A 72,089-nucleotide genomic window follows, 5' to 3' on the forward strand; every position below is an offset into this window, starting at 1 on the left:
TCTGAATGGCTTAAGAAATACAAAATGAAGACTTTGGAGTGGCCTCGTCAAAGTCCTGACCTTAATCCGATTGAAATGCTGTGTCCGGACCTTAAAAAGGCAGTTCATGCTCGGAAACCCTCCAATGTGGCTGAATTACAACAATTCTGCAAAGATGGATGGCCAAAGTTCCACAAAAGCAATGTAAAAGACTCAATGCCAGTTATAGCAAGCGCTTGATTGCAGTCCTTGCTGCTAAGGCTGGCCCAACCAATTATATGGTTTAGGGGGCAATCACTTCTTCGCACAGGGTCTTGTAAGTTTGGATTTCTTTTTCCTTTATTATTAATAATAATAATAAAAAAAAAAAAGAACTTCATTTATAAACTGTATTTTGAGTTACTTGTGTTACTATTGGTGATCTAAAACATTTAAGTGTAACAAACATGCAAAAGAATAAGAAATCAGGGAAGGGTCAAACACTTTTTCACACCACCGTAAGATTTGCAAAATCTATGACCCTCTTGCACCATTAGGGGCTGCAGGTATTTTTTAGCTGCATTTACACCGGATTCTAATTAATGATGAGTGAATATACTCAGCACTATTCGTTAGTCACACAAATATCAAGGTATTCACAATATTTGTTAGTCGTCGAGTATTTTGGTATTCGCCTCGGGAGATTTAAGACCCATTCCCACGTGTTTGGTGCCTGATTTTCAGCCAAGGGATTGCCCTCCAATCACAGTAATGTGGTAGCCATCTTTACTACTGGCATTACTGTGATTGGGAGGCGCAGTGAAAAAGAAATTACTTCCTGAGATTCCCTGCGGTGGTCACTCTACTTTCGGATCTACTCATTACATCTCACACATTTGCACTGCTTCCCCTACCTACCCTCTCTGATTGGCTGCAGACTGACTACAGATCAATATACGGGGGACCCTGCAAAAAATGTTAATCTATTTATTTTTACACTCCATTAACGGACCCAGACAGCTACTGTGAGGTCCGACAATCAGGGACGCCAGCATCTTGGCATCTCTGATTGGCTGGCCTCACAGTAGCTGTCTGGGTCCCCTAATGGAGTGTAAAAATAAATAAGTAAATTTAAAAAATATTGCATGGTTCCCCGTATATTGACACTCAGCACAGATAAAGCATATGGCTACAGGCTGCAGCCCCTAGCCGTGCACTTATCTTGGCTGTGTATCAATGTAGCTTTTTTAAAATTATTTAAATAAATTTTTTTTTTTTTTTAAAAAAAAGCATACGGTCCCCCCCAATTTTGATACTTAACCTTGATAAAGAGGACAGCTGGGGGCTGTTATTCTCAGACTTGGGAGGCCCATGGATATTGGACCCCCAGCGTAAAAATAGCAGCTTGCAACTGCCCGGAATTGTTGCATCCATTAGATGCACCAATCCTGGCACTTTACCCAGCTCATCCCAATTGCCCTGGTGCGGTGGCAATCGCGGTAATATAAGGGGTTACTGACTGTGGTGATTTGTCAAATATCACATCTGCCACTAAACCCTGAATCAGTAATGGTCTATGAGAAAAATCCTTTATTTTATAATTGAAAAAAAAAACCAAAAAACAGCACACCCTCTTTCACCAATTTATTAACCCCCAAAACACCCTGCAAGTTCGACGAAATCCACACGAGGTCCCATGATGATCTGGGCTTTGCTGCATCCTGAGTCTGCAGTGACTGATAACATGACCGATCACTGCATACTTTGGGAAACACTGACAGCAGTGGAAATACCCAGCGGTGAGAAACTGTGATGTCAGTCAAGTTATTGGAGGTCACACTGGGGCTCCTCGCTGCTGTCAGTAAAAATGGAACCCGCTACAGGATTGCCATATATAATGTATGCGGCAATTCTGGGCGTCTGCTGGCTGATATTGTTAGGCTGGGGGGCTCCCCATAACGTGGGGCTCCCCATCCTGAGAATACCAGCCTTCAGCCGTATGGCTTTATCTGGCTGGTATTAAAATTGGGGGGAACCGCACGCCGTTTTTTTTTAATTATTTATTTATTTCTCTGCTCCATAGTGACACGCCCACCGGCGGCTGTGATTGGTTGCATTTACACAGCTGTCACTCAGCGTGTGGGCGTGTCTCACTGCAACCAATCATAGGCACCGGTGGGCGGGTAAAGCAGGGAATAGGAGATTGTTTAATGAGCGGCCGGCTTTTTCAAAAGAGGAAAAGCCGCCGGAGTTTAGAGAACAGCCGTGTAGCGCCGCGCCGGAGATCGGGGAACGGTGAGTATGAGAGAGGGGGGGAACTGACCGACAGACAGCGAGAGGGACAGATAAGACAGAGAGACCGACCGACAGACATAGAGAGAGACCGACCGACCGACTGAGGGAGAGAACGAAACAGAAAAAGAAAAAAGACCGACATCACATGAAAAAAGCACAAAACGTACAGGGAGCAAACAGAGATGCGTCCGTGTCACTCGGACGTGCGCACAGACCCATTGACTTTCATTGGGTCCGTGTTGCGTGCTGAAAACGGACATGCTTCCGTGCAAAATGGAGACACAAACGTAGCACGCACACGGACACACGGACCTTAATGAAAAACACACGTGTCCTCAAACATTAAATAACATTGGTGCACGTTTGTCCGTGTCTCCAATATATACGGGAATGGACCAAACTCGCACGTGTTTGACGGATGTGTGTTGCAGGCCTTACAGAGAGGGTGGGCGGGGAAAGCAGTGCATATGCATGAGATCTAATGAGCGGACCCGCAAGTATTGTGACAGCTGTGAGGAATCTCAGTAAGTGTTATTTTCATGCTTTTAATCCACATAATACTCTGACAGCATTATTCCCAGAAACCAAAAGGTGAGTCAGAGATGCATCCAGACGTCTTCCTCCCGCTGTTCCCATTCAGATTCAGCACTTTCCCATCCATTGCAGCATTTTTACTTTCCTCCCAGACTGACTTCCAAGGTCATCCTAAAAATTATTCGAGTTTCCCATTGACTTGCATTGGGTTTGTTATTTGTGACAAATACACGAATAATAGAAAATTATTCAGCTTGAATAATCCGAACCCAAATATTTCACTATTCACTCATCTCCAATTCTAATGACTTGTTGCAGATTTTTGGCTGCAAAACCCCAAATCACCAATTAATTTGCAACATTTGCAGAGTTTTAATATCAGGCCAAAAGTTTCTTGTGATTAGTTTGATTAGTGATTAGTAGTAAATGTAGTAAAAATTACTCAATGATATTTTGGTTATTAACGGCACTAAATTTTACAAAACTAAAATGATTAATGAGACGTTTTATATAAAGGTTTACTAATAAGGTTAATTATTATTGCAGTTCACATTATCAACAGCAGGTGGCAGCAGCTGTCAATAAATATACAGTATTTGTACAGCTCTATATCTCATACATATATTTATACGGATCTATATCTCCTATACACATATTTATACAACTCTATATCTCCTATACATTTATACATATACAGTATATACTGTACATATCTCCTATACATATATTTATACGGCTCTATATCTCCTATACACATATTTATACAACTCTATATCTCCTATACATTTATACATATACAGTATATACTGTACATATCTCCTATACATATATTTATACGGCTCTATATCTCCTATACACATATTTATACAACTCTATATCTCCTATACATTTATACATATACAGTATATACTGTACATATCTCCTATACATATATTTATACGGCTCTATATCTCCTATACACATATTTATACAACTCTATATCTCCTATACATTTATACATATACAGTATATACTGTACATATCTCCTATACATATATTTATACGGCTCTATATCTCCTATACACATATTTATACAACTCTATATCTCCTATACATTTATACATATACAGTATATACTGTACATATCTCCTATACATATATTTATACGGCTCTATATCTCCTATACATTTATACATATACAGTATATACTGTACATATCTCCTATACATATATTTATACGGCTCTATATCTCCTATACACATTTATACAACTCTATATCTCCTATACATTTATACATATACAGTATATACTGTACATATCTCCTATACATATATTTATACGGCTCTATATCTCCTATACACATATTTATACAACTCTATATCTCCTATACATTTATACATATACAGTATATACTGTACATATCTCCTATACATATATTTATACGGCTCTATATCTCCTATACATTTATACATATACAGTATATACTGTACATATCTCCTATACACATATTTATACAACTCTATATCTCCTATACATTTATACATATACAGTATATACTGTACATATCTCCTATACATATATTTATACGGCTCTATATCTCCTATACACATATTTATACAACTCTATATCTCCTATACATTTATACATATACAGTATATACTGTACATATCTCCTATACATGTATTTATACAGCTCTATATCTCCTATACACCTATTTATACAACTCTATCTCCTATAGATTTATATATATATATATATATATATATATATATACACACTGTACATATATATCTCCTATACCTGTATTTATACAAGACTCATTTTGCAAGAATTACATAGAAAGGTCGTATTCTTCTATATTATATCACTTTCTGCAGAGCAGGAATTCTATTTTTACTGTGAAAACAATTTCTATTCCTCGCCCTGGACATTCACAGTCACAGTACAGTATATAGGATCTATATACGATGTACAAATGAAATCTCGATGTCCTCTCATCGTCCTTTTAATGTTTATTTCTATACTTTAAATGTTCCTTTCTGTTCGTGAGATCTCTGCTTGCTGTCATTGATTATTTATTTTCCTCACTTATATAGCGCCATTGATTCCACAGAGTTATACAAACATGATCATCACTGTCCCCATCGGGGCTCACAATGTATCTTCCCTATCAGTGTTTGGAGTGTGGGAGGAAACCGGAGGAAACCCACACAAACACAGGGAGAACATACAAACTCCTCTTAATGAACAAGAACATTCAGGGGTGTCAAACCTGTATAAATTTAAAGGGATCCTCCACCCCATTAATATTTCTTAGGACTCTGTGTTTGTAGCAGTTGTAATCACAGATCAGTCTCTGGATCCTCAGATATAAATATTATCCCCTCTCAGTGGAATAGGGGGACACAGTAATGATCACTTATAGGTCTGACTGCTGGGACCCCATGGATCCTGATAACCTGAGCTGACATTGATGGTGCAGGGCTCGTCTGGTCTGTGACACATGGAGCGGCGTGCGCGGGATCCACCAGCGCTGCATTCACATGATGATCCTCAGAGCACAGGATGGTTGGGGTCTCGGACCACCAGCACTTGAGAAGTTTTCCTCTAAAGATTACGTTAAGGGTATTTTCCTACATTGCAGAACCTACATCTCTTAGCAGGAAAAACGCTGAGGAAAAAATGTGCGTTTTTTTTTTTAATCCATTGTGATAGGAAATATTGCTGGAAAAAAACACAGGAACAATTGACCATTCAATGGTTTGGTTCAGTTTTTTTCTGCACCAAAATCTGCAAGGAAAAAAAAAATCTGCAATGTGTGTGTGACGCCCTGGCCGGGCCAGGTAGTCACAAATAGGGCCCCGCATTACGCCTTTCCCTCACAGGTAACACACAGCGACCATGTACGCCCTAGTCACCTCCCTCAGGGCTGATGGGCACACCAGGGGGCGGAACCAGGCGGTTGGAAGACGCTCACCGAGGAGTCCTGATAGCCTGAGGCAGGAGAAAGAGTCAGAGATTAGTCTGGAGTTCAAGGAGAGTGGAGGCCAGGCCTGTGTATGGGCCTGAGGAAACTGACAGGTGCCAGGGTTGGAGCCCTGGTGCCTTGGCTAGGAGGCAGACGGTGGTCTCGTCTGCAGGAGCCGGGAAGATGGCTCGGTGGAACCGAAGTGTACCGGGCCAGGGTTGTATCCCGCCGGTACCAACCCGGGGAACCTACCCGGAAACCGGAGCACAAAGGGGGGTACTCAGACCCTGAAGCTAGGTCCAGAAACTACTGGGGACTAGTTAATTAACTGATTGAGGCCAGGACTCTAGGTCCTGTCCCACCCAAAGTCCCGAAAGAAGATAACAACCTACCGAGAAGGGATAAAAGGCCACTGCCACGGCTCAGAGATCCCACGGGCCAGCGTCTGCGGGCAAGGGCTCCCTAGGCGATCACAAGCCGCGAGCGGACTCCTGAAGTTGCAGGCTTAGGTAGTCCAACGTTCACAAGGTGCAGGAGAAAGACAGAGACCACCAGCCGGGTGGGGGACCAGAGCGCAGCCGGCTGCGGGCACCGACTACCATCATTTTGGTTTACCAGAGACTCGTGTGTTTCCTTCAATAGTGAGTACAACAGCACCCTGCGGTCGCCCATCTCCCTGCACCAAGGCCCACCGGGTCCCGGGGCCACCATCCCTGCCATGGAGGGGTTGACAACTTTCTGCACAACATCTCCCCTGGGTACCCCGTCACAGCAGCGGTGGTGTCCAACCTCGCCGCATACCGTGGGTGGCGTCACGAACTCTAATACGGCCCAGCCGTACATATACGTCCAACCCCCACCTTTTCATTCGGAGTGTCCGCAGGACCTCTGGGTCCGGGGACCCTCGAGCCACCACTTCCGGAAAGCCCGGACCCGAACGGCAGCGGCGGCTGCTGGCCACGGGAGCGGCACATGTGCACAGGACTTCAGGATTCTCACAGACTTTGCTGGGATGAAGATTGATTAATATCTGCAAGAAAATAATGCATCAAAAAATGCAAAAAGAAAAAAAAAACAAAAAACAAGACCTGAGCATGTGCACACAGTCAAACTCCAGAAGGATACATTTACCTACATTAATACATTGTAGCGATGATCAGGATACAGATTTGTGCTGCAGATGTGGAATAGACTGGATACAATGGTAAAGTCTCCGCTGTCAGAAGTCTTGGGTTTGCACAAGTTCTAAATCTCCAGAAAACAGAAATCTTAATATTGTTAAATAAAAACTAACACAGTATTTATAATAAACTGTCCCTATTGTCTGTGCTGATGGTCATTGGTCCTTTTTGCACAGATGAGGAGTGAACAGGTCACACATTGCTGCACAGTGGTTTCCAGGGCGGGCGCTGGGGATGCCTCTTGGTTGGCATTGGGGGCACATTGTGACGTCCAGCACTTTACTGCACGGCTCACATGCTGCAAAAAAGAGGAAGCATTCATGTTATTAAAATCAATGACAGGCTCCTTTTTTTTTTCTTTTTCTTCATAAGAGGCTCTGCAGCAGCTGAGGTGTGCAGGATGGAATATGCAGCCATTACTAGTCAGCTCTGACCTATAGGTATAGGACACAGACAGAAAAGGTCCAAGCTGGGTAGTAACAGCTGCATATTGCATCACTGTGCAAGAACAATATATGGGCCCTTTGTAGTAAAAAAGCTCATAAAAATGCACAATTCCACCGTCTTAAAATGAGACCCCTGACCTCCTGGACCCCTAACCTCCTGGACCCCACCCCTGACCTCCTGGACCCCTCACCTCCTGGACCACTGACCTCCTCGGCCCCTGACCTCCTGGACCCCTGACCTCCTGTACGCCTCCCCTCCTAGGCCCCTGACCTCCTGGGCCCCTGACATCCTGGACCCCTCACCTCCTGGACCCCACACCTCCTCGACCCCTGACCTCCTGGACCACTCACCTCCTGGACCCCTGACCTCCTGGGCCCCTCACCTCCTGGGCCCCTCACCTCCTGGGCCCCTCACCTCCTGGACCCCTGACCTCCTGGACCACTCACCTCCTGGACCCCTGACCTCCTGGGCCCCTGATGTCCTGGGCCACTCAACTCCTGGGCCCCTCACCTCCTGGGCCCCTCACCTCCTGGACCCCTGACCTCCTGGGCCCCTGACGTCCTGGGCCCCTTACGTCCTGGGCCCCTCACCCCCTGGGCCCCTCACCTCCTGGACCCCTGACCTCCTGGGCCCCTGACCTCCTGGGCCCCTCACCTCCTGGATCCCTGACCTCCTGGGCCCCTGACTTCCTGGGCCCCTGACGTCCTGGACACCTGACGTCCTGGACCCCTGACCTCCTGGGCCCCTGACATCCTGGACCCCTCACCTCCTGGACCGCTCACTTCCTGGACCCCTGACGTCTTGGGCCCTTACCTCCTGGACCCCTCACCTCCTGGACCCCTGACCTCCTGGGCCCCTGACCTCCTGGGTCCCTGAAGTCCTGGGCCCCTGAAGTCCAGGACGACTCCTCACCTCCTGGGCCTCTCACCTCCTGGACGCCTCACCTCCTTGACCCCTGACCTCCTGGGCCCCTCATCTCCTGGGCCCCTGACCTCCTGGGCCCCTCACCTCCTGGGTCCCTCACCTCCTGGGCCTCTCTGCACCATGCTCCGGCTGCTCCTGGGTCTTATAACCAGCAGGTGTCACTGGTATTCTGCACACGGCATGGTTGGAGATCTCATCACAGTGCTCAGATCTGAACCGTTCAGACACAGACCCCCCTCCATATATGCATCACAGTCTGCCCAATCCTGGAAATATTAATATTCACAAAGTTTTATTTTCTTATATTATAAGAAAATAGTTATTACCGCGATGAGCAGGTAAACACATCTTCACGTCTTCCCCAACAAGCCGGCACAAGCAATAACCGCGTTTTACTTATTTCACGAGGCTCCTTCTGATTAAGTTTCTGGAGAAGACGAGGAAGGTACAAGACGGCGACTCCATCATCCGCTCCTTCATCAGGACGGAGAGAAGTGTGATTTTACTGTAAATTAAAATGTTCTTTATTCGGGGGCGGCGGGAGCTTCTCCGCACATTATCTGAGCAGCACAGCAGCGCCGGCTTCACTTTTTGTGATTTGAAACAAAATTGCATTTGGACGAGATCCTGAAACTTGAAAAGGATTTTGGAGAACGAGGAGCCATTCAGCCTCTGAGAGCGGCGGACGTGTAAAGCCGAGTGGTTTAAGGGGGGGATGGGGTCTCGTTCAAAAGATATTTAATATCCTGGGACTAAAAGAAGAAGTACAACAGATGGGGATGAATGATGGTGTGAGAATGAGGGCTTACTGAGCAATATCTGGTGACTCTTAAAGGCTATGTATACTTTTGAAATTAAAAAGAAAAAAAAATGATGTTACATGTGTATCTCTCGCGGTTGAGAGGTGTGTGATGGTCCTGTGATCTCAGCAAGTTTGTATTGTGCCATTTTCCCCTGTCTGTCTACCTTTCCCCGCCTGTTTATTAGTACAGTGGAGGGACTAGTGTCTCCTGCCAGTCATTTCACTAGCCAGGGTGTTTGTAGGGCTAGTGAGGGATTAGATATCCAGATTGCTGACAGGTTCAAACACCCCGAATAGGGACGCTAGGGAGCTCAGGTAACAGAAGGTGCCACCTCACCCTCTCCCTAGCTGCAGGGCCCACCGTTGTAAAAGTGCTCCCTTGTCCCCTTTGTTTGTTGTGTAGTGCGCCAGACGTTCATGGGTCTGAGCACAGCTGTCACACAGTATATTCAGACACTGCCAACTCTGAGCGTGACAACATGATAGTGGTAACAGGTAGGTAATAAAACTAAAGATTCAGTCTGAACCACTCATAGCTTCATTCATTTTCAGACCCATTGATATTCAATTTACCACTTGATTGAAGTTTCAGGTTTATATGTGTACATATAGGATGGATGTGAGGTCTGTGTGTCTCTCCCAGTAATATAGGCTGGATGTGAGGTCTTTGTGTCTCCCAGTAATATAGGCTGGATGTGAGCTCTGTGTGTCTCTCCCAGTAATATAGGCTGGATGTGATGTGTGTGTGTCTCTCCCAGTAATATAGGCTGGATGTGAGCTATGTGTATCTCTCCCAGTAATATAGGCTGGATGTGAGCTCTGTGTGTCTCTCCCAGTAATATAGGCTGGATGTGAGATCTGTGTGTCTCCTCCAGTAATATAGGCTGGATGTGAGGTCTGTGTCTCTCCCAGTAATATAGGCTGGATGTGACCTCTGTGTGTCTCTCCCAGTAATATAGGCTGGATGTGAGGTCTGTGTGTGTCTCTTCCAGTAATATAGGCTGGATGTGAGCTCTGTGTGTCTCTTCCAGTAATATAGGCTGGATGTGAGCTCTGTGTGTCTCTTCCAGTAATATAGGCTGGATGAGAGGTTTGTGTGTCTCTCCCAGTAATATAGGCTGGATGTGAGGTCTGTGTCTCTCTCCCAGTAATATAGGCTGGATGTGAGCTCTGTGTGTCTCTCCCAGTAATATAGGCTGGGTGTGAGCTCTGTGTGTCTCTCCCTGTAATATAGGCTGGATGTGAGGTCTGTGTGTCTCTCCAGTAGTATAGGCTGGATGTGAGGTCTGTGTGTCTCTCCAGTAATATAGGCTGGATGTGAGCTCTGTGTGTCTCCCAGTAATATAGGCTGGGTGTGAGCTCTGTGTGTCTCTCCCTGTAATATAGGCTGGATGTGAGGTCTGTATGTCTCTCCCAGTAATATAGGCTGGATGTGAGCTCTGTGTGTCTCTCCAGTAATATAGGCTGGATGTGAGGTCTGTGTGTCTCTCCAGTAATATAGGCTGGATGTGAGGTCTGTGTGTCTCTCCCAGTAATATAGGCTGGATGTGAGCTCTGAATGTGTCTCTCCCAGTAATACAGGCTGGATGTGAGCTCTGTGTGTCTCCCAGTAATATAGGCTGGATGTGAGGTCTGTGTGTGTCTCTCCCAGTAATATAGGCAGGATGTGAGCTCTGTGTGTGTCTCTCCCAGTAATATAGGCTGGATGTGAGGTCTGTGTGTCTCTCCAGTAATATAGGCTGGATGTGAGGTCTGTGTGTGTCTCTCCCAGTAATATAGGCTGGATGTGAGCTCTGTGTGTGTCTCTCCCAGTAATATAGGCTGGATGTGAGGTCTGTGTGTCTCTCCAGTAATATAGGCTGGATGTGAGGTCTGTGTGTGTCTCTCCCAGTAATATAGGCTGGATGTGAGCTCTGTGTGTGTCTCTCCCAGTAATATAGGCTGGATGTGAGCTCTGAATGTGTCTCTCCCAGTAATATAGGCTGGATGTGAGGTCTGTGTGTCTCTCCAGTAATATAGGCTGGATGTGAGGTCTGTGTGTCTCTCCAGTAATATAGGCTGGATGTGAGCTCTGTGTCTCTCCATGTAATATAGGCTGGATGTGAGGTCTGTGTGTCTCTCCAGTAATATAGGCTGGATGTGAGGTCTGTGTGTCTCTCCAGTAATATAATAAGTAGGGTTAAGCTGGGCTCAACTGCTTCGAAACCTGGTGCTCGGGAGAAAAAAATAGTCCATATATTGATAAAGAACCCCAGCACACAGTATGGAAAGAGGATAAACAGTCAATGGTTTTTGTAGTATGCTCGTGTTTTATTCAAAAAGGAAAAAGTTTTCACAACAATTGAGAGTTGCAATACAGTCCTTTCACAACACCAAGGAGTTGCAATACAGTCCGACGTTTCGGCTCATAAGCGAGCCTTCACCAGGGACATGAAGGTACTAAAATAAATTTTGACAGGAAAGATCACAGGAAACATAATTACAATAACATCATGTTCTGAGTGAAAACATACCAACAATATTCCTGCTGAGTGGCGTGGGTATAAAAAGTGAGACAGTATGTGCGTATATTAAAGTGCTATCTTGATGTACATCCGATTGGGGAGAGGGATTGGAAGGATTTAGAAGTGAAAAGGGGGCTAAGGGATTCAGGGGGCGTGGAGAAGAGGAAAAGAGAAAGAGGGAAAAATGAAGAACATGAAAAGAAGAGAAAAAGTGAAAAAAAGTTGAAAAAAAGAGAGAAAAGGGGAAAAAAAGAAAGAGAAAAAGGAGAAAAGAAAGAAGAGAAAGAAGGGAGAGAAGAGGAGAGACATACCCGTACTGATGTTGTACAGAGTGGGTCCTGTGCACAACACTAGGAGATAAGAGACTGGGGACTAAAGAGGAAAGGGGAATTATGATCAATTATGAATCATAGTCTATGGTAATAAATGATTAGGAAGAATATAGCTTACATTCAATAGATTGAGAGTCCTCGTGGCTCCAAGTGAGAGGAGTTTAATAGCTGGATGTAGGTAAGGGCTATATAGGAAGGTAATAGAAGTGTTAAGGAGGCACTATAAGTGAGAAACTATGAGGTATTAGCCTGATCACGTACCAACGAGAATCGATGTACTATATAAGTGGGCAGAGGCTCATATATAGTAGAGATGCAAGGAATGCTGGGGGCACTATGTGGTGCTACTATAAAAGAAATAAACATGTAGTGAGTTCAGTAGTAAATAGATACGGATAATAGGATAAGTAAAACGTACCACACTATGTAGAAGGGTTACTTCAGGAGTAAAGCATTGGTCTAAATTCCGTGACCAGGCAGTGGAGGTGGCTGCCCCATAGGTTATCAGAAGAAGGGGGCTGCAATGTAACATGTCAATATCATGGCGTGGCAGTATAACAGTGTGAAACAGAATGATCATGGTAAAATATAGTAGAAAGACATGTGGTCACATACCTATAAATGGCAATGAAACGGTTAAATAACCAAGGAAAAGCCTGAATGCCTTGAAGAAAGTATAAAAATATATGTGAAAATAAGAGAGCGTTGTAGACTCTATGGCAACTTGACAAAGCAAATAGGGAACCTTACCTAAAGTAGCCTGTGATTCAATTTGTGGGAGCCCAGGGACAGGATGAAAGGACCCGGTTTATATGGGCAGTGTATTGAATAGCGTCTGTTGTCATATCCGGGTCTGGGGATGCTGGGAGGTGGTGACGTGTAGGCGCATGCGCATTGCGCCGTACTCGCTCTGCCCTCCGGGCTTAGGAACGCAGGCGAGCGATGCGCAATGTACGCATTTGTAAAAATGACGTTCTACCATTGACCAAAAATGTTTACTGCCAGGTCTCCCAGCGTGTAGCTGTATTGTGTGAAATAAAGATACAATTTATAGATTTCAAATAGTTATTTCTATGAAAGTGTGTTTAAAGCCCCAATCCAGCGATTTTCTTTTCTTTCAGTGCTGTTGTGGTGCTTTAAATGTAAGTCCCCTGCACCCTGTCTTATGCTCCCTTCCGTCGTCTTCATCTGTTTACAGCGTCTCTCCGGTGATTTGTAATCTACTGGCAGCTCCAGTGTATCATGGAATACACCAGTGGTCACAAATCAATACAAGTCTATGAGAGCCTTGTTCTGGCTCTCATAGACTTGTATTGAGAATTTGTGATGTAACTTCTGACTTCCATAGAGTCAGACGTTATGGGCACAAGATGGAGTCATGGGACCGGATCAGCACCGAAAAAAACGTGACTCTGCTGTAAAGTGAATATAATACCAGGGGCGGGGGGCTTAGATTTAAAGCACCACTTAAGCGGTGAAATTTCTTTAAAAAAAGGATCAGACAAATGGACACAGGCGAGCTCCTTACACACACACACAGAGAATTTGTTTATATATTTTGTATCTTTAATTGTAAAATAAGACAAAAGAATAAAGAAAATGTGAGACTAAAAAGGAATTGTTAGAATTATTTTTAGGTATATTTTTGAGTATTTTCCATGTTTAATGTTCTTCTAACAATCTGTGTTGAGATTTAGTAAATAGAGAAGCAATAAAACAAATTACTGCAGCACAAAAGAGAGAGGAGCCAACACTAGAAATGATATCAGCTAACGGGTCCTCAATGATTTAATCAATGTTAATGAACTTCTCTCTCACTAATTAATTCACATTCTGTACAAAGGTTTATTACACAACGTCCATCCTGTTCAATCAAACGGACAAAACAATCTATATGTAATTACAAAATCACAACCGACGTGCGCAGGTGACAGCGGCGGAATAATGATCACACCGACTATACATGTAACCGCTCCATTATAGGCAGATCAGGAGGAGGACAGAGGCAAATACAGATACTCCTGCGGGGTGATATCTTATACATATATGGCGAGTTTCACATGCTACATTCATGTGCTATTATAGTCCACAATGATATAACTACTATAATACTGCCCCTATGTACATGAATATAACTGCTATAATACTGCTCCTATGTACAAGAATATAACTACTATAATACTGCCCCTATATACAAGAATATAACTACTATAATACTGCCCCAATATACAAGAATATAACTGCTATAATATCGCCCCTATGTACAAGAATATAATTACTATAAATCTGCCCCTATGTACAAGACTATAACTACTGTAATACTGCCCCTATGTACAAGAATATAACTGCTATAATATCGCCCCTATGTACAAGAATATAATTACTATAAATCTGCCCCTATGTACAAGAATATAACTGCTATAATATTGCCCCTATGTTAAGGAATATAACTACTATAATACTGCCCCTATGTACAAGAATATAACTGCTATAATACTGCCCCCTATGTATAAGAATATAGCTACTATACTACTGCCCCTATGTACAAGAATATAACTACTATAATACTGCCCCTATGTACAAGAATATAACTGCTATAATATTGCCCCTATGTACAAGAATATAACTACTATAATAGTGTCCCCTATGTACAAGAATATAACTACTATAATACTGCCCACTATGTACAAGAATATAACTGCTATAATATTGCCCCTATGTAAAGGGATATAACTACTATAATACTGCCCCTATGTACAAGAATATAACTACTATAGTACTGCCCCCTATGTACAAGAATATAACTACTATAATACTGCCCCCTATGTACAAGAATATAACTACTATAATACTGCCCCTATGTACAAGAATATAACTACTATAATACTGCTCCTATGTACAAGAATATAACTACTATAATACTGCCCCCTATGTACAAGAATATAACTACTATAATACTGTCCCTATGTACAAGAATATAACTACTATAATACTGCCCCTATGTACAAGAATATAACTACTATAATACTGCTCCTATGTACAAGAAAATAACTACTATAATACTGCTTCTATGTACAAGAATATAACTACTATAATACTCCTCCCTATGTACAAGAATATAACTACTATAATACTGCTCCTATGTACAAGAATATAACTGCTATAATATCGCCCCTATGTACAAGAATATAATTACTATAACACTGCCCCTATGTACAAGAATATAACTGCTATAATATTGCCCCTATGTACAAGAATATAACTACTATAATATTGTCCCCTATGTACAAGAATATAACTACTATAATACTGCTCCTATGTACAAGAATATAACTACTATAATACTGCTCCTATATACAAGAATATAACTACTATAATACTGCCCCTATGTACAAGAATATAACTGCTATAATATTGCCCCTATGTACAAGAATATAACTGCTATAATACTGCTTCTATATACAAGAATATAACTACTATAATACTGCCCCCTATGTACAAGAATATAACTGCTATAATATTGCCCCTATGTATAGGAATATAACTACTATAATACTGCCTCTATGTACAAGAATATAACTGCTATAATATTGCCCGTATGTACAAGAATATAACTACTATAATACTGCTCCCTATGTACAAGAATTTAACAACTGTAATACTGCCCCCTATGTACAAGAATTTAACTACTATAATACTGTCCCCTATGTACAACAATATAACTACTATAATACTGCCCCCTATGTACAAGAATATAACTACTATAATACTCTCCCCTATGTACAAGAATATAACTACTATAATACTGCTCCCTATGTACAAGAATATAACTACTATAATACTGTCCCCTATGTACAAGAATATAACTACTATAATACTGCCCCCTATGTACAAGAATATAACTATTATATTATTATAATATTATTATTATTATTATTATTAATAATATAACTGTTCCCAATAATGTCACTATACTAATACTGTCACTGTGTACATACATTATATTAATTTTCTTAATCGTTCTCGGGCCTATTGAGTAACATTGGTCCGGGTGGAATGCGATTTCTTATCACATTCCACTCGCTTCATCGCTGTGTGTCCTTATCCTAAAAATGTAACTATTTGTTTTCTAAAGCCTCTATATTGATAAAACAAAAAAGCCTCCAAAATATGCACAATTTTAACGACATCTTACACTTTTCTTGGACAGTTAAACGCAGCAGATTTTCTGCACAAAAAGAAAACACAGTGGGAAACAGTGCGGTATTTACACAATGTGGGAAGAAGGATTTTCATGATAAACATTCTCTGGGGGCTGGTGCAGGGGATTTTGGATTCTGCACAGTGAGACATTGAAGCGCTGCGGCGGTCACTTCTGCATTTCTTCTCGATACACAGTGGGGATTGTAGTCTCGGTACAGGCCGGAGCCGCTTCCTGGGCCGGGGAAAGAGGAGGGGTGAGGCTGAGTCCACACAAACTCCACATTCCAGGCACAGAGGCCGGGGGTGAGTACAGAACACAAAGCTGCAAACCAGTCTCCTGCTGCAGCCCCAGCCCTGTCCCTGTGTGCGCCTCCTTGGCCCCAGCCCTGTCCCTGTGTGCGCCTCCTTGGCCCCAGCCCTGTCCCTGTGTGCGCCTCCTTGGCCCCAGCCCTGTTCCTGTGTGCGCCTCCTTGGCCCCAGCCCTGTTCCTGTGTGCGCCTCCTTGGCCCCAGCCCTGTTCCTGTGTGCGCCTCCTTGGCCCCAGCCCTGTCCCTGTGTGCGCCTCCTTGGCCCCAGCCCTGTTCCTGTGTGCGCCTCCTTGGCCCCAGCCCTGTTCCTGTGTGTGCCTCCTTGGCCCCAGCCCTGTCCCTGTGTGCGCCTCCTTGGCCCCAGCCCTGTCCCTGTGTGCACCTCCTTGGCCCCAGCCCTGTCCCTGTCTGCACCTCCTTGGCCCCAGCCCTTTTCCTGTGTGCGCCTCCTTGGCCCCAGCCCTGTCCCTGTGTGCGCGTCCTTGGCCCCAGCCCTGTCCCTGTGTGCGCGTCCTTGGCCCCAACCCTGTCCCTGTGTGCGCCTCCCTGGCCCCAGCCCTGTCCCTGTGTGCGCGTCCTTGGCCCCAGCCCTGTCCCTGTGTGCGCGTCCTTGGCCCCAGCCCTGTCCCTGTGTGCGCCTCCGTGGCCCCAGCCCTGTCCCTGTGTGCGCCTCCTTGGCCCCAGCCCTGTCCCCGTGTGCGCCTCCTTGGCCCCAGCCCTGTCCCCGTGTGCGCCTCCTTGGCCCTAGCCCTGTCCCCGTGTGCGCGTCCTTGGCCCCAGCCCTGTCCCTGTGTGCGCCTCCTTGGCCCCAGCCCTGTCCCTGTGTGCGCCTCCCTGGCCCCAGCCCTGTCCCTGTGTGCGCCTCCCTGGCCCCAGCCCTGTCCCTGTGTACGCCTCCTTGGCCTCAGCCCTGTCCCTGTGTGCGCCTCCTTGGCCCCAGCCCTGTCCCTGTGTGCGCCTCCTTAGCCCCAGCCCTGTCCCTGTGTGCGCCTCCCTGGCCCCAGCCCTGTCCCTGTGTGCGCCTCCTTGGCCTCAGCCCTGTCCCTGTGTGCGCCTCCTTAGCCCCAGCCCTGTCCGTGTGTAAGCCTCCTTGGCCCCAGCCCTTTTCCTGTGTGCGCCTCCTTGGCCCCAGCCCTGTCCCTGTGTGCGCGTCCTTGGCCCCAGCCCTGTCCCTGTGTGCGTGTCCTTGGCCCCAACCCTGTCCCCGTGTGCGCCTCCCTGGCCCCAGCCCTGTCCCTGTGTGCGCGTCCTTGGCCCCAGCCCTGTCCCTGTGTGCGCGTCCTTGGCCCCAGCCCTGTCCCTGTGTGCGCCTCCCTGGCCCCAGCCCTGTCCCTGTGTGCGCCTCCTTGGCCCCAGCCCTGTCCCCGTGTGCGCCTCCTTGGCCCCAGCCCTGTCCCCGTGTGCGCCTCCTTGGCCCCAGCCCTGTCCCCGTGTGCGCCTCCTTGGCCCCAGCCCTGTCCCTGTGTGCGCCTCCTTGGCCCCAGCCCTGTCCCTGTGTGCGCGTCCTTGGCCCCAGCCCTGTCCCTGTGTGCGCGTCCTTGGCCCCAACCCTGTCCCTGTGTGCGCCTCCCTGGCCCCAGCCCTGTCCCTGTGTGCGCGTCCTTGGCCCCAGCCCTGTCCCTGTGTGCGCGTCCTTGGCCCCAGCCCTGTCCCTGTGTGCGCCTCCGTGGCCCCAGCCCTGTCCCTGTGTGCGCCTCCTTGGCCCCAGCCCTGTCCCCGTGTGCGCCTCCTTGGCCCCAGCCCTGTCCCCGTGTGCGCCTCCTTGGCCCTAGCCCTGTCCCCGTGTGCGCGTCCTTGGCCCCAGCCCTGTCCCTGTGTGCGCCTCCTTGGCCCCAGCCCTGTCCCTGTGTGCGCCTCCCTGGCCCCAGCCCTGTCCCTGTGTGCGCCTCCCTGGCCCCAGCCCTGTCCCTGTGTACGCCTCCTTGGCCTCAGCCCTGTCCCTGTGTGCGCCTCCTTGGCCCCAGCCCTGTCCCTGTGTGCGCCTCCTTAGCCCCAGCCCTGTCCCTGTGTGCGCCTCCCTGGCCCCAGCCCTGTCCCTGTGTGCGCCTCCTTGGCCTCAGCCCTGTCCCTGTGTGCGCCTCCTTAGCCCCAGCCCTGTCCGTGTGTAAGCCTCCTTGGCCCCAGCCCTTTTCCTGTGTGCGCCTCCTTGGCCCCAGCCCTGTCCCTGTGTGCGCGTCCTTGGCCCCAGCCCTGTCCCTGTGTGCGCGTCCTTGGCCCCAACCCTGTCCCCGTGTGCGCCTCCCTGGCCCCAGCCCTGTCCCTGTGTGCGCGTCCTTGGCCCCAGCCCTGTCCCTGTGTGCGCGTCCTTGGCCCCAGCCCTGTCCCTGTGTGCGCCTCCCTGGCCCCAGCCCTGTCCCTGTGTGCGCCTCCTTGGCCCCAGCCCTGTCCCCGTGTGCGCCTCCTTGGCCCCAGCCCTGTCCCCGTGTGCGCCTCCTTGGCCCCAGCCCTGTCCCCGTGTGCGCCTCCTTGGCCCCAGCCCTGTCCCTGTGTGCGCCTCCTTGGCCCCAGCCCTGTCCCTGTGTGCGCCTCCCTGGCCCCAGCCCTGTCCCTGTGTGCGCCTCCCTGGCCCCAGCCCTGTCCCTGTGTACGCCTCCTTGGCCTCAGCCCTGTCCCTGTGTGCGCCTCCTTGGCCCCAGCCCTGTCCCTGTGTGCGCCTCCTTGGCCCCAGCCCTGTCCCTGTGTGCGCCTCCCTGGCCCCAGCCCTGTCGCTGTGTGCGCCTCCTTGGCCTCAGCCCTGTCCCTGTGTGCGCCTCCTTAGCCCCAGCCCTGTCCGTGTGTAAGCCTCCTTGGCCCCAGCCCTGTCCCTGTGTGCGCCTCCTTGGCCCCAGCCCTGTCCCTGTGTGCGCCTCCTTGGCCCCAGCCCTGTCCCTGTGTGCGCCGCCTTGGCCCCAGCCCTGTCCCTGTGTGCGCCTCCTTGGCCCCAGCCCTGTCCCTGTGTGCGCCTCCTTGGCCCCAGCCCTGTCCCTGTGTGCGCCTCCTTGGCCCCAGCCCTGTCCCTGTGTGCGCCTCCTTGGCCCCAGCCCTGTCCCTGTGCGCCCGTCTTTGGCCTCAGCCCTGTCCCTGCGTGCTTGTCCACAGGACAAACCGGAGACATCACAGGGGGCTCTACTCTCTGCCCCCTTATTCTCCTTCCTGTTTTCGCCTGCAGTGCGTTCCCAATGATACATGGAGTCTATCTATATTGCTACAAACTATCACAATTTATACACTGAGTTATCTACCATCTGAAGAACCATAGAAAGTCTTAGAGAATGTAAACATGAGCCCGGCGATTTATGGATCCCACTGACAGCCGAATATCTATGGATTGTACAGCTTTATATATGACCACTGGTGGACGCAGACAGAAAATGCCTCCGTGCAAGAACAATATATGGGCTCTTTGCAGTCCAGTTGCTGATGATAATGTCCAATTCCTCCTGCTTTGGAGGTGGTAGTGGCCCCCTTACCTTTTGGACCATGTGCGGTCGTACAGATTGTCCTAATTTTGTTCGCCCCTGTATTGGACCCATGGTGACTTCTACACGTACGGGTCCATGATGCACTATTTGGGGTGTCAGGTCCATGTGCAACCATATAGGTTGCACCACTATGTCCGTTTCCATATTGAACTCCATATAGTAGTATGCGCCCTCATATAGTAGTATGCGCCCTCATATAGTAGTACGCGCCCTCATATAGTAGTACGCACCCTCATATAGTAGTATGTGCCCTCATATAGTAGTATGCGCCCTCATATAGTAGTATGTGCCCTCATATAGTAGTACGCGCCCTCATATAGTAGTATGTGCCCTCATATAGTAGTACGCACCCTCATATAGTAGTATGTGCCCTCATATAGTAGTATGCGCCCTCATATAGTAGTACGCGCCCTCATATAGTAGTACGCGCCCTCATATAGTAGTACGAAGTATTTATGTAATTATCATAAATAACACAAGGAGAGGAAGGACAGGAGGAGGAAGGACAGGCAGGCAGACAGGGGCGGGAATAACTAGCAAAACCCGACACACCTATTAGATATTCTGCAGCACCCATCATCAAATAACAGTGCATTTCACAAAATTTACTTGCCTGTAATTCAGGAACCATACATCCGATCTCACAACTAAAGGTATGTATAGAATCAGCATGATAGCGCCAGTATAGCACTGGCTTTAGTTTATATATGAAAATCCTGGTGGTTGGTCTTCTTTAAGAAGGAAATGCTTCTGCCCAGTTGAGGACACAAAAAAAGAGAAGCGGCCCTTGTAAAGGATCACAGCCATTAGTCTAGGTACAGGGTTCACAATGTAACACATTGACCTGTGTGGCCATGTCCCAGGAAGATGGAGGTTCACCGTATCTGTTCTGCCTTTGCTATGTTCACAAGTAAAGTGTCATTGCCCACAACTACCATGTATTAAGCAGAAGAAGCTTCAAGTGTCTTACCTGTTACCCTTTGTACCTAAGTTTATTCTTAATTAAAGACAACTTTGTTTTTATCAACTTTTCTGGCTTCCTCATCCTGCGGACAAAGGGGTCTGATGCCGTACAGAGTGCAGCAGGGCTTAACCTGAAGGTGTCTGCAGCAGCAAAAGTACCACCACACAAACACACCCAGTATTATGCACCCCATATAGTATTATGCACCCCCATATAGTATTATGCGACCCCATATAGTACTATATGTGCTGCTATATAGTATTATGCAGCCACATATAGTATTATGCAGCCACATATATTATGTGCCGCCCATACAGTAGGATGCAGCCCCATATAGTATTATGTGCTCCCCATAGAGTATTATGCAGCCCCATATAGTAGCATGCCAAGACGTGGAATGCACGTACCTCTCTCATGACCCCCCTACCCCTAGCCCCCTGAGCCACATTACAGATGGGGTCATTTGTTCCATGTCTTGCCTCCATTATCTACTTTTTGAGGCAGACACAAAAGCATTATCAAAGAGTTCTTTGTGCCTGCCTCAAAAAGCCCAAAACAGAGGTCAAGTTTGTTTCTGCCTAACTATAAACAATGGCTCCACTGGGAGTTCGGTCCGAATACCGTTTTTCTGGGCTTCAGACGTAAGCCATTAATGTGTGACCAGAATGCAATGTGAACATAGCCTAAAGGCCCCGTCACACACAGAGATAAATCTTTGGCAGATCTGTGGTTGCAGTGAAATCATGGAGATATTGTTCCATTTGTACACAGCCACAAACCTGCCACTGATTGTCCACAATTTCACTGCAACCACAGATCTGCCGCAGATTTATCTGTGTGTGTAAAGTGGCCTTAAGGCGAGCTTTACAAGTTGCGACATCACTAGCAATTGCTAGCGATGCCGAGCGTGATAGCACCCGCCCCTGTCGCACATGCGATATGTGGTGATTGCTGCCGTAGAGAATATTATCGCTACGGCAGCGTCACACGCACATACCTGCTCGGCAATGTCGCTGTCACTGCCGAACTATCCCTCCTTTAATCCTTTAAGGGGGGGTGCGTTCGGCGTCACAGCGACATCACCGCAACGTCACTAATCGGCCGGCCAACAGAAGCGGAGGGGCGGAGATGAGCTGAACGTAACATCCCGCCAACCTCCTTCCTTCCGCATTGCCAGTGGACGCAGGTAAGGTGCTTTTCCTCGTTCTTGCGGTGTCACACGGAGCGATGTGTGCTGCCGCAGGAACGAGGAACTACATCGTTACTGCTGCAGCAACGATAATTGAAAATAGTGGGGCATGTCACCGATGAGCGATTTTGAACGTTTTTGCGACGATTCAAAATCGCTCATAGGTGTCACACGCAACGGCATCACTAAAGCGGCCGGATGTGCGTCACAAATTCCGTGACCCAAACGAGATTGCTTGAGCGATATCGCAGCATGTAAAGCGGCCTTTAGTCTGACCAGCAGCGTTATCATATTGTTTGTTTGTTGTATTTGCTTGTAGATATATAGTTGTGTCGTGGGCTGTTTGGGATTTTCTTGTGCCCCGAGGCTTCCAGATGCTTCTGTCGCGGGCGGAGGAGGGGACGCCGCGCTCTCCCTACTGCTCGGGTCCGGCTGCCGCTGCGGCTGCTGCGGCCTGCTGCTGCCGCTGCTCGGTGCCTCGAGCGATGGGCCGGATCCCGGGGACTCGAGCGGCGCTCCTCGCCCGTGAGTGAAAGGGGTGTTTTGAGTGTGGGATTGTTTATTGTCCGTGACGCCACCCACGGTTGTGGTGATTTGTTGACACCACCGCTGCTCTGTATGGGGATCCCGGGAGTGATGGTATGGAGCAGCCAGTTGTTGTGTTGCCCCTCCGTGGGTAGGGGTTGGTGATCCCGGGGCCCAGTGATGAGGTGGGTGATGCAGGGCTTGGTGGGCGCAGGGACGCGGGGGCAGCGCTGTGCCTTGCGGCACTGTGGTACTCACTCAGCCTGAGATGATCACACAGTTCTCGGTAAAACACACGGCTGGAAAGACGGTTCCCACGGACGGCTGCACTTGCTTTCCCCAGTAGGTGACGGTGATGTCCCTTTTCCTGCACCTGATGTTTCTGTGTTGGTAGCGATGGGTTCCCACCGGTAACCCGCTCCCTGGCTTGGATATGGGCCGGAGGAGCCCTACTTTGCCCGCAGGCACTGGCCCTGAGAAACTGGTGCCCTGGCGGTGGCGGTGTCTCTCTGTAACGGTCGGACTGTTGCCTTCAATCGGGACTTGGTTGTTTGAAGACAGATGTCCCCTTCACTGACGGATTTGGCAAATTATGGCGACTCCTAGCCTTGCCGGGGTCCGAGAAGCCCCTGCCCTGGTGCTGACTGTTCTTCGTATACTGCTCCAGACAGCCGGGCCACTACCCGTCCGCGGTCCTTCCAGCAACCTCCGAGCAGTCCCCCTCCAGACTATCACCGCCATCTGCTGACCTTGCTGTCACTGTCCGGGGCACACAGCCGGACCAACTTCAGGCTTTACTACTCTCACTTTTACTCCTTTTCTGTTACTTCAGCTTTCCTCTTTAGCTCCACTACTACTTCACCTCCTTCTTCTTTCACTTCCCTAACTTCACACTACTCTTTCTTCCTCACTCAAGCTCTGCCTTAGCTAAACTGCCTGGTTCTTCCCGCCTCCAGGGCTGTGTACTCCTCGGTGGGCGGAGCCAACCGCCTGGCCCACCCCCTGGTGTGAACATCAGCCCCTGGAGGAAGGCAACAAGGATTTTGGTAGCCTAGGTGTTCCTAACTGGGGTGTAGGGTATGGTGGTGTGATGACCTGTGACCCCTGGCTTGCCCAGGGCGTCACATTCCCCCTTAGCAAAATGCAGACCGTCCGCGGGCTGCCCGTCCAACACCGGTTTTATTTTCTGAAAAATATGTAAAAAGAATAACACACATACAATTTATGACAACATCCCACAACGGGAGGCACATTTCTTAAACGTTACTAACGGTTTACGGTTACGGTCTCCGCTCTCTCCCACCCAAGCAACCTGGCCCTGATGCTGCCCCTAAAGCCCAGGCAGCACCCCTTTACCCAAGTCCAGCACAAGTTACCCGAGCGGGATCGGTCCTTCCCCCTCCAGAGGGTAGCCACCGGTTCCTGTGGTGGCTGGGCCCCAGCCTGCTCTGCTGAGGGCCCTCCCTCCAACCTGCCTCTCCGGAGGCGGCAACTGCGGAAACGGTAACGGTAAAACAACTTATTTACAAGCCACCTAACGTTTGTGGTTGCCCTGCAAGTTCACGGGCTTGTCCATGGAAAGTCCTCCATGCAAAACTTTTTAAACGGTCCCCACGGGGACAACGGTGCCGGCAACGGCCGGTTTTCTAATCACAGTTAGACAATCAGGTTACTTCTCGGTTTCATCTTCTCTTATCATTTGCAACTTTTTCAAACAAACACACTGACTGGTGGTCCCAACGGGGACTGGACAACGGTGCTGCGCTGCCCTTACTCCGGATATTCAGCTTCATCCGAGGGAGGGGGTGCAGAACTCACTCGGCTCTCCTGGCTGCCCCTCAGTTTGGCATCCAGGGCGAACCACCCCCTCTCTCCACAGTGCCAGGTATACTGTACGATGTCACCCGGCATCAGGTTACGGCCAGGGTGCTCCTCGGGCAAGTGGGCATTCACATCCCGCCGGGCTATAAACACTTTGGCCTCCAGGCCCGGTTCGTATATAAACCCATAGCCCCGGCGTACATCAAACCGCCTCACCTGCCCTTCGTACAGCGGGCCCCGGACCCGGAATGTTGCTTGACGGAGGCTTTCTTTCTCTCTAATTGCTCGGGCCACCAGCTCCGCCTTTTTCCTCTCTCACCGATCTCCAGGCCCAGCGGTACCGGCTCCCTGTCCCAATACGGCGCTGCTGCGAGCTCCGGCGCACGGGTCGGGCCCCGCGGGACATTCTGAACGTTGCCCACTGTCAGGGATCTGGGCGGCAAGTCCCGCGGTGTCTTGGCCTTGGGCGCCACCTTGCGTCAACCCGGCGCTACCTCAGCTGAGGTGTGGGGGATGGGCACAGGGGCTTTCCGCAGCTGGGCCTCCGGCTCGGAACGGCTCATCAGCTCCGGCTCGGGGACTTTCTCTGGAGACGCCTCCGTTGCGGTTTTCGGAGTCTTCCAAGGCAGCACCTCCGGTCGACTACGAGCTCCGGCTGCAGGCGGGGCATGCTGGGTAATGCTACCGGTTGCGGTGGTAGCAGGCCTAGTGGCGGGGTCACGGCCTCCGAGACGGGTGGTGAGGGAGGCAGCGGGGGGAGAGGGCTCGGACCGGGTCCCGCAGCCGCGATGACCGGCCCTTCCAGGGCATCGGGGCGTGGGTCACTCACCCTCCCTTCCTCCGCTTCCTCCTCGCGTCTCCGCACGGCTGCTATAACGTCCGCCATGTCGGTCTCCCACTCCTCCATGAGGAGCTGCATCTTAACCTGCAGCCGTTGGTAGAGCTGCGCGGTCCGGATCTCCACCCACGCCGCGGTTTCAGGCGCGGGGGCTACGGTGTTGCGGGACGGCATCAACATGCTGCTGGTGGCTTTTACCAGGAACAAGATGTGTGCAGAGTCCTGGCGTCCCCGCTTTTATAGCTGCTCTCACATGCAGCCAGCCGCCATCGCGTCCCCCTTAGCTTCTTTCCGGCCCCTCCTCTATTGGGGCGGGGTTTTGGCCTTCGCGCCTCTGCTACTCGAGAAGACGCTCGAGCGGGAACTTTTCGCGCCAAAGATGGCGACTTCCGAAATTTTTCAGCCGGATACCTCCGGCGGTCACAAGGCGCACCTCTACCCAACGGCAGAGCGGTAAGATCCTGTTCGTGACGCCAAGTTGTCGCAGGCAGAGGAGGGGACGCCGCGCTCTCCCTACTGCTCGGGTCCGGCTGCCGCTGCGGCTGCTGCGGCCTGCTGCTGCCGCTGCTCGGTGGCTCGAGCGATGGGCCGGATCCCGGGGACTCAAGCGGCGCTCCTCGCCCGTGAGTGAAAGGGGTGTTTTGAGTGTGGGAATTGTTTATTGTCCGTAACGCCACCCACGGTTGTGGTGATTTGTTGACACCACCGCTGCTCTGTATGGGGATCCCGGGAGGGATGGTATGGAGCAGCCAGTTGTTGTGTTGCCCGTCCGTGAGTAGGGGTTGGTGATCCCGGGGCCCAGTGATGAGGTGGGAGATGCAGGGCCTGGTGAGGTGCAGGGACGCGGGGGGCAGCGCTGTGCCTTGCGGCACTGTGGTACTCACTCAGCCTGAGACGATCACACAGTTCTCGGTAAAACACACGGCTGGAAAGACGGTTCCCACGGACGGCTGCACTTGCTTTCCCCAGTAGGTGACGGTGATGTCCCTTTTCCTGCACCTGATGTTTCTGTGTTGGTAGCGATGGGTTCCCACCGGTAACCCGCTCCCCGGCTTGGATATGGGCCGGAGGAGCCCTACTTTGCCCGCAGGCGCTGGCCCTGAGAAACTGGTGCCCTGGCGGTGGCGGTGTCTCTCTGTAACGGTCGGACTGTTGCCTTCAATCGGGACTTGGTTGTTTGGAGACAGACGTCCCCTTCACTGACGGATTTGGCAAATTATGGCGACTCCTAGCCTTGCCGGGGTCCGAGAGGCCCCTGCCCTGGTGCTGACTGTTCTTCGTATACTGCTCCAAACCGCCGGGCCACTACCCGTCCGCGGTCCTTCCAGCAACCTCCGAGCATTCCCTCTCCAGACTATCACCGCCGTCTGCTGACCTTGCTGTCACTGTACTCTTTCTTCCTCACTCAAGCTCTGCCTGAGCTAAACTGCCTGGTTCTTCCCGCCTCCAGGGCTGTGTACTCCTCGGTGGGCGGAGCCAACCACCTGGCCCACCCCCTGGTGTGGACATCAGCCCCTGGAGGAAGGCAACAAGGATTTTGGTAGCCTAGGTGTTCCTAACTGGGGTGTAGGGTGTGGTGGTGTGATGACCTGTGACCCCTGGCTTGCCCAGGGCGTCACACTTCATCAATACTTTGAAGTACAGACCAAAAGTTTGGACACACCTTCTCATTCAAAGAGTTTTCTTTATTTTCATGACTGAAAATTGTAGATTCACATTGAAGGCATCAAAACTATAAATTAACACATGTGGAATGAAATACTTAACAAAAAAGTGTGAAGCAACTGAAAATATGTCTTATATTCTAGGTTCTTCAAAGTAGCACCTTTTGATTTCATTACTGCTTTGCACACTCTTGGCATTCTCTTGATGAGCTTCAAGAGGTTGTCACCGGAAATGGTCTTCCAACAGTCTTGAAGGAGTTCCCAGAGATGCTTAGCACTTGTTGGCCCTTTTGCCTTCCCTCTGCGGTCCAGCTCAACCCAAACCATCTCGATTGGGTTCAGGTCTGGTGACTGTGGAGGCCAGGTCATCTGGCGTAGCACCCCCATCACTCTCCTTCTTAGTCAAATAGCCCTTACACAGCCTGGAGGTGTGTTTGGGGTCATTGTCCTGTTGAAAAATAAATGATGGTCCAACTAAATGCAAACCGGATGGAATAGCACGCCGCTGCAAGATGCTGTGGTAGCCATGCTGGTTCAGTATGCCTTCAATTTTGAATAAATGCCCAACAGTGTCACCAGCAAAGCCCCCCACACCATCACACCTCCTCCTCCATGCTTCACGGTGGGAACCAGCCATGTAGAGTCCATCCGTTCACCTTTTCTACAAACACACGGTGGTTGGATCCAAAGATCTCAAATTTGGACTCATCAGACCAAAGCACAGATTTCCACTGGTCTAATGTCCATTCCTTGTGTTCTTTAGCCCAAACAAGTCTCTTCTGCTTGTTGCCTGTCCTTAGCAGTGGTTTCCTAGCAGCTATTTTACCATGAAGGCTGCTGCACAAAGTCTCCTCTTAACAGTTGTTCTAGAGATGAGAAGGTGTGTCCAAACTTTTGGTCTGTACTGTAAGGCTATGTGCCCACGCTACAGGATTTACCGCGGATTTGCCGCGATTTACCGCGGATTTGCCGAAAATCTGCAGCAGCAGCACTTCCAAGCCATTTCAATGGCATTTTGGAAATGCTGTGCCCATGCTGCGGATTTTTCCGCGGCGGATTTGCCGCGGATTTTGATCCGGAAAAATCTGCAGCATGTCAATTGTTTGGTGCAGATTTGGTGCGGATTTTTGGCTTTGAATGGGGAAAAAAAAAAAAAAAAAAATCCGCATCAAAATCCGCGGCAAATCCGCGGTAAATCCGCGGCAAATCCGCGGGTGCGGATTTGCCGCGAAAGTCGCGGATTTTCAGTCAAAAAAATCCGCAGGGACATTCTAGCGTGGGCACATAGCCTAAGTGTTAATGGTGGAGCTGGTGCTGCAACATAATAGGCCGATCAATCATTTATACTTAATGGGTGGAGTAACCTGATACAGACCCCTTCTTACTGAATACAGTGCTGGAGTGACATGATGACATATGGATCACCCCTTTAAGGTTAGATGAACACTATGGAAAGAGAGAGGGGTCCAGTGTTTAGTCTCCAGTTGTATTTGCCAGGTTGGCTTCATTCTCTGAAAACCTTTCTCCAGTTGGATCGAACCCTTTTCAGGTTTGTTTCCATTTTCACCCTGTGTTATCTGTGCATGACTGATCGGAGTGATAATCAATAAGTGTCACGTCCATTGGATTCCAATCCGATCAGGATCGAGGTCAGAACTGGAATTTCCATTTTAGGGTAGAGATTAGATTTAAAGAATTAGATACACAGCGCCACCGCCAACCATAGGCTGTCTCTGGTATTACAGCTCAGCCTCATTGAAGTGAATGCAGCTGAGCTGTCATATTATGCCAAAGTTATGATAAGGGGGTGTTGCTACATTCAAAAGAAGCAGCCATATTTTTCTAATTTTGGAGAACACTTTTTAATATGTTACAATGTGAACATTTTCCCATATTAAAGGAGAAAAACTGATGCACTGTGTATCCAGTGCTGTCTCTCCAGTGCCTCCCTGTAAGTCCGTGTCTGTCCCTTTAATGAGCCTTGCTACATGACTAAGGATATTAGCCAAACCAGAATCTTCTCCAAAGGGGACATCTGTTTCAGGTTTCTTGCCCCTCTTCAGTGCAGAGCAGGGTACTAGTGCTTTATAAGTGCCCTGGATTATGATGTGGCAGTAATGGGGGCAGTAGTCCCACCTCCAGGGGTCCCCATGTCTTGCACAATATCTTAGTATAGAGGATTTGCATGTTGCAGAGATCTGGCAGTGAAGGAATCCTGCAGAGGACGGTAACACGGGGAGCTGCGTGCACAGACATCTACCCATATCAGCAGATTATCCGCCACTGCTGTATCTACAGGTGATATCTCCTAATAACAGCGCAGCAATCTCCCCGAGGAGAGATCAATTCCCAGCCAAGAACTTGTGCCGAGGCCAAGAAAAACACAAGAACGCCTTATTCTCTCTCTCCTCCTTTCTGCACAGGAAGAAACATGGAGCCTGGGATGAGGAGCCTGCTGTCGGATAACAGCAGATACGTGGAGTCTTTCCGCCTCTTCCTTAAGAATTCCACCGAGCACCAGTGCATGCAGCAGTATATAGAGAGCAGCCTGCCGGACGTGGTATCCAGGTAATCCAGCATCTTAGAATATATACGGTAATAGTGTATAATACTGCAACACCGAGCACTAGATGTGCTGTCCTAATACAGCCTGTCCTCATACAGTGGAATCAGTGGATGCACTGGCGAAAACAGACAGAAACGGGCCCCTGTGCAGCCGAAGAGCTCCTCATAATGCACAATTCCTCCTGCTTTAAAGGTGGATATGGTCCCCTGACCTCCCGGGCCCCTGTGCGGCTGCAGAGGTTGCACCAATGATATGGCCACTCAGGTTGCACCAATGATATGGCCGCTCAGGTTGCACCAATGATATGGCCGCTCAGGTTGCACCAATGATATGGCCACTCAGGTTGCACCAATGATATGGCCACTCAGGTTGCACCAATGATATGGCCGCTCAGGTTGCACCAATGATATGGCCGCTCAGGTTGCACCAATGATATGGCCACTCAGGTTGCACCAATGATATGGCCGCTCAGGTTGCACCAATGATATGGCCGCTCAGGTTGCACCAATGATATGGCCGCTCAGGTTGCACCAATGATATGGCCGCTCAGGTTGCACCAATGATATGGCCGCTCAGGTTGCACCAATGATATGGCAACTCAGGTTGCACCAATGATATGGCCACTCAGGTTGCACCAATGATATGGCAACTCAGGTTGCACCAATGATATGGCCGCTCAGGTTGCACCAATGATATGGCCACTCAGGTTGCACCAATGATATGGCCACTCAGGTTGCACCAATGATATGGCCGCTCAGGTTGCACCAATGATATGGCCGCTCAGGTTGTACCAATGATATGGCCGCTCAGGTTGCACCAATGATATGGCCGCTCAGGTTGCACCAATTATATGGCCACTCAGGTTGCACCAATGATATGGCCACTCAGGTTGCACCAATGATATGGCAACTCAGGTTGCACCAATGATATGGCAACTCAGGTCGCACCAATGATATGGCAACTCAGGTTGCACCAATGATATGGCAACTCAGGTCGCACCAATGATATGGCCACTCAGGTTGCACCAATGATATGGCCGCTCAGGTTGCACCAATGATATGGCAACTCAGGTCGCACCAATGATATGGCCACTCAGGTCGCACCAATGATATGGCCACTCAGGTTGCACCAATGATATGGCCACTCAGGTTGCACCAATGATATGGCAACTCAGGTTGCACCAATGATATGGCCGCTCAGGTTGCACCAATGATATGGCTGCTCAGGTTGCACCGATGATATGGCCGCTCAGGTTGCACCAATGATATGGCAACTCAGGTTGCACCAATTATATGGCCGCTCAGGTTGCACCAATGATATGGCCGCTCAGGTTGCACCAATGATATGGCCGCTCAGGTTGCACCAATGATATGGCCGCTCAGGTTGCACCAGTGATTTATCTGCCCCTGAGTGGATGGGATACACATACTGACTGTAAATATTCCACTGATCCTCCCAATCCCACCCAACTGAAACCCCAAATTCAGCACCTTCAGACTGATTTTTATCATAATATAAGGGTAAGAGAATAAAGTTTTGTTTCTCATGAGGGGAGCCCCACCAAACATCTCTAATGAAAGGGGCCGCAGCAGCAATACCACTCACAACCACAAGTGTATACATTACAGACCAAAAGTTTGGACACACCTTCTCATTCAAAGAGCTTTCTTTATTTTCATGACTCTGAAAATTGTAGATTCACATTGAAGGCATCAAAACTATGAATTAACACATGTGGAATGAAATACTTAACAAAAAAGTGTGAAACACCTGAAAATATGTCTTATATTCTAGGTTCTTCACAGTAGCCACCTTTTCCTTTGATGACTGCTTTGCACACTCTTGGCATTCTCTTGATGAGCTTCAAGAAGTAGTCACCGGAAATGATTCTCACTTCACAGGTGCGTCCTGTCAGGTTTAATAAGTGGGATTTCTTGCCTTATAAATGGGTTTGGGACCATCAGTTGTGTTGTGCAGAAGTCTGGTGGACACACAGCTGATAATCCTACTGAATAGACTGTTAGAATTTGTATTATGGCAAGCAAAAAGTAAAGAAAAATGAGTGGCCATCATTACTTTAAGAAATGAAGGCCAGTCAGTCCGAAAAATTGGGAAAACTTTGAAAGTGTATCCAAGTGCAGTGGAAAAAAACATCAAACTCTACAAACAAACTGGCTCACATGAGGACCGCCCCAGGAAAGGAAGATCAAGTGTCACCTCTGCTGCGGAGGATAAGTTTATCCGAGTCACCAGCCCCAGAAATTGCAGATTAAGAGCAGCTCAGATTAGAGACCAGGTTAATGCCACACAGAGTTCTAGCAGCAGACATATCTAGAACAACTGTTAAGAGGAGACTTTGTGCAGCAGCCTTCATGGTAAAATAGCTGCTAGGAAACCACTGCTAAGGACAGGCAACAAGCAGAAGAGACTTGTTTGGGCTAAAGAACACAAGGAATACAGAACCAGCATGGCTACCACAGCATCTTGTAGTGGTGTGCTATTCCATCCGGTTTGCGTTTAGTTGGACCATCATTTATTTTTCAACAGGATAATGACCCCAAACACACCTCCAGGCTGTGTAAGGGCTATTTGACTAAGAAGGAGAGTGATGGGGTGCTACGCCAGATGACCTGGTCTCCACAGTCACCAGACCTGAACCCAATCGAGATGGTTTGGGGTTAGCTGGACCGCAGAGTGAAGGCAAAAGGGCCAACAAGTGCTAAGCATCTCTGGAAACTCCTTCAAGACTGTTGGAAAAAAATTTCCGGTGACTACCTCTTGAAGCTCATCAAGAGAATGCCAAGAGTGTGCAAAGCAGTAATCAGAGCAAAAGGCGGCTACTTTGAAGAACCTAGAATATAAGACATATTTTCAGTTGTTTCACACTTTTTTGTTAAGTATTTCATTCCACATGTGATAATTCATAGTTTTGATGCCTTCAATGTGAATCTACAATTTTCAGAGTCATGAAAATAAAGAAAACTCTTTGAATGAGAAGGTGTGTCCAAACTTTTGGTCTGTACTGTATATGGTGCTGTTGCTTTTTTTTTGGTTTTTTTTTTTTAAATTTATTTGTAGGAATTCAGGGAGTTATATGAGAAACCATCAGTGAGCCCGTCCTGACTGGAGAGTTTTTAACTCTTTAACTCCTCTTAGCTGATTCATGACCACACGACACATCAATGGTAAGCTGAACTTTGATGTGGTCACCACAGAGGAGCTCAGGTACAAAGTAACTCTCCATCAGGACAAAATCACTGACTAATTCTTAGGTAGCTAATTCTGCAGCCAGGCCCTAATAATACAGTTATGATTATACTTTACATATGTACAAAAGTCCCAAATGGTAAAAGCCATTGTAGTAAGTTTTATCTGACAGTAGCTCGGCCTTGAGACCAGAACAGTATTGGTCTGTTGGCCGGCATTTTTATGGTCTTAATACAGTAGCAAATTTTGCTCTTTTGTGCCGTAGTTGCCTCATGGTTAGTTACGCAATAAAGTTTAGGCCAGATTTATAAATTGCAAGTTTTTAAAAATGTGTTAAAAAAAGATGCAAAGTATTTCCAAGAGGGGTGTGTAGCCATTTTACCGAATTCTGAATTCCTAATTCTGAAAATGGAAAGGCACACACCTTATTTCCAACTATCTAGCAAAATCTAAGCTGCAATTCACATCGAAGCCACTGGGTGGCAACACACAGACACACCTAGCGTAAACATCTCCCAAGGCACAGCGCTGCCCCCGCGTCCCTGCGCCCACCAAGGAATGGATGGAGGACCTGCGGTGGAATGCATGAAGGCCCTGCAGTGGAATGCATGGAGGACCTGTGGTGGAATGCCTGGAGGACCTGCGGTGGAATGCATGAAGGCCCTGCAGTGGAATGCATGGAGGACCTGTGGTGGAATGCCTGGAGGACTTGCGGTGGAATGCATGGAGGACTTGCGGTGGAATGCATGGAGGACCTGTGGTGGAATGCCTGGAGGACCTGCGGTGGAATGCATGGAGGACCTGTGGTGGAATGTCTGGAGGACCTGCGGTGGAATGCATGGAGGGCCTGCAGTGGAATGCATGGAGGACCTGTGGTGGAATGCATGGAGGACCTGCAGTGGAATGCATGGAGGACCTGCGGTGGAATGCATGGAGGACCTGCGGTGGAATGCATGAAGTCCCTGCAGTGGAATGCATGGAGGTCCTGTGGTGGAATGCCTGGAGGACCTGCGGTGGAATGCATGGAGGGCCTGCAGTGGAATGCATGGAGGACCTGTGGTGGAATGCATGGGGGACCTGCGGTGGAATGCCTGGAGGACCTGCGGTGGAATGCCTGGAGGACCTGTGGTGGAATGCATGGAGGACCTGTGGTGGAATGCATGGAGGACCTGCAGTGGAATGCCTGGAGGACCTGTGGTGAAATGTCTGGAGGACCTGTGGTGGAATGCATGGAGGACCTGCAGTGGAATGTAGGAAGGACCTGTGGTGGAATGTATGGAGGACCCTTCGGTGGAATGCATGGCGGACCTGCGGTGGAATGCATGGAGGACCTGCGGTGGAATGTAGGAAGGACCTGTGGTGGAATGTATGGAGGACCTGCAGTGGAACACATGGCGGACCTGCGGTGGAATGCATGGAGGACCTGCGGTGGAATGCATCGTTACACCGCAGGTCCTCACTTTCCACCAAGTCTCATGTCCTCGGAGCAGTACGGTATCAGCAAGTGTGTGTGTGCGCATGTTCCACCACAAGTTCTTGATGCGTTCCACCGCAGGTCCTCACTTTCCACGGTGTTTCATTCGGGGGTCTGGTGAGTATGATTGCGGGTCTTATCTCTTCTGTCTTCTCTCTTTTGGAGGTGTCTTTTTTATAATGAAGTGTCCTGTGTGACGCCCTGGGCAAGCCAGGGGTCACAGGTCATCACACCACCACACCCTACACCCCAGTTAGGAACACCAAAGCTAACCCAAAATCCTTGTTGCCTTCCTCCAGAGGCTGATGTTCACACCAGGGGGTGGGCCAGGCGGTTGGTTCCGCCCACCGAGGAGTTCACAGCTCTGGAGGCGGGAAGAACCAGGCAGATAGACTTTGGAGGAGGAAGTGGAAGGAGTGGAGGTTTAGCCCAGGCAGGGCTTGAGTGAGGAGTAAACAAGTAGAGCAGTGAAGGAAGTGAAGTGGTAGAGGAGAAAAGGAGTAAAAGTGACAGTAAGAAAGCCTGAAGCTGGTCCGGGTGTGTGCCCCGGACTGAGACAGCAAGGTCAGCAGACGGCGGTGATTGTCCGCAGGGGTGACTGGAAGGACCGCGGACGGGTGGTGACCCGGCGGTCTGGAGCAGTGTGCAAAGAACAGTCAGCACCAGGGCAGGGGCCTCTCGGACCCCGGCAAGGCTAGGAGTCGCCATAATTTGCCAAATCCGTCAGTGAAGGGGACGTCTGTCTCCCAACAACCAAGTCCCGATTGAAGGCAACAGTCCAACCATTACAGTAGAGACACCGCCACCGCCAGGGCACCAGTTTCTAAGGGCCAGCGCCTGCGGGCAAAGAGTAGAGCTCCTCCGGTCCAGCTTGAAGCCGGGGAGCGGGTTACCGGTGGGAACCCATCGAGACCATCAACAACATCAGGTGCAGGAAAAGGGACATCACCGTCACCTACTGGGGAAAGCAAGTGCAGCCGTCCGTGGGAACCGTCTTTCCAGCCGTGTGTTTTACCGAGAACTGTGTCAACGTCTCAGGCTGAGTGAGTACCACAGTGCCGCAAGGCACAGCGCTGCCCCCGCGTCCCTGCGCCCACCAAGCCCTGCATCTCCCACCTCATCACTGGGCCCCGGGATCACCAACCCCTACCCACGGAGGGGCAACACAACAACTTGCTGCTTCACACCATCACTCCCGGGATCCCCACACCGAGCAGCGGTGGTGCTAACAAATCACCACAACCGTGGGTGGCGTCACGGACAATAGACTATATCCCAAAACCCAATCCCCTTTCACTCACGGGCGAGGAGCGCCGCTCGAGAACCCCCGGGATCCGGCCCACCGCTCGAGCCACCACTGAGCAGCAGTAGCAGCCGGACCCGAGCAGAGGGGTGAGCGCAGTGCTGACACCCTCCTCCCCGCCCGCGACATCCTGCAGTATCTTTAACTTTTTAACCCTAGAACGCGCAAGCAATTCAATCTACCATAGAAAACAAATGACCTAGCAGGCCTGCGAGGCCCCAGGTATGCGTTCTAGGGTTAAGATGCATGGATGCTTCAGTATTGAACCACGACCAGGGCTTATTTTTGGGGTAGAGCTTATATTTAATCCTTACTCCGAAAAGACTAAAAAATTCCAGCTAGGCCTTATTTTCGGGGCAACACAGTAGCTATAGGCACTGCAAAGCAGCAGAAGAATCTGTTTCTTGGTGCTTGAAACAGCACACGGTAGGTGCGTGCCTGTTACACGTTTTGCATTGGGACCCAAAAGCTTGTAATTACACCCCTGGATATTACTCATTGTTTATATTTACAAGTATCTTCTTTTTTTTCTCAGTATAGGAAAAGGAAAAACCATCATCAATGTTCTTGGAGTAGGAAGTGGTTCAGGTAAGATCGGGTGCAGAGCCTGAAAGTCTTTGTAAATTGGGGGAGAAATCATTATATAATGTGCAGAAGTAATGGGGGGACGGGACTTAAAAGTGAATGTGCACATTTGTATTCAAAAATGATCTGATAGTTTATGTTGAGTGTCTGGGTACTGAAACCTCCATCCATCTGTAGAATAGAAAACCCCTCGCCCCCTGGTTCCTCGTCAACAGCCATTGACTTTACTTATAGAATTTTAAAGCTCATCGAAGCTCCTTGTTTCTTCCAATGTTGCGGGTGATACTCTAACCCCATAAATGGGGGATGAACCCATTGATTTTGCTGAGTTCGGATGACCATGTAATGTGTATAAAGCCTTATGACTCTCCCCCCAACAGATGATATCAGAAGAAGGCAAGTATCCGGCCCATTGGTATTTCAATGCCGACCCCTTTACGTTACTGCCAATTGAGTATGGCACAGGAGAAAACACCGGATCACTCGCCCAAGCCACATGTATGGGAAAGGCGGGAGGAATAGGTGGCAACTAAATGATGGCCAACAGCTTTGGAGAGAGTATGGTCGGCTTTGGAGCAGCATGGTCGATGGAGAATGACAGACAGCCATCCACACATTGGGGTATAAGGGTCTAGTTTGATGCACAGCTGTGTTCTCCTTTAAAGTGACTGAGTACTTGGTTGGGTTATTCTACAAGACACTGCTGGTAAAGTGAAGTGAATTTGGCCCAGAAGAGAGAATCAGGGCAGAGGAACATGGAGGTGCACCGGGCTGTGCATAGCCTTCCAATGGAGGGTGGAGTATGAGCTGAGATTACATGAGGTCCTGTTTAGGCTGGGAAGCTAGTGGTGACTGCGGCACTGAGTGACCATTAGCATGGTGGTAATCGCGTGCTATTGAAGGAGGGGGGCGCCAGGCCGCTTGCGCACTGCGCTCCTTTGCCAAGGAGACCACATGAACAGATGTGACATCAGGTACATGACACTTACTGGTTTCTTCAGGCCAGTGTCCATCACCTCGCTGGCAGTTGTTATTGTAAACAGGTAGTAACACACGCAACACGTGGCCAACCAGAAACATTCACTTTTATTCTTCACACCGTTATGATAGACATGACCTTCGTTCTCGACCTCTCGATCATCAACCTGTCCGCCTTCCCCGCTATCTTGGACCTCATTCTTAACTCCGTGGTTTGTGTCTCCTTTCTCCCTATTGCTCACACATGCATCGGATGACTTTCTAGCACCACTGGGGTGAGCCATAGGCTCCGGACCTCTCAAGGTTACCTTAGGGTTCCCGTCTTCTCTCACTTGAACCCTCTACTCTACTGTCCCCTCTCAAGACCTCCCCACTGTCCTCCCATCTGTCACTGCCCCCCTTAACCCTATCTTTTCCACTCTGCTGCTATCCAAGCCCAACCACTAGGTGGCGCCCGTTGGCAACGGTCCCGCTCTACTGCATCTGGAACTTGCACCTAGCTATCCGCACAACATATTAACATATACAATACAATGGGTAGAACACATAAAATACATAGCATAACCAGTCCAAGGGCAAGTCCACCTCCTATACTATCACATAAGGAGGGGCCCCAAGGAAAATGAAGAAACCAAAGCTACACCGTTGGGTTCATCAATGGATGTCCAGCTGTTGGGACCTCCACCAGTCCCAAATACATGTGGAGTTGGACATTGACTTATAGGATTGATACCTCCAATAAATGGCACTAGAGTTGGCTTTCTTCCTCTTGGAAGATAGCTAATTTGCATACTCCTTTCTCCGGGGGCATTGCCTTGTCTAAAAGTCTTAGACTCTCCAAAAGAAGAAACAGTCCCACCTGGTGCCATTACCGAGAAGACAAAGTGTTTGTCCTAATGGTTTAGATAAGACATGAATCAATCAGGAACGCTATTGGGGCTTTGTAGAAGCAATAAGGGAAGAGGTATCATTCCCCATCACCCAGAGCGAGCATTTTTTATTTTGCGCTAAATTCATGAACCCCCAATTTGAAGAATTTGGTGCAAAAAACGACAGCAAATTCCACAAGACAAAAATAGATAGAGAACTTCAAGAAATTGTAAATGATGGATCGGCCCGTATATAATTGGTATTGCTAGGTTTGCTCGTGTGACACATTTCCTTTTAAATTCTACATTTAGGGGAAATAGACCTAAAAATCTTCTCCAAAATCCAAGCACGCTACCCCGGAGTCCACATCAATACTGACATTGTGGAGCCAAGCCCTGAGCAGATCCTCAGCTACAAGGGTGAGTGCCCGTCCCTGCTCCTCGCGGCGTGGACCTTGCACCTTATTTTAGTGCTTGTCAATGTGTCACTTTCTTATGAACTTTGGAAAGAATAAAGTCTTTTCTGCTGTTGTTTTATGGCTTCAATCTGATTCTCCTCGTTGCGTTTCAGAGCGAGTTGCCAAGACCCCGGGTCTGGAAAATATAAATTTCAACTGGCACAAAAAAACATCCTCCGAGTTTGAGCTTCAAGTAAAGAAAGAGAAATTGGAAAGAAAATATGACTTCATCCACATGATCCAGGTATTGTATTGTAGGATTTGCCTATCCTGCGGAGGAGAGGTAAAAAGCCAGAAACCGTCCAATGCTCCAATACACATGATACTCACCTGCAATATGAGGATTAAACATGGCGGATTCCAAGGAACAATGCATCATCATAGATGACATCCAGCACTTTTATTGCTCTTTATGCTTCCAGATGCTTTACTACGTCAAAGATGTGCCAGAAACGCTGAGGTTCTTCAGGAGCCTGTTGGCGCCAAGTGGAAAACTCCTTATCATACTTGTATCTGGTAAGACATTGACAAGCATTGCTTGCTACCCGTCCATACCGAGGCATCTACTGTGATGATGGAAGTATCTGTATGTGTGGTCAGGGACGGTGTTAGATAAAGTATGAGCCGCTCAAAAATTAAAAGTAGTGTCACAATTGCTAAACTATTGCACCAGCAGATAGAAACATTCAGGGCAGATTTACCAGAGCGGATTTCAGACCAGTAAACGAGCAACGATTGACTATGTCCAAGATGATTAATTTTTATACCAGCATCACCGATACATCCCGCGATGAATGAGCGATTGGCTCATTTCTTGGGTGATTGCCAGCATGTTTATACCTGCGAATGCACGTCTGTGCTGCCGGTATTTTTAAATGTGGATATTACACACACCGCATGTTACACACAAAGCCCTCAGGCTGCTTTGTGCGGCCCCCAGGCCCGTGCCCCTATTGACTATCACGGCCGGTGCATTGGCGCCACTGCCTGCGCTGTATGTCAGATGAATGTTTTGCCGGCGCTGCGCTCTCAGAGTCCAGCGCTCTCTGCACAACTATTCCTCCAATGGAAACTGCCTGACCTCAGCTGCTTACCTCGGATTGGCGGACGGCTACAGCTGCGTTGGAAACGTTGTGCACAGAGAGCCTGACCCTGCGCGCGCAGCGCCGGCAAAACAATCATCCGACATAAATCACTGCCAGTGGCTGCGGCCCCTGCACCGGCCGCGATAGTTACCGGGGGCACGGGCTGCAGACAGAAAGAAGCAGAGATGAGGCAGCCGAGGGAGGTGAGAAGAATGTTGGTTTGGGTTTTTTTTGTGTGTGTGTGTATGTGAAGGACAGCACATTAACCCCTTAGCGACCTATGACGTACTGGGTACATCATGGCTCCCTGGTACTTTAGGACCCATGACTTACCCAATACATCATGGCGAAATCGCGGCCCAGAGCCTCGGTGGCTGCGATTGCTTTGCAAATACTGTACCTTAGATTCGGGGAGGAGGGGACCTCTGCCTGACCTCAGGAGCGGTGGTGTCTCCTCCCTGGACCTACGGAGGCTTTGATTGGCTGACAAACACTGCTCAGCCAATCACAGCCACTGTAATGTTTCAACCATTGAAAATGGCTAAAACATTGAAATCCAGCCATGATCAGTGCAGCTATAGCACCGATCATTGGCTGGAGCTGGGTGACCGCTGTTTCACCCGCCCCCAGCTCTGATTGGAGAGACCGATCTCTCCAATGACTGTGGATCTGGGGCCGGAGACCGCTCCCCTCAGCTTCACTCCGGCGTCTGTGTAAGATGAGGAGAGCGATCGGTAAGTTATAGTCACTGCCCCCCACCCATTACTACAGGATGGGCACATTACTATAGGATGGGGACAAGGTGGGCACATTACTATGACATGGGGATAAGGCTGGGGACATTACTATAGGATTGGGACATTAGGATGGGGACATTACAAGGATGGGCACAATACTATTAAATGGGGACATTACTGTAGGATGGGGACAAGGCTGGGGACATTACTATGGGATGGGGACAAGGTGGGCACATTACTATAGGATGGGGACAGAGAATGGGCATATGACTATAGGATGGGGACATAACTACAAGGGGACAAGGATGGGAAACATTACTATAGGATAGGGATAAGGCTGGAGACATTACTATAGAATGGGGACATTACTATAGGATGGGACAGAACTACAGGATAGGGACATTGCTACAAGGGGACAAGGATGGGGAACATTACTATAAGATGGGGGCAAGGATGAGCATATTACTACAGGATGGGCTCACCCATCCTAAAAAGCCTTCCCTTGCCCCTTCCTCTGTGTCAAACTATCGCCCCATATCACTTCTCCCCCTATGCCTCAAAACTACTGGAACAGCATGTCCATCTTGAACGGTCCTCATACCTCTCCTCCTACTCCCTCTTTGACCAGTTACAATCTGGCTTCCGACCCCATCATTCCACTGAAACTGCCCTAACCAAAGTCACTAACGACCTACTAACCACAAAATCCAAGCGACACTACTCTGTCTTCCTCCTCTTCCTGGACCTGTCCTCTGCCTTTGACACAGTAGACCACTCGCTTCTACTACAGATTCTCTCATCTCTGGGCATCACAGACTTGGCCCTATCTTGGATCTCCTCATACTTAACCAACTGAATTTTGAGCGTCTCCCACTCTCACACCACTTCCTCATCTCGCCCCCTATCTGTCGATGTCCCCCAAGGTTCAGTTCTTGGACCCCTGCTGTTCTCCATTTACACCTTCGGCCTGGGACAGCTCATAGAGTCCCACGGCTTCCAGTATCACCTCTACGCCGATGATACGCAGATCTACCTCTCTGGACCTGACATCACCTCCCTACTAACCAGAATCCCACAATGTCTGTCTGCTATTTCATCCTTTTCCTCTGCTCGATTCTTAAAACTGAACATGGACAAAACAGAATTCATTGTCTTTCCTCCTCATCATTTAACCCCCTCACCTGACATAACCATCAATGTCAATGGCTGCCCACTTCCCCAGTGCCACGCGCTCGCTGCCTGGGAGTAATCCTAAACTCTGATCTCTCTTTCAAGCCACACATCCAAGCCCTCTTCACCTCCTGTCTCCTACAACTCAAAAATATTTCCCGGATCCGTACATTCCTTTCCCAAGAAGCTGCAAAAACCCTAGTACATGCCCTTACTATCTCCCGCCTGGATTATTGCAACCTCCTGCTCTGTGGCCTCCCTTCTAACAGTCTCTCACCCCTACAATCTATTCTATACTATGCTGCCCGGCTAATCCACCTGTCCCCCCGCTACTCCCCGACCTGTCCTCTCTGCCAATTCCTTCACTGGCTTCCCATTGCCTAATGAATCCAGTCCAAAACACTAACCATGACATACAAAGCCATCCACAACCTGTCTCCTCCCTACATCTGTGACCTAATCTCCCGGTACTTATCTGCACGTAACCTTTGATCCTCACAAGATCTCTTTTTCTACTCCCCTCTCATCTCCTCTTCCCACCATCGCATCCAAGATTTCTCCTGTGCTTCCCCCATACTCTGGAATGCTCTGCCACAACACATCAGACTCTCGCCTACCTTGACAAGCTTCAAAAGGAACCTGAAGACCCAACTCTTCCGACAAGCCTACAACCTGCCGTAACCCTGAGTCTGATACAGCGTCGCACAATCAGCTCTACCTTCAACTACTGTATCCTCATCTATCCCTTGTAGACTGTGAGCCCTCGCGGGCAGGGACCTCTCTCCTCCTGTACCTGTCTGTGCCTTGTATTGTTTATTGATTATTGTGCTTGTCCCTATTATGTACTCCTCTTTCACATGTAAAGCGCCATGGAATTGATGGCGCTATAATAATAAATAATAACAATGGGCACATTACTACCAGATGGGGACATGGCTGGGGACATTACTACCAGATGGGGACAAGGATGGTGAACATTACTATAGGATGGGGACAAGGATGAGCACATTACTGTAGGATGGGGACTAGGATGGGGCACAATCCTACAAAGGGACAAGGATGGGCACATTACAACAAGATGGGGAATATTACTAAAAGATGTTGGTCAAAATTTCTATATAGTGCTAATTCTAAAACTAATTAGTTACAAGAAAGGAATAAAATGTAAAAAAAACCTCAAAATAAGGCATGACATTTTTTTTTACCATCAATTTTTTTTTTCAATATTTAAACAAAGAATGTGCACATTTGTTATATTACACAAGTGAAAAATGTTCAAAATCAGTCATCCAAAAGGTGTGTAAAAAAAATAAATAAATAAAGTATATATATATATATATATATATATATATATATATATATATATATATATATATTTTATAAATATATATATATATATATATATATACACATTTTATAAATATATATATATTTTATAAATATATATATATATTTTATAAATATATATATATACATATATATTTTATAAATATATCTATATTTTATAAATATATATATATATATATATATATATATATATATATATATATACTGTATATGGTACCAATAAAAAAGGTCACTTTGTCCTGCAAAGAATGTGGCCCCCCCAAATTATTTTTTTTTTCCCTCTGTGCGTCCCATACACCCAGCCGAGTTTGAGACCCCTGCTACACATACATGCATTATGTTGCACTCACACATTCTGTTATATACACACACATGCTTTATGTTACACACACTCTAAGCCATACACACACACACTTACATTATACCGTATTACACACACTCTAACATACACACACTCTAAGCTATACACACGGATGGAAAAACCTGCAGATGTGTCTGTATAGAGAGAGGAGGGAAAAACCTGCAGATGTGTCTATAGAGAGAGAGAGAGGAGGGAAAAACCTGCAGATGTGTCCCCAAACCCCACTTAATAACAATTTAAATTAATTTACTACATATTTTACTTGTCCTTCATCGGACTTTATTATCTCCCCATTAGGAAAAAGTGGATGGTCGACTCTATGGAAGAAGTATAGATCCCGGCTGCCCCTCAATGACCTCTGCCTGTACATCACCGCAGGCGACATTGCCGAGATGCTGAGTTCTGACGGTGCACAGTATCAGTGTTACGAGCTTCCCTCTCACATGGACATCACAGAATGTTTCATCGATGGGGACAGGAATGGCGACTTGTTGTTGGACTTTCTAACAGAGACCTGCGAGTTTAATAAAAACGCTCCTCCTGAGCTGAGAGAGGAAATAATGGAAGATCTCAAGAGCCCGGGGTGCAGCTCCGTAAAGGATGGAAAGACCATTTTTAATAACAATCTCAGTGCTACGGTGGTGGAGAGCGGCCAAGTGTGATGTGGAATGACGGGCGAAACCCAGTGACTGGTCCAAACAACACAGAAGATTCCAAAAAGTGTCTAAATCTTGACTCATTCTTACTCTTTTTGGATATTCTGGGGATCGTTGGTAGAGTAGACTTCAGGCTCAAGGACGTCAACTTCGGGAGCTACTTGGACATCTCCCTATTTTATTCTACATCTTACAAGTACAAAATTTAATAAATCTGCCCCATTTTTCCAAGTGAACTTTTTGTAAAAACCTACAAGTCAAGCGCTTGATGTCACCGAGTGTGGAGACAATGTAAGCGGCTGCTTGAGACGCTAATTAACATTTTTCCTCCGAATTCTCAGGTGACGATGACCTTAAAAATAACAAGTCTCACAATACAGGCTCTGGCAGAGCTGCTCGTGTTTTCCTTAGTTTTACTTTTTTTATGTATTCCTCCCTCTTTCTTATTACGTGTTAATGGGTTATTATGGGCCAGTCGTGCTAACAGGATAACGGTAATATAGAGTAGAGGCTTTGGGTCGCGGCGTCATGTCAAGAGCTCCACGAGAGGCTTGTGCCTTTTTCCTCGATGTTCACCTCATTAATTCTGAAAAGCTCATTTTATTTTATTTTTTTTCTCCTCCTGTGATTAATTTATATTTTTTAATAAATATGACTGACGACCATAACAATTTTTTCAAAAACTTTTTTAAAAGTTTCAACGGCACAAAATCTAGGTTACACCTTGCGGGTGTAAATGGCCGTATCTGAGCCACTTGCTCCATGGTCAAAAATGCTCTCATGTCCAATAATACTAAAGATTTGTGCAACCTATGTACCTGTACAGGGGTCCAGTGGGTAAAGTGATCCTCTGCTACTTTCAGGACCGGACTTGAACCCGAACATCTGCCCGGATGCTGATCCCCATATAAGTTTATGGAGACCCAAACGTTGTGAAGTAAAATTGTGGTAGAAAGGGCTAGGGGGGCTGTAAAACAGGAGAATTAAACTTACCGAGTCTCCGGTGCAGCTTTCACATTACTTCTGGGTCCTCTCATGACCTCTTATACATATTCACTGCATCCCCTGCCCACTGTCAGTCACAGCATTTGTGATTGGTTGTAGTAAGATCGCGTCCCTGCCCTGTGTGACAGCGTCTGTGGTCTGTGATTGATTGGAATCAAACACGCTGTCTGCATCTTTATAATGCTGTAAAAATACATTTAAAAAAATTGGCGTAGGGTCCCTCCATATTATGATACCCAGCGCATACAGCTACAGGCTGCAACTCCCAGCCGTGCACTTATCTTGGCTGTGTATAAAAATAAGAGAGACCACATACAGCTTTTTCTTTAAGTCATTTAAAATAATGAAAAAAAAATCGGGGTGCGGTTGCCCCCAATTTTGATACCTAGCCATGATAAAGCCCGTCAGCTGGGGGCTGAAATTTTCAGGCTGAGGAGGTCCATGGTTACTGGACCCCCCAAGCTAAAAATAGCGGCCTGCAACCGGATGGATTAGATGCAACAATACTGGTACCCAGCTCTTCCCGATTGCCCTGTTGCAGTGGCAATCTCCCATCGATCCTCAGAATGTAGAACACGCTTCTTTTCCTTCTCATCATTCTCTTTGAAAAACAACTAAAATCTGTCTGCCTCAAAAGAAGATGAACTGTCAGTTCACCAAGGTTTGAGACTACAGCTATCTATTGTAGTCTAAAGGCGGCGTCACATGCAACGACGGATCTAATGATATATCGCCGGGGTCACTGATTCCGCGACGCACATCCGGCATAGTTAGCAACGTTGTTGCGTGTGACACTAAGGAACGACTGTTAACGATGGAAACTCACCTTATCGTCCATCGTTGACACGTCGTTCCTTTTTAAAATATCATTGATTGTAGAGGATGCAGGTTGTTCATCGTTCCCGAGGCAGCACACATCGCTACGTGTGACACCTCGGGAACGATGACCTGCAGCTTACCTGCGGCCGCCGGCAATGTGAAAGGAAGGAGGTGGGCGGGATGTTACGTCCCGCTCATCTCCGCCCCTCTGCTTCTATTGGGCAGCCGCTGTGTGATGTCGCTGTGATGCCGAACGTCCCTCCCCCTTCAGGAAGAGGATGTTCGCCGCCCACAGCGACATCGTTAGGGAGGTAAGTACGTGTGATGGGGGTTAACGACTTTGTGTGCCATGGGCAACTAATTGCCCGTGACGCACAAACGACGGGGGTGGGTTTGATCGCTAATGCGATCGCACGATATATCGTCGCGTGTGACCACGCCTTAAAGAGAAAGACACACTTATATCCGAACGGAGTTTTCTAGTTACTGTTTTATCCCACTCCAGAGCTGGATTCATAGCTACACTGCTCAGTACCACTGCATAATGCATTTTATAGCCGTTAATGCAGATAGGTACTGTATAGCTGCCTAAATAGATACCCACTAGCTCTGAAACAAGTGACAATTAGAGATAACTCCTGCAGAGGGAAAAAGTGCATGCGAAAAATGCAGGATGCTAGTGATATAATGTGCGGAAACACACGACAGCTGATTCTGAGCAAACCCCTGAGATGACAGGTGAAGGGTCCCATATATAGTCCTTGTATAAGGGTCCTATGCTGTCTATGTCCGTCCCTGCTGCAGTGGCTCTGTCTTGTTGTGGATTCCTAGCTGAATATTTACAGTAAAGTCCTTTCCATTTCTTAAAACGGCTTATTTTTCCCGGGATGTTTAGTGGAGTGAATCCTCCGTACATTAAAGCTGAGCTGCAGTACCACATGCAACCTGTGGACCGAAGTGGCGCTGTGTTAGGTAATAAGCAACCATATTCTAATCCTGAGACAAATAATTAGTCTTTATTCACACACTGTAATTTTTGTGATCTTCCCTCGATTGGACATATTGACGAGCAACGTCCTGAATGAGCAATGACGGTGAAAAGTGAAAGACTAAACACGGGGAAGGAAGGGGGGGGAGAAGGGGGGGAGAAGGGGGGGAAGACGAGGAAGAGATGTTTCTTCCTTACCCTGATCCTACATCAAAATGAGTTAGCTCAGCACTCGGATATATCCGTGAGATAAAGCGTCGGAGTGAAGAATGAGTGTCTTGAAGGTGAATTTGATTTACAGGTTCTGTCAAAAAACCGGCTGAGCGCCCGGGAGTCCTTGTTAGTGATGCCACGGCCGGTCCCTGAATAAAGCAAATAATTCACCCAAAAGGGTGTTTTATTAAAGATATAACCCCAGGGACGTGAGCATGCATCTATAACAGCGGGCGACTGAATATAGGGCGTATACAGGGGCGGCAATGTCACAGGTCACTCACCCAGGAAAATAGAAAAATAATATATATGGATTATAAATAATATGAAAACATATGACATAAGTAAAAAAAAAAATCACTGATGCCTGAAAAAAAAAAAATTTATGGTCAGGGCAAAAAAAGTGTCCTATTTTTATGGACTGTTCTGGAATTTGTGGGTTGTCAGATTCTTTAAAGGGATCGTCCATTACTTGGACAACGCCCTCTCATTCCCCATATTTGCCTATGTTAAAATAAAAAAAATCTTATACTCACCTCCTGTGCAGACGCTGTTCCAGCGGTATTGGGTGGCGGCACTATTTCAGCGGTGTCATGTGCCGAAACTGTTCCAGCGGTGTCGGGTGCTGACACTGTTCCAGCGGTGTTTGGTGACGGCGCTGTTCCAGTGGTGTTGGCGCTGTTCCAGCGGTGTCGAGTGCTGACGCTGTTCTAGCGGTGTTTGGTGCAGGCGCTGTTCCAGTGGTTATGGCGCTGTTCCAGCGGTGTCGGGTGCCTGCGCTGTTCCAGCGGTGTCAGGTGCTGGCGCTGTTCCAGCGGTGTCGGGTGCAGATGTGTCGCCCTGGGCAAGCCAGGGGACACAGGTCACACACCACCACACCCTACATCCCAGGTAGGAACACCAAAGCTAACCAAAAATCCTTGTTGCCTTCCTCCAGAGGCTGATGATACACACCAGGGGGTGGGCCAGGCGGTTGGCTCCGCCCACCGAGGAGTTCACAGCTCTGGAGGCGGGAGGAACCAGGCAGTGGAGAGTCCAGTGAGGGACATGAGAGAGTAAACAGCGAGATTAGCCCAGGCAGGGCTTGAGAAAACAGCTAAGTGAAAGAGAAGGAAGTAAAGTGGTAAAGGAGGAAAGCAAGAGTGGTGACAGGAAAGAAAGAGTGTGCAAAGCCTGAAGAGTCCAGCTGTGTGCAGGACAGGTCAGCAAGGTCAACAACGGCGGTGACTGTCTGGAGTGGGACCGTTTGGAAGTTCCTGGAAGGACCGCGGACGGGTAGTGGCCCGGCGGTCTGGAGCAGTGTTCCGAAGGACAGTCAGCACCAGGGCAGGGGCCTCTCGGACCCCGGCAAGGCTAGGAGTCACCAGAATTTGCCAAATCCGTCAGTGAAGGGGACGTAGATCCCTCAACAACCAAGTCCCGATTGAAGGCAACAGCCCAACCAGTGTAGGAGAGACACCGCCACCGCCAAGGCACCAGTTTCTCAGGGCCAGCGCCTGCGGGCAAAGAGTAGAGCTCCTCCGGTCCAGCTTGAAGCCGCGGAGCGGGTTACCGGTGGGGACCCATCGCAACCAACATAGAACAAAGGTGCAAGGAAAAGGGACATCACCGTCACCTACTGGGAGAGCAAGTGCAGCCGTCCGTGGGAACCGTCTTTCCAGCCGTGTGGTTTACCATAAAACTGTGTCAACGTCTCAGGCTGAGTGAGTACCACAGTGCCGCAAGGCACAGCGCTGCCCCCGCGTCCCTGCGCCCACCAGGCCCTGCACCTCCCAAACCATCACCGGGCCCCGGGATCACCAACCCCTACCCACGGAGGGGCAACACAACACCTGGCTGCTCCGCATCACCATCCCCGGGATCCCCATATTGAGCAGCGGTGGTGAAATCACCACAACCGTGGGTGACGTCAGGGACAATAAACAATCCCCACACCCAACAACCCCCTTTCACTCACGGGCGAGGAGTGCCGCTCGAGAAACCCCCGGGATCCGGCCCACAGCTCGAGCCACCACTGAGCAGCAACCGCCGGACCCGAGCAGAAGGGGTGAGCGTAGTGTGCTGACACCCTCCTCCCCGCCCGCGACAACTTGGCGTCACGAACAGGATCTTACCGCTCTGCCGTCTGGTAGAGGTGCGCCTTGTTACCGCTGGAGGTATCCGGAAGAAAAATTTCAGAAGCCGCCATCTTTGGCGCGAAAAGTTCCCGCTCGAGCGTCTTCTCGAGTAGTAGAGGCGCGAAGGCCAAGACCCCGCCCCGATAGAGGAGGGGCCGGAAAGAGCTAAGGGGGACGCGATGGCGGCTGGACGCATGTAGCTGCAGCTATAAAAGCAGGGACGCCAGGACTCTGCAGACATACCGTTCCTGGAAAAAGAAGCCATCATGTGGATGCCGTCCCGCGACACCGTAGCCCCCGCGCCTGGAACCGCGGCGTGGGTGGAAATCCGAACCGCGTAGCTCTACCAAAGGCTGCAGGTCAGGATGCAGCTCCTCATGGAGGAGTGGGAGACCGACATGGCGGACGTCATAGCCACCGTGCGGAGACGCGAGGAGGAAGCGGAGAAAGGGAGGGTGAGTGACCCACGTCCCGATGCCCTGGAAGGGCCGGTCATCGCGGCTGCGGGGCCCGGTCCAAGCCCTCTCCCCCCGTTGCCTCCCTCGCCACCCGTCTCGGAGGCCGTGACCCCGCCACTAGGCCTGCTACCACCGAAACCGGTAGCAATACCCGGCGTCCCCGCCCAGGCGGACCGACCTGTAGCCGGAGCCCGCACTAAACCGGAGGTGGTACCGTGGAAGATTCCGAAGGTTGAACCGGAGGCATTCCCTGAAAAATCCCCCGAGCCGGAACCGATGACCCGCTCCGAACCGAAGGCCCAGCAGCGGAAAGCCCCTATGCCCATCCCCCACACCTCGGCTGAGGTAGCGCCGGGTTGTTGCTGCAAAGCAGCGCCCAAGGCCAAGACACCGCGGGACATGCCGCCCAGATTCCTGACAGTGGGCAACGTCCAGGATGTCCCGCGGGGCCCGACCCGTGCGCCGGCGCTGGCAGCTGCGCCGTATTGGGATAGGGAGCCGGTACCGCTGGGCCTGGAGATCGTCAAGAGGGAACGGAAGAAGGCCGAGCTGGTGGCCCGAGCTATCAAAGAAAAAGAGAATCTCCGACAGGCCACATTCCGTGTCCGGGGTCCGTTGTACGAGGGGCAGGTGAGGCGGTTTGATGTCCGCCGGGGCTACGGGTTCATCTACGAGCCGTGCCTGGAGGCCGAAGTGTTTGTAGCCCGGCGGGATGTGAATGCCCACCTGCCTGAGGAGCATCCCGGCCGCAACCTAATGCCGGGAGACATCGTGCAATATACCCAGCACTGTGGGGAGCGGGGGTGGTTCGCGCTGGATGCTAAATTAAGGGGCAGCCAAGAGTCCCGAGTGAGCGCCGCGCCACCTTCCTTGGAAGGAGCGCCTGAGCCTGAGAGTCTGGAGTAGGGCAGCGGATGCCCGTTGCACCGTCCCCGTTGGGACCATCAGAAAGTTGTGTGAACTGTTGTTTAAAAGTTTGAAAGAATGATAAGAAAATGATGATACCGAGTACATTACCTGATTTTCCTTGTGATTTGCAACCGGCTGGAGCCGGCACCGTTGTCCCCGTGGGGACCGTTTAAAAAGTTTTGCATGGGAACTATCCATGGACAAGCCCGTGAACTTGCAGGGCAACCACAAACGTTAAGTGGCTTGTAAATAGTTGTTTGCCGTTACCGTTTCCGCAATGCCGCCTCCGGAGAGGCAGGTTGGAGGGAGGGCCCTCAGCGGAGCAGGCTGGGGCCCAGCCACCAAAGGAACCGGTGGCTACCCTCTGGAGGGAAGGACAGATCCCACTCGGGTACCGTGTGCTGGACTGTGGGTCAAGGGGTGCTGCCTGGGTTTTAGGGGCAGCATCAGGGCCAGGTTGCTTGGGTGGGAGAGAGCGGAAACCGTAACCGTAAACCGTTTGAAACGTTTAAGAAAAGTGCCTCCCGTTAAGGGAAGATTTATTAAAAATGTACATATGTTATTATTTTACCATGTTATCTTTTGCAGAAAAATAAAACCGGTGTTGGACGGCAGCCCGCGGACGGTCTGCATTTTGCTAAGGGGGAATTTGTCGCCCTGGGCAAGCCAGGGGACACAGGTCACACACCACCACACCCTACATCCCAGGTAGGAACACCAAAGCTAACCAAAAATCCTTGTTGCCTTCCTCCAGAGGCTGATGATACACACCAGGGGGTGGGCCAGGTGGTTGGCTCCGCCCACCGAGGAGTTCACAGCTCTGGAGGCGGGAGGAACCAGGCAGTGGAGAGTCCAGTGAGGGACATGAGAGAGTAAACAGCGAGATTAGCCCAGGCAGGGCTTGAGAAAACAGCTAAGTGAAAGAGAAGGAAGTAAAGTGGTAAAGGAGGAAAGCAAGAGTGGTGACAGGAAAGAAAGAGTGTGCAAAGCCTGAAGAGTCCAGCTGTGTAGGACAGGTCAGCAAGGTCAGCAACGGCGGTGACTGTCTGGAGTGGGACCGTTTGGAAGTTCCTGGAAGGACCGCGGACGGGTAGTGGCCCGGTGGTCTGGAGCAGTGTTCCGAAGGACAGTCAGCACCAGGGCAGGGGCCTCTCGGACCCCGGCAAGGCTAGGAGTCGCCAGAATTTGCCAAATCCGTCAGTGAAGGGGACGTAGATCCCTCAACAACCAAGTCCCGATTGAAGGCAACAGCCCAACCAGTGTAGGAGAGACACCGCCACCGCCAAGGCACCAGTTTCTCAGGGCCAGCGCCTGCGGGCAAAGAGTAGAGCTCCTCCGGTCCAGCTTGAAGCCGGGGAGCGGGTTACCGGTGGGGACCCATCGCAACCAACATAGAACAAAGGTGCAAGGAAAAGGGACATCACCGTCACCTACTGGGAGAGCAAGTGCAGCCGTCCGTGGGAACCGTCTTTCCAGCCGTGTGGTTTACCGTAAAACTGTGTCAACGTCTCAGGCTGAGTGAGTACCACAGTGCCGCAAGGCACAGCGCTGCCCCCGCGTCCCTGCGCCCACCAGGCCCTGCATCTCCCATCTCATCACCGGGCCCCGGGATCACCAACCCCTACCCACGGAGGGGCAACACAACACCTGGCTGCTCCGCATCACCATCCCCGGGATCCCCATATTGAGCAGCGGTGGTGAAATCACCACAACCGTGGGTGGCGTCACGGACAATAAACAATCCCCCACACCCAACAACCCCCTTTCACTCACGGGCGAGGAGTGCCGCTCGAGAAACCCCCGGGATCCGGCCCACAGCTCGAGCCACCACTGAGCAGCAACCGCCGGACCCGAGCAGAAGGGGTGAGCGTAGTGTGCTGACACCCTCCTCCCCGCCCGCGACACAGACACTGTTCCAGAGGTGTTAGGTGCTGACGCTGTTCGAGCAGTGTCGGGTGCCTGCGCTGTTCCAGCAGTGTTGGGTGCCGGAGCTGTTCCAGCGGTGTCGACTCTGTTCCAGTGGTGTTGTGTGCCAGCGCTGTTCCAGCGATGTTGGGTGCCGGAGCTGTTCCAGCGGTGTCAGGTGTCGGCACTCTTCCAGCAGTGTCAGGTGTTGGCATTGTTCCAGTGGTGTCGACGCTGTTCCAGCAGTGCTGTCTATCTCTCCCAGGGCTCATGGTAGGTTGGTTGTGACGTCACGCGAGCCCCATGCCGAATCACCGTCTGGCTTCTCTCTCCTCGCCTTTGGCCGTATATGTAATTGATAGGACGTGAGTGGCAGCTGCAGTTCTCATTCCTCTTGATTACTTATACATCCTAAAGCGGGAAGAGAGAGGCCGTGGAGCTCGATTGACGTCACAACCTCCCTCGAGCACTGGGGGAGCGTGGACCGGCACCGCTGGAACAGCACCAGCACAGGAGGTGACTATAAGATTTTTTATTTTCATAGGGCAAGCATGAGGAATGATAACAGGCTGTCAGAGCAGCGGAAAACCCCTTTTAATAATAAAGTACTCATAGATGCCACCTAGTGGTGTCTGCCAGTAACGAGCACTAGAGGATTTGGAGTTGGGTAACAGGAAAACAGAACTCTGACCCCCAAAAGATGACATTAAAATCATCATGGCGATATTATATATTACTTCCACTGCAAAGATAATTAAAAATGAACAATAGTTGATATTTAAATGCTTTTAAAAACAATGATCAAATAAAGACTTCTGTCATTTACTTACATAGCATGGCGCCACCTGGTGTTCAAGTGTATATCAACGTGCACGCAATCTAAAGCCATGTGCCCACGGGAGATCGTACCTGTGGACCTTTCTGCAGGTATTTCCGCAGCAACTCCTAGGAATCCGCATCTATCCATTGTTGCGGTAAACCTGCGGAAACAGTACGGATTTCGTGCAGAATTTCTGCAGACGTGCCGCCCTGTATCTCCATAGTGGAGAGGCGGGAATTCCGCAGATAATTCCGCAGGAATAATTAACATGCAGTTACGTGCGGCTGCGGGAAATCCGCAGCATTTTCCGCAGCCGCACATACCGCAGCATTGATACAGCACTCCCCAAATCCCACAGGATAACATGGGGAGTGTCTGTACTTGCGTAAACTCGCGGATTTATCTGGAAAATCTAGAAAATATGCATATTTTCTCTGCATCACAAATACAGCGTCTCAGGGCTTGTGCACATGCTGCATTTTTGATGCGCTTTTTTTAGTGCAGTTTGTTGCCTGAAAAATGAATGAGAATTCAGGAGTGCTGTGCGCACGTTGCTTCTTTTATTCTTTGCAGTTTTGGATGCAGAAAAGCGAAGCAGCATGTCAATTGTTGGTGCATTTTTTTCCTGCGTTTTGTAGCTCTTCCAGCCATTGATTTCACAAAAAAAAATGCATGGCACAAAAATGCACCAAAAATGCACGAAAACCGCATCAAAACCCACATAAAAAAAGTACCAAAAACACACCAAACAATGCACCAAAACACACCAAATAAAGCATGCTTTTTTCTGCCACAAGGTGCATGTTTCGGGGCACATGCAGTTCCAGCAAAGTGGATGGGATTTATAGGAATCTCCGGCTCACTGTGCTGCTTTATTACTCATCATAATCTGACCAGTGGTGTGTGTTTCCAATCCATAACGTCAATTTCTCCAGCGGATACGCTGAGATTTATGTGCAGATTTTCCCCATAGACTTGCATAAAATGCGGTAAATCCGCAGGTGAAAAATGGACGTGTATTTAGCGCTGCGGAAATGCATCAAAAACACATGTAATCTGCACATGACTAAAGTTTTGTCAAAGCCAAATACTAGGAAATATCAAAAGCAAAACAGATTTATTTAAGGCTTCTTCCACACATCCGTACAAAACACAAACGTTTTGCACGGTCTGTGGTGACGGTGCATATGTGTGTTCATGTGTATGTGTTCTCCTGTGACATCCAGATAGCACATGGCAGCATGAGCGGGTATACTTACCTGTCTCCGGCGCTGCTGTTACTTCCAGATCTGCAGTCAGTGCAGTGAATATGCATGAGGCATAATGAGCGGGACCAGAAGCAACAGCAGAGGCAGAGACTGCAGCGCCGGAGACAGGTGTGACATCTGGCCTATCAGGTCGTCACAGGGTATTGTGCACTCTGCCCTTCTGCACAATATCTGCATCCTTCTTGGTTACGGATCCTGGTCCTTTGGTGTTGCTAACAGCTTAGCCAATCCAAATCCTAGGAACACTTTGCACTGTACCCACCAGACACACCATTGTGGGGCCTGAAGGGAATAGGGCCGCCCACATGGGGGGTTAGTAGGGGAAAGTGAGGAAAGTGACAGTAGTGTGTGAAACAGGAGTGGAAGGAGAAAGAGGTGAAGGTGACTCTCTGGGAGAGAGAGGTCACCGGTCTGGAGCTGGGCTCCTGTAGTTACTAGGTGGCAGACGTTGGTCTGGGCCTGGTAGGAGCTGGAACCCCGGTCGCAGGGGATCGTGTCAAGGGGCATGGACTGCCGAGGAGGGCAGCCGGCGGCCTTGAGCTATCACCGGGCAGGGGCCAGGGCATGACCGGGGTACATGGACCCTAGGACAGGAAGTAGCTTCACGCGTCCCGGTAATTTACCCGACGGGGGTGAAGACTTCAAGATTCATCCCCAACCCACTCCAAAATCGGGGTACTAGCGCACCGATGGGATAGGACTTTCCCAATATGGTCCAAAGAATTCCTACGCGTGAACCCTGAGAGAAAGCTCTCTCCGTTAGCCATACGGGTGAGCGGGACCCGAAGAGTTTTATGCTTAAGGGTCCAACTAGAGAAAAAGGTGCCAAGGAAAGGGCCACAGGCTAACAGCAACACCAAGGGCACGGACCCAAGCGTGCTCCCTCCAGGCTGCAGTGGCGCTCAGAATTATGGTTTACAAGCTGTCGGTGTGGTTATTTCTGGACTGAGTGAGTACACTGAAAAGCCCCTTTACTATCCCTAATGACTCCCCAAGCATCAACAATCCAACGGGCCCTGGGACACCAACCCCCTACCCACGGAGGGGTTAAACATCCTGCTGCTTCACCATCACCGGGCTCCCCAACAGCAGCGGTGGTCTCCATATTACCATGCACCGTGGGTGGCATCCCGAACTTCTAATCTCCCTTTACATATCCCCTCCTCTCTTTTTAAATACAAGTGTCCGCGCAAACCCCCGGGTCCGGAGACCCCTCAAGCCACCACGGCTCCGGATCCGAGCGGCTCGGCCGCTGGCACGGGGGTGGTACACAGGTAAGTGTAAATTCTTTATTTTTATGTCCCCTGTGTTTTCTCTGGTACATGTCACACGGATCACATCAGTGTCCGGTCTCTGTGACACTCGTGCTCCCGGCAGAAGACGGACATGTCGCCGTGTGGAGCACACGGGCACGAGTATACACCGAAGACACCGATGTCTAACCAGGCCCATTGATTTTAATGGGTCTACTTGTGTCCGCGTCTCCGGTATGTGTGAAAACAGACGTCACACGTACAGGATACATGGAGGCCTAAAGCCAAAAAAACGCAGGATCAAAAATACTATAAAAACGATGCAAAAAAAATGCATGCAACCTAATAGGATACATAATAGGTGCAGACATTCTGCAACATCAAAAACCCATCCTGGGAACGTAGATAATCAACACAGAATTTTATGGTGAACGATGCTGTCACTTTAAGCAGCAAAATAGAAAGTTTGAAGTTTATTTCTGGAAGTTTGTAAAGTTTTCCCCCACAGGAATGTGTGGCTCAGAAATGAAGCCGTGGCTGGTGTCATTAGGCGGTCGCTGGCTCCTTCTGGAAGATTCTATTTCTAGAAGGCGTTGTGTGTTACTCACAGCGAGATTGGACCCGATCATTAATGGAAGCAAAAGGAGCCGCAAATGAAAGCTATTCATTTAAACAATTAATATGATTGAGCGTCTGGCCGGACACTGTGTGAATATAGCGCGCGCTGATTACTTATTAAATAAGATACATTATCATACACATCAATTTGCAGATGTGACAGATCGGAATCGCTTCCCCTCATTTCCTCTTTCTTTCTGTGTTCTTGCATTTGTAGAAAATATCATTTAAGAAAGTATAGGATGTCATCTCATCAGCGCGGGCGCGATCTGCGGGAACCTGCCCTATAATCCAAACTGTTCTATGGAAACGTAAATGATGCTAGTTTATGAAAGTGTCACTAATAACATTTATACAGGGAGCGAGGAAACAAGATGAAGCCTGAAAAAACAGAAACATGGGGGAAACTTGGACATTTTGGAGAGTTTTCCTAGGCGCAGGGGTTCTCCGATTTTGGATAAATCATCAATGTCGGATCACTGGGGTCTAAGGGGTACTTTGCACGTTGTGACATCGCAACTGCGATATCGTCGGGGTCAAATCGAAAGTGACGTACATCCGGCGCCGGAATCGACGTCGCAACGTGTAAAGCCTAGATGCGCCGATAAACAATCGCAAAAGCGTCGTAAATCGGCGATCTGTGTAGCGTCAGTCATTTCCATAATGTCCGATCGACCGCTGTTACGATGTTGTTCCTTGTTCCTGCGGCAGCACACATCGCTGTGTATGAAGCCGCAGGAGCGAGGAACATCTCCTTACCTGCCTCCACCGGCTATGCGGAAGGAAGGAGGTAGGCGGGATGTTTACGTCCCACTCATCTCCGCCCATCCACTTTTATTGGCCGTCTGCCGTGTGACGCCGCACGACCTGCCCCCTTAGGAAGGAGGTGGGTCACCGGCCAGAGCGACGTCGCAGGGCAGGTGAGTGCGTGTGACGCTGCCGTAGCGATAATGTTCGCTACGGCAGCTATCACAAGATATCGCATGTGCGACGGGGGCGGGGACTATCGCATTTGGCATCGCTAGTATCGGCTAGCAATGTCGCAACGTGCAAAGTACCACTAACACTTGGGACCCTATTGATCTTTTTTTTTTTTCAGGTCCCCAAACCACTAGAAGTGCAGATTGCAGGAACAAAGCAGCTCCATAAACTATTTAATGGCCGTTTCTTGGGTACCACAGATCTGCCCCTATTCACTCCAAAAGGTTCTGAATAATGGCCACAGTGTATAAGGCTGCGCGGTTTCATTTATGTACATTGTGTTCTTCCGGCAACTGAAAGAACTGACAACAGCTGATCAGTAGGTGTTTCGGCCCCTCACAGAGGGGATATTATTTATCACAGGGGTCATCAATACTATATCTCAATTGTGGACAACCCCTATAGGTACACGTGAAAACATTCTATTCTTGGTGTTAATAGGCTTAGAATTCCTGAAATGCAAATTAGCCCAAAGGGAACCTGTCAGGTCCGGTATGCACCCAGAACTACGAGCAGTTCTGGGTGTATATTGCTAATCCCTGCCTAAGCGTCCCTGTATACACTAGCATAGATAAAGAGATCTTTAGCAAAAATATTTCTAAACATCCTTTATGATATGCTAATGAGCGTAGGGACTAGTTGCAAGGGTGTTAGTTCCCTTGGCTAGTAAGCCCCCTTCTGGTCATGCACACTGTGAAGCTGGATGTATGCGTCCCGGCTTCAAACTGGTGTACTGCACATGACTGGAAGTCCGGGGACTTCTGATCATGGGCACTGAGACTAAATCCAGATGCTGGCATGGTGGCAGCAAAGAGGTGAGCGCCACCATGCCTCTGACGCTGCACATTCATTAGCATGTTAGCATGCCCACAGGGGCATGCTTATAAGCTAAGGAGGCCGACTAGACAAGGGAACTAACACCCTTGCGACTAGTCCCTGGCCTCATTAGCATATCATAAAGGATCTGTAGAACTACGTTTTCTAAAGATCTCTTTATGTATGCTACTATAGGCTGGGACTGCTAGGCATGGATTAGCAATATGCACCCAGGACTGCTCTTGGTTCTGGGTGCATAAAGGAACTGAGAGGTTCCCTTTAAAGGGAGTCTATGAACAGGTTTTTGCAACCTTATCTGAGAGCAGCATGATGTAGGCAAAGAGACCCTGAATCCAACAATGTATCACTTAGATTACTGGGTGCAGCGGTTCGGACACAATCAGAGTTTTTAGATTTAGCATTGCAGTAGAGCTGAGAAAGCTGCTTCTGCCCACACCACGCTCTGTATATATAAAGTCTATTGACAATGAATGCTAATCACAGCAGGAAAAGTGCAGGACTAGCTGACCTAGTCCAGCAATGATAATCTAATGAAGTTAAAACAAACATTGCCGGTAAACAACTGCAAAGAGTGTGAAAACAAAGGCATCACTGAAATCTTTGTTTTAACCCCTGCAGCATGCTGTCTTCAGATTACTTAGCAATAACCTGCTGACAGATTCCCCGTAAGTGCCCAGTGGGCATTTTAAAATGTTGTGACTCCTCCCTAAACCCTCAACATTTCCTCCTCTTTGGTGTTGACTGACAACTCTGCTTTCATTTGCAAAACTGAAATCCTTCACCTGAGCCATGAAATCCAGCACCTCACTGAGCTTGTTGTCCACTGCAAGGAAAGTCACTGTGCATGTGTCGCGGGCAGGGAGGAGGGTGCCGGCACCGCGCTCACCCCTCTGCTCGGGTCCGGCTGCTGCTGCTCAGTGGTGGCTCGAGCGGTGGGCCGGATCCCGGGGGTTCTCGAGCGGCACTCCTCGCCCGTGAGTGAAAAGGGGATTTTGTTGGGGAGATTGTCCGTGACGCCACCCACGGTTGTGGTGATTTGTAGCACCACTGCTGCTCAATATGGGGATCCCGGGAGTGGTGACGCGGAGCAGCCAGGTGTTGTGTTGCCCCTCCGTGGGTAGGGGTTGGTGATCCCGGGGCCCGGTGATGGGGTGGAAGGGTGCAGGGCCTGGTGGGCGCAGGGACGCGGGGGCAGCGCTGTGCCTTGCGGCACTGTGGTACTCACTCAGCCTGAGACGTTGACACAGTTTTACGGTAAACCACACGGCTGGAAAGACGGTTCCCACGGACAGCTGCACTTGCTCTCCCAGTAGGTGACGGTGATGTCCCTCTGACCTGCACCTGATGTTTCTAAGTTGGTTTCGATGGGTTCCCACTGGTAACCCGCTCCCCGGCTTGGATATGGGCCGGAGGAGCCCTACTTTGCCCGCAGACGCTGGCCCTGAGGAGCTGGTGCCCTGGCGGTGGCGGTGTTCCTCACTAATGGTTGGACGGTTGTCTTCAATCGGGACTTGGTTGTTGGGGGATCGACGTCCCCTTCACTGACAGATTCGGCAAATTATGGCGACTCCTAGCCTTGCCGGGGTCCGAGAGGCCCCTGCCCTGGTGCTGACTGTCCTTCGTATACTGCTCCAGACCGCCGGGCCACTACTCGACCGCGGTCCTTCCAGCAACCTCCGAGCAGTCCCCCTCCAGACGATCACCGCTGTTGCTGACCTTGCTGACCTGTCCTGCACTTAGCTGGACTCACTTCAGGCCTTTCTACGCTCCCTTTTGTTCCTTTTCTTCTTTGCTCCACTACTACTTCACTTTCACTTAGCTGTTTACTCCTTCACTTCCCTAGCTTAACTCCTCTCACTTCCTCCTCCTTTCTCTATCTGCCTGGTTCTTCCCGCCTCCAGAGCTGTGAACTCCTCGGTGGGCGGAGCCAACCGCCTGGCCCACCCCCTGGTGTGAACATCAGCCCCTGGAGGAAGGCAACAAGGATTTTGGTAGCTTCGGTGTTCCTAACTGGGATGTAGGGTGTGGTGGTGTGATGACCTGTGACCCCTGGCTTGCCCAGGGCGTCACACATGCGCTGCCTTTTGAGTGCATTACATATCTACGTACAGCACATCAGTGCCAAAAACGACCGTAGAGTGGGAGAGGGTGATAGTCGAGGATGAGGGATTGACTCCGGACACCCTGACACGCTATATGAAACACCTGGTCCTGGTTGGGTGACTGGACTTCAGCGGTGTGACTTTGGCTGGGCAGGATCAGATGACGACTCACACACAAGGAGACCAACTGTTCCCTTTAAACCATAACTCTTTACCGCGCGGCTCATTCTAATGCACAATTTTGCGTTCCAGACAGCAGCACACATCTTCCAGGACTTAAAGTTTTGCTCAACTTTATAAGACACAGTTCAACATCCCCCTGGGTTACGTCCAATCTAAGTAGGTCGGTGATGCCAAGTGCAACCCTTTTCACACCATGACGGTCACCTTTCTTTCCTGCAGCCAAAGTCCAGTCTCCTTAGGGATCAGAATAAAGCTTCTCATTCCCGGACATCTATTGCAAAACCACTTGGCATTAACCGGGTACATTGACGGTTTCGGGGCCTGGCCACAAGAATCCTTCAACAGTAGACGTCCCCTAGTACCTTGACTGTTAAGAGCCTTAGCTTTTAGGGTTCCGTCCTCCGGCTCCTATAGTCTGGGGCCACTCTGTTTGAGGATCGGTCTCTAGTTACAATGCTGTTCACGCCCTGTGTCTCCGGCCACTCTCAAGCATCATGCTATCTTGCCTTCTGTCTCTTTGGAAACATTACCAAAACCACCAGAATTCTTTGATCCCCTTATTATTAGTTAGTTGCTGTTTTACCATTACTTGGCCCATGTCTCCATGATAAGATTCATCACACAACCCATTCTAGAATGCAGGACATAGGGCAGTCTACCAGGAACATTTCCAGGCAAACAGCTGGGAATTTGCCCCACATCTGTGGAAAGGTTTTAGTATATGCCAGACATTGAGATGAATAGTTGTCCTTTTAACAAAAAGATGTCTTGGGTCCACCAGATTGGGGGTCGCTCATACAGAGGCCCATGAAGGAAAGTCTTGATGGGGATCCTACCACTATTTTTACGCGGTGTTTAGCTCTAAACTCACTGAGTGTCATGGCGACTTCTGACCCTGTTCACACTGCTAACACGACACACTGTTTTCCCTGATGCTTTTGAGTTGCACATTCAGACTCAGGCGTCGACCGGATGTATGCTTATTAGTGATCAACCAAACAGGAGTTAATGTCTCCTAGCCTGTGGATTGCTGCTAGGGTCACAGGTTGCAGGAGACCTATCACAGTCACCTCTGCCCTTTCCTGATGGTGGAGCCTGTTCCCACAAGCCAATTATAGCTTCATTTGCAATACCGGTCATTGTGCTGTAGAGATCTTGTTCGGGTGATCTTCTGTTTGTTATTTGATGTGTTGTGGAAATATTCTTGTTTTCCTGTCACGGGAGTATCAGGGTAACTGAAGCAGGGACCTCTAAGCTGGCTCTCAGACTAGGGGCCCTGCGCTATCCCTCATCCCAGAAGTACACTTAATGGTAGCAAGGTCTGGACTGCCAGCGTAACTAACTGCTGTCCGAACCCTGATCTAACACCCAGTCTCCCCCAACCGCAGGAGAGGGCCAGGACAGGGTAAAAAACCCAAATTCATACACACAGGGGAGAGACAATAAGTGCCCAGGAAGAAATAAACACAGGCAAGCACACAACAGATCCCCAGGCTCTGCATCACGACGAAAGGACTGGTATTGTTGAAGCAAAGTTGAGCTACATTCGGCGACGAGAAACCGGATCCAGCTCCTTATAAAGAGTGAAGACGGTTGTGAATGGTCATTAGCAGGAATTAACTCCTGCTGGACTTAAGAGCAGTGAACCTAAGACAGCCGACTCCTGACTCAGGCTGAAAAACTAGGAGACCTCTGGTTGCTTGTCAAATTCTGCAGTGTGAACTGAGTCTGACACCACCATTACACCCATCGAGTGCAAAGCTGATCACCGCATGACATTTCCTCTCTGATTCTTCATTTCCTCATGAGCATGTATTGTCTTACCACTGTGTTGTGCAGTAAGTTTGAGTATTTTCCTGTCTATTTGTGTGGAATAAACCATTCCTGACCAGGCCCTCCTAGGGGGTGGAGGAGAGGGGGTATATACCAGGGCTATTCAGGATTTAGGGTTAGGAAGGCGGCCCAGACATAATCACCATTAGACGTTGTGAGGTAAATCCGGAGATATGACGATAAATCATGACATTCAAGTCATGTCAGGAAGCCCTCTCCTGGTGTCACCCCCCCCCCTTCCCTTCACACAACTGGTTTAGCAACAAATCCATGGCCATGTCCTGTGATATGGAAATGAGGTGGCTTAGGGACAATGGACACAGGATGACTCCCTGCCGTCACCCTGTAGTGGGGGCTGCTAGCTAGTTAGCAAGGCTATGGAAATAGCCAGACAGAACGACTCCAGTAAAAAATGGTTCATATCTCGCAAGCCATATTTCCGATAAATATGGCAACCATAAAAATGGTGTCTCCGCATGTGGACGATGCCGGCACCCCCTTTTTATGGGAACAGGACATTGGGAAATGCCCCAGGCGTGATATCAGCCAATGGGGAACTGGCAGACAGGTCATGAGTCCCCTCGTTCTGTAGCTAAATTCATAACTGTCACAATGAGAGCATTGGCGTCCGCCTACGACGCTCCCAGGCAAAGTTATAGCCAAAATCCCCTTTGCTGGATAATTCTGATCCATGCAGGGGGAGTGGCAGTGCTTCCCTGTGAGGTCACTAAGGTAGGAGGGGACCTGGATCTGCCCAGGTTGATAACCCTACTTCGGCCATTTTCCAGCGTTCTTCTGCTCGGGGGCCTGGTTGGGACAGACCTGTGAGAGAGTTCCTGGAAACCTGGTCTACAGCGCCCCCCTGTGGCCAGACGCACAAGGTAACTGATTGAATTGCATACCTGTTGTAAACCATGCTTTATCTGTAACTGTACTCTGACATATGTATATTCTGTAGATTCCCTATTGTATATATTGTAGTTTCTAGTGTGCTTTAGGCGATTAAATTATATAATTAATCTTGGGCTGTTCTGTTATCTCGATCTTGAATCCCACGTCTGTGTGTTCGGCTAATAGTTACCGTAAATCGGTTGGTGGCAGCGAATTGTGCAAAGGATTATTGTGGGGAGGCCAGTGAGATTCGGGGAGATTTTATATATTCCGCCCGCGGAGGTCGGGGGAATATATACCTTACTCTCACCGGGGACCCTTCAATAATCGGCATAAGTAGTATAGCGGCCTCCTTGCTTATTGTCGGGCAATTCCATAATTGGCCTGACTATAAGAGGGGCGCTAGAGAGCGCGTCACGTGCTCTGTCTGTCGGTCGGGAGGTATAAAGGAGGGGTGACCCCCACTTGTTACCCCCCGATTGTGACGTACTGGTAGCCAGCGCGGGGGATTTCTGAGTGACCCCCCCGGTGGTTTGTGACATATTGGTGGCAAGCGGTGGGATCGAGATAATAGTGTGTGTGAGTGTGAGACCCATACTCCCAGACACTAAAGACTGCCTGCAGCAGCTGTGGCTGCTGGGGTCTTCAGACTAGCTCAACACTAGAGTGTCAGAGTGCAGATACTGTAAGGTGTGTGGAGGCATCAGGTGTCAGTTCTGTGTCAGTGACCAAAGGTCTGCAAGAATGGCTGATGGCACCAGGAGCAGAGCTATGCAACTGGCCAATGCTAAAGCAGGAGCCGAAGAGAGGGAGGACGGTGCTGTGGACAGCAATGAGGAGGTTGCCCACGAGTCCTCCAGGAGCTCGACGCCAGAAAACAGCTCTGCAGAGGACATTGCACAACCGGGCACTGCTGGACAAGATGAGGAGCAGCTCGCCCAAGGGTCCTCAACGAGCCAGATGCCAGCCCTCCGCTCTGCAATGGACAGTGAATCACCAGGCTCCGCAGCGGGCCGCAGATCACCACGTGCCATTCCACCGAGCCTGGGAGGCTCGGATAGCCTTCTTCAAATGGCTATGGCCCTACGCCAGGCTGGAGACCGGGAGGGCTACAAGGAACTCATGGCCGAGCGTGAGCGGCAAGCAGCGCGTGAAGAGCGCCAGGCAGAGCGTAACTACCAGCTGCAGCTAGCTCAGCTCCGGCCCTCATCGGCCACCCGTGACCTTCCAGACACCAAACTTCCAAAGGTCCGTGTTGAGGACTTCCCAGTGCTGGAGAAGGATGGAGACTTGGACTCTTTCTTGACTGCTTTTGAACGGACTTGCTTGCAGCATCATCTGAACAAGGACCAGTGGGCCAAATACCTGACCCCCCGTTTAAGGGGTAAGGCCCTGGATGTCCTTGGGGACTTGCCTGCTGAGGCAGATCAGGGCTACGACACCATCAAGCGGGCCCTGATCCAACAGTACAACCTCACTCCAGAGTCCTACCGCAAGAAGTTCCGGAGCCTACAGAAGGGACCAAAGGACTCCTGGGCTGACCACCGGCGGGCACTTGCCCGAGCTGCCGACCACTGGACCCAAGGCCTGCAGCTTTCCACCGGACCGGAGATCCTGGACTTGTTCATCACGGAGCAACTCTTGTGGAACTGCCCTGAGGATCTCCGCCAGTTCATCCGAGACCAGAAGCCAAAGGGATCCACGGCTACAGCTGCCCTGGCAGATGACTACACCAACAATCGGGCTCCTGAAGCCAGGAGAGCAGCCACCAGCAGCACCTGGAGAGGGGGTAAGATGAACTCTGCGACTGCCCCACCTGCCCCTAGACTGCAGGGGGTGTCCCCCTCAACTCCTCTCTCCAGGCCCGTGGCAGAACCAAGACGGTGCCACCAGTGCAACCTACCTGGACACTTCAAGGCCATGTGCCCTCAGCGTCCCAAGGCCCCGGCTCCGTCCCCGTCCCAAGGGCCGCCCAAGGTGTATTGTGTGGGTGGGGGTGGTGGTAGGTCCCTGGACAGCTTCCAACCTGTCACCGTCGGCCGGTCTGTGACCATAGGACTGCGAGACAGCGCCTCGGAGGTGACTCTGGTGCGGCCTGAGATGGTGTCCCCCCAAGACTTGATCCCTGGAAAAACCCTCGCTGTCTCCGGGGTTGGAGGCATTGACCCGGCGCTGCCTGTTGCTGACATTTATGTGGACTGGGGCGCAGGGCGGGGGGTGAGGGAGGTGGGGGTAACTGATCGGATCCCCGCAAACGTGCTACTTGGGACAGATTTGGGGCAGATAACCTCCCAGTTTGGGCCCCAACCAAGGGCTGAACCTTCAGCCCGTACTGACTTGACTCCTAACAATGTTAATGTGTTATCTATGAATGATGTAAGGGAGGAGGGAGTGAACTCTGATATTTCTGCTTGCACAGACACCATAGACACACACACAGCTGCAGCTGTGACAGGGGGGGAGGGGGTCAGAGAAAGGTGTGACAATGCCTCTACAAGTAACCAGCCTGTGAGCTGGGATCTGCTGCCCTCTGCAGGGATAAGCAGAGAGCAGGGTGCTGCAGGGGGAGGACCAGTGTGTGGGGTGGGGGCTACCACAGCAAATGTGGGGTCCCCAGAGATTTCACAGCGGGGTTCTGTTGCTGCAGGAGGGGAACAGGCAGGTGAGATTGGGGCCAGTCCAGGAGCGGAAGTGCTCCCAGGTAAGATCTCGGTGCATGGTTCCCCCACAACCGGGGTGTCAGGAAGCCAGGTAGGTCTGCCTGAACCGGCGACTTGGTCAGGAACGGAGGAGGAGCAGGCACGACCCACGGTCGCAGCGGCTGTGGCCGCTGTCACCCGCAGTGGGAGTGCTGGAAGCCAAGGGGCCTCCCGGAGGTCCGATAGCTCTTCCCCTTCTGACCAAGTGGCAGCCGAGTCCGGTGGAGGCCAGGACACAGGTCCCGGGGTACTGACTGAAGATGTGACAGTCTCGTCGATTCTGGCCACATCTAGTCAGGAGTTTCAGGCAGCGTTAGAAGCTGACGACAGCCTGAAAGCTCTAAAGGAGCAGGCGGCACAGCCTCCCTCGGACTCGGACCCGGAGCGAGTGGTCTGGGACCAAGGACGGCTGTACCGGGCCACGGTCCAGCAGGGTTCACCGGAGGCGTGGCCCAGGGACCGACAGTTGGTGGTACCCTATCCGTTCCGGACGGAGTTGTTGCGGATCGCACATGAGATTCCGATGGCCGGACACCTAGGGATCGCTAAGACCAAGGCCAGGTTAAACCAGCATTTCTACTGGCCAAAAATGGGGGCCGATGTGGCTGCCTACTGCCGTTCGTGTGAAACCTGTCAGAGAGTGGGGAAGGCGGGGCCACGCCCCAAAGCCCCACTGGTATCTCTGCCAATCATCGATGAGCCTTTCAGGAGGGTGGCTGTGGATCTGGTCGGCCCGCTGGCCATCCCCAGCAGCTCCGGGAAACGCTTCATACTGACGGTAGTGGACTATGCCACCCGGTACCCAGAAGCAGTGGCCTTGTCGTCCATTCGGGCTGACAAGGTGGCCACCGCATTGCTGGAGATTTTCTCCCGAGTGGGTTTTCCCCAGGAAATGCTCACTGACCGGGGGACCCAATTCATGTCCCAGCTGATGGAGGCCCTCTGTAAGCAAGTCCAGGTGCGACATCTGGTGGCCAGCCCGTACCATCCACAGACTAATGGCCTGTGCGAGCGGTTCAATGGCACCTTAAAGCAGATGCTTAAGATGTTGGTCGACTCCCACGGGCGTGACTGGGAGCGGTATCTCCCACACCTGTTATTTGCTTACCGGGAGGTTCCACAGGCCTCAACAGGATTCTCACCGTTTGAGCTCCTGTACGGGCGACGTGTGCGGGGCCCCCTGGCTCTGGTGAAAGAGGCTTGGGAAGGGGATTTGGCCACCCCTGGAGTGTCGGTTATCGAGTATGTCATGCGCTTCCGGGACAAAATGCAGGCCTTGACGCAACTGGTACACGACAATATGGCTCAAGCCCAGGCCGATCAGAAGCGTTGGTACGACCAGAACGCTTGTGAGAGGACCTACCAAGTGGGTCAAGAGGTGTGGGTACTGGTCCCCGTACCACAGGACAAGCTTCAGGCAGCCTGGGAAGGCCCATACCTCGTGTACCAGCAGCTCAACCCTGTAACGTACCTGGTCACCCTGGACCCTGCCCGTGGAAGGCGGAAGCCCTTCCATGTGAACATGATGAAGGCACATCATGAGCGGGAGGCATGTGCGCTCCCCGTGTGCAACCTGCCCGAGGAGGGAGAAGCGGAAACCCTCCTGGATATGCTAGCCCAGGTTAGGGCAGGCGGATCCATTGAGGATGTGGAGGTTGGCCACCAGCTCTTGGAGGACCAACGGTCCCAGCTGTGGGCCACCCTACACCCCTTCCGGGGGTTGTTTACCAACCAGCCCGGAAGGACTGACTTGGCTGTCCATCACGTGGACACTGGGGATCATCCCCCGATCCGGCGTTCAGCATATCGGGTCTCCCTGGAGGTGCAGCAACACATGCGCCAGGAGATTGACGAGATGCTGAAGCTGGGGGTGATCCAGGCATCCAACAGCGCTTGGGCCTCGCCTGTAGTCCTCGTCCCTAAGAAGGACCGAACCACGCGGTTCTGCGTGGACTACAGGGGGCTCAATGCTGTCACGGTCGCCGATGCGTACCCAATGCCACGCATCGATGACCTGCTCGATCAGTTGGCCGGGGCTCAGTACCTGACCATCATGGATCTGAGCCGGGGATATTGGCAGATCCCCCTGACTCGCAAGGCCAGGGAACGCTCTGCCTTTATTACCCCATTTGGACTGTACGAGTCCACGGTGATGCCATTCGGGATGAGGAATGCCCCTGCCACTTTCCAGCGGATGGTCAACACCCTGCTCAAGGGACTTGAAGGGTACGCGGCCGCGTACCTAGATGACATTGCCGTCTTCAGTCCCACCTGGGAGGACCACCTAGAGCATCTAGCACAGGTGCTCAGGCGGATCCACCGGGCAGGTTTGACCATCAAGCCGGGAAAGTGTCAGCTGGCCATGAGCGAGGTCCAGTACCTCGGTCACCGGGTAGGTGGGGGAACGCTGAAGCCCGAGCCTGAGAAAGTGGAGGCCATCGCATCCTGGCCCACCCCCAGGACCAAGAAGCAGGTGATGTCCTTCTTGGGGACCGCTGGGTACTATAGGAGGTTTGTTCCATGCTATAGTAGCCTGGCAAAGCCCTTGACGGACCTCACCAAGAAGAAGCTGCCCTCTGCAGTCGATTGGACAGTGGACTGCGAGACAGCCTTCCGGGCCCTAAAGGACGCCCTGTCCAGCCCGCCCGTGCTACAGGCAGCCGACTTCACGCGGCCGTTTGTAGTACAGACCGACGCCAGTGACTTCGGCCTCGGTGCGGTGCTCAGCCAGGTGGACTCTGCGAGCCAAGAGCACCCAGTCTTGTACCTGAGCAGGAAGCTGTTACCGAGGGAAGTTGCCTATTCCACGATGGAGAAGGAGTGCCTGGCCATAGTGTGGGCCCTGCAGCGTCTGCAACCCTATCTATACGGGCGCCACTTCATCGTGGAGACGGACCACAATCCCCTCAGCTGGTTGCACACCGTCTCTGGGACGAATGGGCGATTGTTGCGATGGAGCCTTGCGCTCCAGCAATACAACTTCACCATTCGCCACAAAAGGGGCCGTGACCACGGTAACGCAGACGGGCTGTCCCGACAAGGAGAGGTCGCGGACGGGCGCACGGGGGAACACCGGAGTGTGCTGCCCCCTAGCGCCCTCAAAAGGGGGGAGGTGTGAGGTCAATCCGGAGATATGACGATAAATCATGACATTCAAGTCATGTCAGGAAGCCCTCTCCTGGTGTCACCCCCCCCCCTTCCCTTCACACAACTGGTTTAGCAACAAATCCATGGCCATGTCCTGTGATATGGAAATGAGGTGGCTTAGGGACAATGGACACAGGATGACTCCCTGCCGTCACCCTGTAGTGGGGGCTGCTAGCTAGTTAGCAAGGCTATGGAAATAGCCAGACAGAACGACTCCAGTAAAAAATGGTTCATATCTCGCAAGCCATATTTCCGATAAATATGGCAACCATAAAAATGGTGTCTCCGCATGTGGACGATGCCGGCACCCCCTTTTTATGGGAACAGGACATTGGGAAATGCCCCAGGCGTGATATCAGCCAATGGGGAACTGGCAGACAGGTCATGAGTCCCCTCGTTCTGTAGCTAAATTCATAACTGTCACAATGAGAGCATTGGCGTCCGCCTACGACGCTCCCAGGCAAAGTTATAGCCAAAATCCCCTTTGCTGGATAATTCTGATCCATGCAGGGGGAGTGGCAGTGCTTCCCTGTGAGGTCACTAAGGTAGGAGGGGACCTGGATCTGCCCAGGTTGATAACCCTACTTCGGCCATTTTCCAGCGTTCTTCTGCTCGGGGGCCTGGTTGGGACAGACCTGTGAGAGAGTTCCTGGAAACCTGGTCTACAGCGCCCCCCTGTGGCCAGACGCACAAGGTAACTGATTGAATTGCATACCTGTTGTAAACCATGCTTTATCTGTAACTGTACTCTGACATATGTATATTCTGTAGATTCCCTATTGTATATATTGTAGTTTCTAGTGTGCTTTAGGCGATTAAATTATATAATTAATCTTGGGCTGTTCTGTTATCTCGATCTTGAATCCCACGTCTGTGTGTTCGGCTAATAGTTACCGTAAATCGGTTGGTGGCAGCGAATTGTGCCAAGGATTATTGTGGGGAGGCCAGTGAGATTCGGGGAGATTTTATATATTCCGCCCGCGGAGGTCGGGGGAATATATACCTTACTCTCACCGGGGACCCTTCAATAATCGGCATAAGTAGTATAGCGGCCTCCTTGCTTATTGTCGGGCAATTCCATAATTGGCCTGACTATAAGAGGGGCGCTAGAGAGCGCGTCACGTGCTCTGTCTGTCGGTCGGGAGGTATAAAGGAGGGGTGACCCCCACTTGTTACCCCCCGATTGTGACGTACTGGTAGCCAGCGCGGGGGATTTCTGAGTGACCCCCCCGGTGGTTTGTGACAGACGTATCTTTGGGAACAGGGGCCGCCCTAGCCTGAGAGTCAGTTTAGGTGCCCCTGTTCCAAGTTACCGCATGACAATATTATTATACAGGTGCACTAATAGAGCATACAAACAGGGGTTACCTTATGAGACAACCCGTTTAGGAGGAAGTTAGGAAATTAATCGACAAGCTAAAATTCGACTTCTTTACTCAATGGAAGAGGAACCAGCGTTAACTTATTTCCCAATCTGACAAGTGCAGATGGTTTTCAGAGCCCTGTAATCCGCGCGGAGGTCTCCGCACAATATCATTAATTCCTGCAGGATATACATAATCTAATCAGGATTCCCTCTTTGTAGTTTAGACGAGCACTTTGATATATTATAAAATCTGAACATTGCACTTATTTAGGCAAATCTCTGTCACCGGGTAAGGCCAGCAGGTAGCCCATTGTAATGTACTACATGAAGGCTGTTTGCCGTCCAGATCAATGCAAATGGAAGACGTACCCACCGCTGACAACGCTGTCATATCGCCGCCTAATATTAATGCTGCAGAATTAAGATCAAAGATCGCTCTGATTTTTTTTTATTATTATTTCTGATGGATTTTCATTGGAACGTTGCTTTAAGTGAAGAAATTAACGGAATCAAAGCAACAGTTAACGAGGGATTGGGGAAGGAGAGCGGCCGCGGCGGCGTTTGGCAGACGTTGGGTTTCTTTACAGGACTAGCTCTCCTTGCAAAAAGCAACCTGCTGCAACTCCAGAGGCTGCGGCTGGAAGATAAGCCTATAAAGCTGACTATCTGCATGCAGCGAGGACGCCGCACACATGAAAGGCGTAATGATGATACAAATACGCTTAGACTGTCTCGCACTAGACAGCTCATTTTTCATACTTCAGTAATTTATGGAAACATAGTCAGTTTTTTTAAAAAGATGCTCATCCACACCATTGTTTTGGAAAATATTTTTCTGTTCTTTTTCGGGGGCATGAGGACGTGGGGGTGTTTACGACAAGAGGTATATACCATATATAATATACATATATATTTTTAATATTTCTCTTTTTAACTAAACTTTTCTTTGTGTGCAGTCTAACACCATATTATATTATATTATATATATATATAATAGTGTTTATTATTTGTAAGTTTCATCTTGTGCCACATTTTTGCTCAATGAACACTCTAAATGAATTCTTAGGCTACATGCACACAGACTTTTTGGGACCATGTCAGATCCCAAAAAAAACCTGGGACATAATAATAATAATAATAATTATTATTATTTATTATTTATTATTATTATTATTATTACCAATACTTACTTATATATCGCCATTAATTCCACAGCATTTTAAGAATGTAAGAATGGAGGGTATGCGCGCTAAGTCAATACCACTAACACTAAAGGAAGACACAAGGAAACAATACAGGATAAACACAAAAGCAATCACCAGAGCCCTGATAGATAGCAAAAGACAAACACTTATCTGAGCTGCAACAACCACAGAAGTCTCTGGAACAACAGAAGACGACCTCTCCAGAGCTCAGCCAGGAAGAAACTAGAAACCGCATCCAAACCACCCTAGGGTGAGGTTTATAAAGGAAGTCAGAGGATAGCAACTGAGAGGCAGGACAACAGTTCTGCAGGGTCATAGAGTCTGCCTGCTGAAGAAACAGGGAAATGTCAGATAACAACACATGCTGCCAATCTCTGTGATCTTTTAGCACTCTCTGCTACTGGAGTGTCAGCTGTCCGTGATACCTCCGTGACAGGCCGTGGCACATCCATGACACCATGTCTGTCAAGAAGGTTGAAGAACGAATAAACCAGTTGTTGTTTTGTAAATAGACCATGTATACGTCGGTGACCGGCTATGGGGCGATGAACGCTCCCCTGAAGACCGAAGTAAGTGTGGCACCCTCATCAGATCACAAACACAGGTTCATTCTAGTGAAGTAGAGCGGAGCCCTTTTGGCCCGGCATTTGCTCCCCTCTATGTTAACATGGGGAGAACATACAAACTCCTTGCAGATGTTGTCCTCGGTCGGATACCACTGATCATAAAGGTATTATTTCGCTTTTTTACGATGTCAAAAAACAAATCTTAATTCAGAT

At 49.9% G+C, this 72,089-nt stretch overlaps 1 protein-coding gene across 3 annotated transcripts; it reads left to right on the top strand.

Moving 5' to 3' along the window:
* The first annotated feature begins 16,339 nt into the window (after positions 1–16,339).
* Positions 16,340–43,919, top strand: HNMT (histamine N-methyltransferase). Of its 3 annotated transcripts, none has more exons than XM_075318804.1 (7): positions 16,340–16,430; positions 29,321–29,465; positions 35,983–36,035; positions 38,192–38,299; positions 38,451–38,581; positions 38,760–38,853; positions 43,335–43,919. In XM_075318804.1, the coding sequence occupies exons 2-7, from the start codon at positions 29,329–29,331 to the stop codon at positions 43,697–43,699; spliced, it is 888 nt and encodes a 295-aa protein (XP_075174919.1). In that variant the 5' UTR covers positions 16,340–16,430; positions 29,321–29,328; the 3' UTR covers positions 43,700–43,919. The 3 variants fall into 3 exon arrangements, with proteins under 3 accessions (XP_075174919.1, XP_075174918.1, XP_075174917.1); XM_075318803.1 differs by lacking the exon at positions 16,340–16,430 and adding an exon at positions 20,528–20,549; XM_075318802.1 differs by lacking the exon at positions 16,340–16,430 and adding an exon at positions 28,944–29,195.
* Positions 43,920–72,089: the final 28,170 nt, after the last annotated feature.

This window comes from Anomaloglossus baeobatrachus, chromosome 7, assembly GCF_048569485.1.
Source record: "Anomaloglossus baeobatrachus isolate aAnoBae1 chromosome 7, aAnoBae1.hap1, whole genome shotgun sequence".
NCBI classification, from domain to species: Eukaryota; Metazoa; Chordata; class Amphibia; order Anura; family Aromobatidae; genus Anomaloglossus; species Anomaloglossus baeobatrachus.

Bases quoted from the DNA above. Each gene is read 5' to 3' on its own strand.
- HNMT (XM_075318804.1), top strand. From the start codon at position 29,329: ATGGAGCCTGGGATGAGGAGCCTGCTGTCGGATAACAGCAGATACGTG. The intron at 36,036-38,191 runs GTAAGATCGGGT...TTCTACATTTAG, and splicing joins TGGAGTAGGAAGTGGTTCAG to GGGAAATAGACCTAAAAATC. The intron at 38,854-43,334 runs GTAAGACATTGA...TCTCCCCATTAG, and splicing joins CCTTATCATACTTGTATCTG to GAAAAAGTGGATGGTCGACT.